The 71,616-nt window shown below is 31.4% G+C and overlaps 1 protein-coding gene across 1 annotated transcript; it reads right to left on the minus strand.

The window, feature by feature from the left end:
* Positions 1–33,410: 33,410 nt before the first annotated feature.
* LOC134683649 (uncharacterized) lies at positions 33,411–57,471 on the minus strand. Its single transcript, XM_063542962.1, has 2 exons — positions 57,154–57,471; positions 33,411–33,944 (listed from the first exon to the last, which is right to left on the minus strand). Exons 1-2 carry the CDS (start codon positions 57,328–57,330, stop codon positions 33,810–33,812), a joined length of 312 nt encoding a protein of 103 aa, XP_063399032.1. The 5' UTR covers positions 57,331–57,471; the 3' UTR covers positions 33,411–33,809.
* Positions 57,472–71,616: the final 14,145 nt, after the last annotated feature.

Genomic DNA, 71,616 nt, shown 5'->3' on the forward strand with positions numbered 1-71,616 from the left:
GTATTCTCTTCCAAATAATATAAACCAATATTATTAGAAAAATCCTGTAACATTAATAGAACAATATAAAGTTATGTGTGAAGGAAGACAGTTTGAACCGAATAAGGTTTTTTTTTGTTGAGGGCGAATCGTCTTGGAAATAATTTTCACGGAACTAATGAAGTTATGAACTGATGGATTCAGTCTAGAATTTTGCCAGACAATGGACTAAACAAGAGAAGACCTTTAGTTTTGTCGTTGATACCAATAAGAAATAAGAAACTGAATGGGTCTATCAATACTCATACTACATCAATCTTTACAGACTCAAATGTTGCAAAACACTTGTCCTACATCCATAAAAAATACGTTGTTGTCCCCGCAGGAGAAGCCCCAAACAAGATTTCAAAATTCAAAATTTGATGACTCTGTTGAACGCATCTATTCCATCGAACTAGAGATAAAGATAAAAAAGATACAGGTAAGTCTGCCTCATCTCTTGAATGACAACGCTTTGGCTAAAATAAAAAGATAAACAGACAAATAATAGAACAGAAAGCACAGCATAGAAAACTAAAGATTAAATAACACGAACCCCATCAAACTGTAGGGGTGATCTCAGGTGCTCCTGAATGGTAAGCAAATCTTGTTCCACAAGTGACATCTGTTAAATTGCTCATGTTATTACAACGCCGGGAAATATTCTAATTCGATAGGTCTATATTCGTGAAAAGGGAAGGACATTGTAGTTGCGATATAAGGAAAATATCCGATACTATCTTTGATATGGTTATTACATAACGGTTAAGCAACTCTTGATGGCGTCCGTAAAATTTACGAAGGAATGATTTCAACTTCACTATTCAGAACTCTTGGTTAAGTAGCTTCCTTGTGATCAGCAATTCTCTTTCAAGGTAATCATGATAGGAAATACAAGCCCGGAAATATCGTATCAATTTGGAGATATATACTCCATATGCAGGCGCTGCTGGAAACTATTTTTTGTTATCTCCAAGCATGGTCTCTTGGCCAAATTTGTTACAGCTTTCATATAAACATTTACTAATAGGAATATGTTGATATAAAGATATGGGGAAAAACTTCAACCCAAATACTCGTTCTACAAAGAAGGCATTATATTCCATATCACATAAACATGGTCTTGTCCTAATAAGCATGTAATCACTTTTGCGAATGAGCGTATACCGCAACTAAATAAACAATTGATCCGACATAACCAATTGGAGATCAATTGTTTACACCCACAAAGCGCAAACGTTGAATCTCTCTTTTGAATAAAGATTTATCAATCAATTATTTTCAACTGTGTGCTTTTTTTCTCTCTCTTTTCGACTAAAATTTTTAATTCTAGTTGAAATGATGAATATTGTGATATTTAAAATCATCACAATTGGAATTTGCAGTTAGTAATTTACTTTTTAGTGCTCCTTTATATTACGAATAAAATTCCATCTACCTTGTATAAGTGTCTGAAAAAAAACCCCAACAGATGTTGTTTTCTTGAAAACCTAATTTATTTTCACTCAAAATTTGAACTTGTACTGGAAATAATTACTAATGCTAATTACTAATAATATATTTTGAATGTAGATAATTAACTTGAATAAAGATAGTAAACGACCAAGTTAACCCTGTGTGTGGACTGTCAGTCCCCGGTGGTATAATTAGCTCAGTAGGTAGTACTTCTGTACTTCTGTACTTCGGTACTGATATGATTAATCACAAACCTTTAAAATTGGCCGTTCATATACTTTTAGGTTATAAAGAAAAGGCAAAGTTGACTTTAGATGGATTTGGAAATTTTAGATCGCTTTCGGTCAGATACCTCGTAAGCTGCTTTGTTTCTTATACACCCTTCTCTTTCAAATATTCGGCTTTGAGCCTTCCTGATGAAGGTAAATCCTGAAAAGTGCATCGAAAACAGTTTTCGTTTAAAAAAAAGTTTATTTCATTCACATAAAAGAAAAATAAACTATTGCTTTAAAGCGATATTTTTGTTTAAAGAAAAAGAAAGTGTTATTTTCATAGTCATCTGACTTAAACGATGGCAGTTAGTTTACAATACAATTCAACATAAAAAATTAACTGACTACGTGATGGCTAGAAAAGGAGAAGACAACCAGACAAATAATAATACACAAGACTCAACCACTCTTACATAAAACATTACGCGTGTCTTTAATATCTATATTAGTTCAAACTCATTATTAATCACACCAATAATTGATATTTGCCTTTAACAATATTACTTGTTTCTCTCTTTTATATATATATATATATATATATATAGTTTCCTTAAACCTGTTAGGTCTAGTCTATATATATGCATATAAATATTGTACGCCAACAAACAAAGAGGAAAAATGGAAAACTAGTTATATAACTTTTTTCTTACGTCTGACTTTTATCAATTTACATTGCCAGTCCGTAGTTCCAATTCGAACCATCATAACATTTAGACGTATTCATTTCGTAATTTTAGTAAGTGCAATTATATATGAATTTGATAAGGCTTTCAGGAAAAGTATCAATGATCAATTAATATTTTTGTTTAATGTATTTGTTTTTTCTTTTTGTTTTTGTGCCCTTTTTTTAGCTTTCCATGCAAACACCCAATTTACCCGTAATCACTCTAATCATGCAATCATTGAATTAAAGAGGAGAGAAATGCCCTTTAGTGCCTATTCAATTAAGGTATGTCGTTGAAAGACTCTTCGCTTTGAGCATGTTTCTAGTTCAATATAATACTGTTACATGTGTAATATGTTTCTTTTTGATAATTTCTGTTAAAGAGTCGAAACATACCTAAAAGTGAATAAAAAGTGATTCAAAAACAGACCGATTAAATCTAGGTAAAAAAAGTAAATGTTCGACGAAAAAAACTCATACATCAATTTAAAAAAACACTGATAAACGGTACAGGTTCCAGTAATATTTTGGGAGGGAGCACATTGTATTCGAAATTGACACCTTACAAAACATTCCGAATCATGGAAGACACAACACATTAGTGTAACCCCAAGAATCAAAATTGGATTTTCACTGAAATGTTGGACACCTATATAATATTTATCACAGACATGAAACAAAAAGTTATTAAAGGTACCAGGATTATAACTCAGTACGCATAATGTACCGTACCTCTTTTTGAACAAGTTAAATGCATTATTTTGCTTTGAATGATGTTTTCGATATATAGTTGATACAATATTCATGATCAACATTAACTGAACAGCAGTCCATTGACCAAAAAAAACCTTACCCATAAAACCACAATATAAGACCACACACAAAAAATATAACCATAGATATACATAAAGGACAACATACAGGATTTAACATAAATAAGAAGATGTGGCATGAGTGCCAATAACACAACTTTCTACCCAAGTCCCAATTTGTAAAAAGCAAGTACATATAAAAAAGAAGATATGGTATGATTGCCAATGAGACAACTATCCACAAAAGACCAAAATGACACAAACATTAACAATTATAGGTCACCGTACGGCCTTAAACAATGAGCAAAGCCCATACCGCACATAGTCAGTTATAAAAGACCCCGATTTTCACAATTACACATTTTTCAGAAGAATACATCCTAGTCAAAGGAGTAGGTTCAGTAAGACCCCTTTTTGGCCCCAAAAGAAAAAAATATATGTTTGTACACTCCTTATTTTGCTACGGACATTTGAAAATACCCAATTCAGATCATTTTACCATTTGTTAACATATTTTGGGATATTATCATGAAAAAAATCACAGTTTCACAATTAAACATTTTTCAGAAGAATACATCCTAGTCAAAGGAGTAGGTTCAGTAAGACCCCTTTTTGGCCCCAAAATATAGCAGTTTTACAGAATTGTGAAAATGTAATCTTTGAGCTACTTACTGGAAAGTAGAATGCTTCTGCTACATAAGTATTGACTGTTTTTGAAAATACAATGCACATTTATCGGGTACTAGCACCATTGAGTCATGCTAAATTACTGAAATCTTCACAATTTTATCATTCTAGTTAAATTTAAGACGGTTTCAGTCTTAAATGAAAGTGGCCGCACTCGTGTTGTATTTGATGGTATTTCATAACATATATAAAGGTTGAGGATGAACACGGATGCGGCCACTTTCAATTTTGACAAAAACCATCTGAAAAGTGACATAGTTTTTTGATATATTTGATAGATTTTTCATATTCAAGCTTGAATCGGAGCGTTTTAAGGACTAAATCAGTAAACATCTTTCACATACACTAATTGAATCAATTGAATTAGACACTAAAGTATCCAAAATCTTTCGTCAGATGAACTGAAATTTGAGGCCAGAATCGGCCCTTACCGGACATACTCCTGTAGAAAATGCCCACCGGCTAACTATTTATTATATTGCATATGAAAAAGAAACATAAATGTCGCTCATACAACTTCCTATCACGTCAAAGTTTTTTTTTAAACTGTGCGTGGTAAAATAATAACATTTATCCTTGAGGCAAAACAAATAAATGAATAAATAATAAAGGGTTTAAAGTATATGGCTACATCTTTATCTTAAATAACAGAATACTTATATGTATTTGATTATCAATCTATGATCTGAAATATACATTTTATATATAAATGTCTGTATCTATATATAAATGAGAATTATAACGTAACTACAGCAAATTATTGCAGATTGTTAATAATATACATATCTAACTCACAGCTGGATTTCAATTAGAGATTTTAAATTTTTGTGACTTTAAGCTATACATTTCAAAAGCTTATACATAATGCCATTTCTGCAAACTATGATATGTTATTTTTATGACAGACAGATGACGTAAATTCGATTAGAAAAAGTTATAAAAATGTTCTCATTTTACAGTGACTAATGTTTGATTTCTGCCATATCAATAAAACAGTTATCACTGAAAACAATTTCAATTTTTTGTCAGTTACCTGAAATCAAAAGGTAAATATTTCGGATGAAATTGTTTATAAAGACATCGATAGTAGAAAGTCGAAAGAAACAAGGATGGTTTCTGAAAAATAAGTCATAGTTGTCATTTGTTGCTGAGTAGAATTTTGTTTTTGTACAGATAGTAGGCCGTTGGTTTTCTCGTTTGAATTTTCTTACATCTGTTATCTCGGTGCTGTTTATGCGTGACTATGCGGTATGGGCTTTGGCCGTTAGTTGACCTATTGTTGTTCATTTTCGAGTCATTTGGTTTCTTTAAAAGAGTTGTCTCATTGCAATAATACCACATCTTCCTTTTCATAAAAGTCACACAAAAGTTTGGCATAAATAATTTGTTCAAACTATAGTTTTTGTATGTTTAAACACATGTTAAAATCTTTCAGGAAACGTCAAAAAATTATTTTGTTCTGAACCATCTTTAAGAAAGTTCTAAAACATATAGCTTAGTACAGATTTTGACATTTGTGTATAGACCGGCTATTGAATGAGTTGTCGTGGGACAAATCCTAAAAGTTGCACAATAAACTTGTTATGTTCTAATCTTCCCAAGAATCTATTTTGACAATTTTAAACTGGAAGAGGCAAACAAATACGATCTTTGAACCATTCTGCTGAATCACCCAGGACATATTGAAACAGTTCTGACAGTTTTGAAATGATAATTTTATATCTTGACCCAGTAGTCAATAATTTGGTGTTGACATGAATATCAATAATGTGGTCATTTTATAAATTTCCTGTTTACAAAATATGTTTTTTTTCCCTAAAACTAAGGATTTTCTAATCCCAGGCATAGATTACCTTAGCCGTAATTGACACTACTTTTTGAAATTTTGGATTCTCAATGCTCTTCAACTTTGTGGCTTTATACATATATTGATATGAGCGTCACTGATGAGTCTTATGAAGATGAAACGCGCGTCTGGCGTGCTATATTATAATCCTGGTACCTTTGATAACTATAGAACAGTTATGGAAATTTAACATATAACAAATTCGTACCATTGTACCCCAGAACAGTGTTGGATACTTCCCATTGGAACTTGGATCCTACTACTACAGAGCATTGTTGAACGAATGTATCTTGAACAGACCCTGACAGTCCTACCAAGAGTAATTTTTTTTATAATGAATTTCTTTTTATTTGCAGATGAACAGTTAGTTACACAAATGTTATGCATATAGTTATCAAAAGTACCAGGATTATAATTGTATACGCCAGACGCGCGTTTCGTCTACATAAGACTCATCAGTGACGCTCAGATCAAAATAGTTAAAAAGCCAAATAAATACAAAGTTGCAGAGCATTGAGGATCCAATATTCCAAAAAGTTGTGCCAAATACGGATAAGGTAATCTACTCCTGCATACTTAGACATATAAACAGAAGATAAACAACATATTAAGGTAGATCATAAGTAAATCTTTTTTGAGACAGATTTTTTTTATAATTTGCTAAAATGAAGATTTTACTATGCTTTTTCCAAAATTATAATAAAAGTATGGGTCACCGTGCTATTTTTCAGGCTGTGAGTCGTTGAAAATTGCTTAAATTTGGTTAGTTTGTTCATGAAAAAACACATAAGAGTGCATAAAAAAATTCCATGAGATAGAATTTTGAAATAATTTTTGAGAAAATACGTTTCATAATATGTTTTAAGAAAATAAAAAGAAAACATGGTGTCACCGAACTTCGTGCTACAAGTAAAAATCAAAAATTTCCCTATTGGCCCAGTATAAACTTTACACTAAAAGAGTTATCTCCCCTTAAATGGCTCATTTGAAAAAAATGATTTTAAAACCATAAAATTTGATATTTGTTTAAATATTTTAAATAATACAATAAAATAACAAGTTTTCTTTATATAAATAAACAGTTTAACCATTAAATTGCAAATCTGTTTCCAAATTTGCTGATTGGGGCAAATAACTAGACCGATTTTGTACTGTGATTGTGCAATCCAAGATGGCGGTATACCATGAATCTACCTTAAATAGACACAGCCTAAATGTACTGAGATAGTTTAGTACATTACAGAATATAATTGAAAGAAGAAGACTGCTTGGATAGAGAACACATATATTTAATTACACAATATGTAGATACTAGTATAAGAAGATGTGGTAGGATATTTGGATATGTGGTGTCTGTTTTTTATTATCCATATTAACCTACTATAGCTAAAAAGTCAACAACTGGGTAATATATGGACACTTTACGATTCGTAGTTGTATTGATAATCAATGACCATTTTTTTTTTATCACATTTCAATTGAATGTTTGACTGTCTTTTTCTTTTAACGTTATACAAATTTTTTAACCTCTCTGTGATTTAAAAAAAGAGTTTATTACTGAGGGTGAGAGTGAGCCGTTTTCTCTCAAGTCATCACGACATAAATTATATTTTTTGAAATCATTAATTAGTCAAACTCTTTTTTTGGTCCAATCTTTATATGAAACTGATTGATTCCAATCTTTATTTCATAATTCTACCTAAAATGTCATGTGTTAGATTGAGACTTATTTTGTTTATTTTTTGGACTATTCAAATACATCTTTCCAAATGATTTTTTTTAGCATTCTATAAATGTCAACAAATTGTCTTATCAAAATATATAAAATACCAAAAAAGTATAGACAGGAAAAAAATAGTTTGATTTTCATATATTTCTTTTAAGTACTACAATAATACATTTTTAGTTCCTGAAGAGAAATAATACCAATTATACATATATAAATATAAAAAGAAGATGTGGTATGTTTGCCAATAAGAAAACTCTACACAAGATACCAAATGACTTAGGTATTAACAGCTATTGATCACCTTACAACCTTTAACAATGATCAAAGCCCATACTGCATAGTCTGTTCAAAAGGCCCCGTAATCGGTTTCTCAGGTTCTTTGCGAAATACTCTTAGAGTTCTCAATTAGGAAAAACAACATGTGTTATGATAAACGATTTAAGATAAGCTATTTGTAATTGAAGGGATTACCAAAATGTGCATTTTAGTTTCTCCACTAGTATTTGTAAATGAAAGGGTCGATGCTATTCAGGGAGAAGAGGCATTGTATTCTGGTTTATTTCCTAGAAAAATAAACGTTTCAAGAACTATTTCCAAATTTGTTCACCTTATTTGAAAATGCATCAAATAAAAAAAAGATTTTTGAACTCATTCAACAAAATATTATTAATATAAATCATTTTCATGAAAATAAAGAAAACTGATGAATTTCCTACAATTTTCCATCGTTATTTAAATTTTTGAAACATCGTTTACAGCCAAGAAATAACATGAGAGAAACTTTATCATCAATATTGACATAATCTCACCAAATATGAAAAACCATTGGGTGCGCACATACTTTTACGATTAAATATATACTTTTGAGTTAATTATATATAAGAAACATCATATTATGTATTTTGGGATGATTGGGTGGTGTATAAATTGTATAAACACGATCTTGAACGAGACATATCTGCTTACGCTTCATTATTTTGATTACTCCAAATGATTTCAAGGTTATAGAGAGCATAATATCGAGAACCCGACTATTGGAAAGTGCTAATTGGAATAAATATGAGAATGAAGTAAGCTAATGAATACAACATCAGGCTAAGTGCATGGCCTTACTTAAGGATATATGATAGCAATGATATTGCATTATAACGTAAGTTTATGCCCTTATCCAAAAGCAATGTTTGTCACAGAGAATGAATTTTAAAGTATAAAAAAGGAAACAGACACAGTTTCAATATACAGTTAATATTGTCACTCATAGATTGAAATAAGTATTTGTAAAGTAAGCATTTTTTCAACAAACATTATCTTAAAGAAATATACGGCTGAAATAATTGATTTTCCTCAAATTTCTTATTTTATTATTATAATTTGCACTTGCATTATGTCCTAATGCATCCACGGTGACAGTTACAGATTGTGTCTTGTACAATCAAAACTTTCAAATAATTTGTACTTACGATACGTCACAAGACAAATACTACAGATGGAGTATGATTTGCTTACCTTTTCGTAGAACAGGTAGAACAGGAGACGACCCCTGGTAACTTAAGTAGACTATTATCCGTGTTCCAGCGTTTTTCGTTTGTGTCATGGTTTTCTTCCTTAGTTTCTTTCCAATTCAATTATTAGTATCGCTCACTTTGTATCTTACTTCTTCATTTTAATAAAATCTTGAGATAAATATAAAAAAGAAGATGTGGTATGATTGCCAATGAGACAACTCTCCACAAGACACCAAAATGATACCGAAATTAACAACTATTGTTCATAGTACGACCTTCCGTAATAAGCAAAAGCCCATATCGCATGACCAGCTATAATACGCCTAAACAGACAATTTCAAACAATTCAAACCAGAAAACTAAGTTTACTACCAAAACCAGTTGTCTGCTTCATAACTTGACCTTTCTGCGATTTTGACACATCAGGTCTACTTCAAACTAGGAGTGAGAGGTTTAGCTATCTATAAAACCAGGTTTAATCAATTATTTTTAACACAAGTTTAGTGTTTTTTATTTATTATATCCACACATTCTTAATAAATATGAAACGACTAATTAGAAGGGCGAGTATTAGTAAATACTGTCTCCTAGAATAAATCAGCTAACCGGAAAGTCTCAATGTGCACCAAATACATTACAGAACATTTTTTCAAAGTGTTAACTGTTTTTTTTTTCCAAATATTTTTTTCCATGTTTACCTAACGTTATCTTTGTTATCTTGAGTTTATCAGTTTAGCTAAAATAAATTAGTCATAATCATTTAAGGTCAATAAGTGATCATTTTGGATTTTTGAGTTGGGGTAACAAAGTTACCCCGGATCCGAGGAATGTTTTTACAATTAAAACTTTAGGCGCTCACGCCTAAATCAGTTATACCTCACGTTTGCGAAAGACCTTATTCCAGTGATCAGATTCTTGATAAGATTCAAAAAGATTCCTTTTCCGTTCCAATTCAAAGTCCTTTGTTGAACCTTTTTCATAAATATACTAGTAAAAGCCAAACGATGTTATCAAAATTTCTCGTCCGATTGCTATCCTGGGTTTTAATATTTCATATTCTTCGCAATAACTTATTAATTGATTAGATTTTCAACTGTTTTTATTAAACTGTAACTTAAATATCATATACTATTATATATATCAAGTCAATATAATGTCTACGACTCAAAATGGTCTTACACAATCCAGAATGTATACATTTTTTTAATGTAAAAAGCACCTAAAAGGGAAGAATATCACAGCCGATAGTTCAAAATAATTAATTAAATGAATGCTCCCTCGTTTCTTGTTACGGCGAGTTTTGCCAAGTTATGTTAATTTTCGTTCGTTCGTAAGATATTGCGAAACCTCTATTAACAAATGAAAAAAATCATGTTACTAATGAAGAAAATACGTTAAAAAATTAAGGAATTGCATTTACCGTTTATAATTTACATTTCACAAATCACAAAATGTAGAATTCGTGTAACGGATAGAAAGAATACATGTTACAAATTAAAAAATTGTCACGTTACGAAATGAGAAATTGCATTTCCTAAATTAGGAATTGTATAATTATTGCAGATATTTCCTTCCAGAGTTTTTTGATTAAATGTGAAAATTTGTAACACAGATTTGCATTTTATATGGAAGACTGTTCATGTGTATAAAGAAAATAAGTAATTTATTGTTTTATCGAAGATATTAAACAAATACCAAATATTTGAGTTTTTCAGAATATTTTTTTTCACCTTAGCTATTTAAGGGGAGATTACTTTAATAGCACAACATACTGTTATGTCAGTGAAATTTTCATTTTGTACTTGTAGCAAGGAAACAAATTCTGTGAAACCATTTGTGATTTTCAAAAGCATATTGTAAAACATATCTTCTCATATCGGATAATTTTAACGCTTAGATTTATTTTTGTTTCCCAAAAATGTGTTTGTCCTGAACAATCAGTGCAAACTTGGGTAATTTTTGCAGGACAAATTGCTTTAAAAAAGCACGGTGACTCAAAATTTTTATATTTGAAGAAGCATTATAAAATCTTCATTTTGACAGTCTGAAGAATTCTATATACCGATGATCCACCTAAAAGAAATTCAAGTTTTTCATATTATGTCGTTGATTGTCGAAACTAAACTTCCCATTGTTTATTCTTCTGAATATCTACTTGATATATGCACAGTAGTTTCAGTTTCATTTTCGGTAAAAAAAAATCACTGTCTGTTTTATGCTGATATTCTGTATTGTGGATTAACGTATTTACAATGTTATTGCTGACTAATCAGAGGACAATTGTTCAACATAGTTGTCACTGACAATTTTAATTAGAATTCAATTGGATATTTTTTATTCATTTTCATTTGCTTGATATAGACATGTGGGCATTGATCATTTTGTACGATAAATAACTGATTAACCATAACTGAAGTTCGAGTATAACTTTTTAAATATAAATAAAACAATGATACTTTTTTTATAGTATGATCTCTGTTTAAATGATATGATTCTTCAAACTCAAAAATAAAGTCGAATATGAATTATAAACCTGAATAAGTACGTCAATTGTAATGTATTTGAGATGGCTGATGGCACAGTTTTGGCTGCTGGATACCAATTATAGTCACATCAACCTATTATGTATGTTATTGCTGCTCACTATATTATGTCACTATAACTGGCTGCTGGATACCAATTATAGTCACATCAACCTATCATGTATGTTAAGGCTGCTCACCATATTATGTCACTATAACTGGCTGCTGGATACCAATTATAGTCACATCAACCTATCATGTATGTTAAGGCTGCTCACCATACTATGTCACTATAACTGGCTGCTGGATACCAATTATAGTCACATCAACCTATTATGTATGTTAAGGCTGCTCACCATATTATGTCACTATAACTAGCTGCTGGATACCAATTATAGTCACATCAACCTATTATGTATGTTAAGGCTGCTCACCATATTATGTCACTATAACTGAACTACACATAACTGGCATACGAATTGCAAGTGTAGCTAGCAATTTCTTCTGAAAATGCCTAAACCAAGTCAAGAATATGACAACTGTGTTAGATGTGTTCTGTTGGTTGAGAAAGCCTACATGTTATTTCATCAGCTGTTATGGACTTCCCCTTTATTAAGATATCTTGGAGTTTTTTGTTTATATACTTTTAAACTGAATACCATTTTTAACAGCAAAGAACAAAGGTTAGAATTGACTTTTATGTGTTTACAATATGTCAGCAATTAATAATTTAGCAATATTTTTTCACAACATTATTATCTTAATCACTTATTTGTCAGTATATCAAGCGCCTGAAAACTTCAAAACGCTACTCTTGTACGATGTTAATTGTGATTTTTACCAAGATTATAATTACTTTTTACAAGTAGTTGTTTTTTGCTGAATGATAAATATTTACCGTGTAAATATTCTAACAGCAACATTCACAAGACAATAACAAAGACTCAACAAAACCAAAGGACATTTACATCAACAGTTATAAATAATGATAAGAACCAACATGAACTCCTCTAAAAACCGGGAGAGAAATCAGGTGCTCCGGAAGGGTAAGCATTTCCTGCACCGTATACGGCACCCGTCTTGTTATTTCTTTGTTCAGTTCGGTAATGCTAGAAGGTTATTATGACTGAGAAAGAATATCATATATAATTCCTGACACACTTTTGTCATAATGACCAATCAGCTAATGATGAGGACAGAAAAATTTCTTGAGTGATGACCTTAATTTGATTGATTCATAGCCTTGTCTTAGCAACTTTGAGGAAACAGTCTTCATCGTTTAACAAAATCAACGTACTTTGAGCTAGCACTAGAGTAACGTATCAATTGAGACACATATACTCCATATGCTGGTGACGCTTGGATGTTGCTACAAAGAAATGGAAAGTTGACTATAGGAAAATTAAAATCATCGCGTTTGTCAAAAATTTTGGTATGTAACCTACCATAAATGGTAATTTCGATGTTAAAATATGAAGCAGATATATCTGTGTCGGTAATATCTTTAATTTCAAGTTAACTTGGATATATTAAATGTAAGTGATCACTGAATCTATTATTATTTAGAGACAGTTTATCATCAATAACCGAAAGGTCAAATTAAAAGACTGGGCTAATTTCATTTCTCCTTTCTGTATAAGCCCTTTAGTAAATTCTGCTTCATAGGAATATAGAAAACAAATCTGCAAGTAGAGGAGCGCAATTTTACCTATTGGGATTCCAATAGTTTGTTGGAAGACCAAATCTCCAAATTCAACAATTATGTTGTCAATTCAAAAGTCAAGTATGGCAGTGATATCACAAATTAGAATCGCGTAGAAATGAAAATGGGGATGTCTACGTATGTTCATTATTAAAAGAGTTTGACGGTTACTAGTATATCAAATATGTTGTTTTATCCTTTAAATATTATTCATAACTTGTCTAGACTCTAATGGGCTCGTCATATTTTATAGACAGTTCTTGACTGTTGACGACTGTATGATATTATGCGCCTCTCTGTTTTCTTCTCATTGTATATTTGTTTAACCCGTAGTGTGAACTACCAAAATCTCTACATAAAGTAAATAAAAAATGTTGTACTACTGAAAAGTAAAATACAAAAATACTGAACTCCGAGGAAAATTCAAAACGGAAAGTACCTAATCAAATACCAATATCAAAATCTCATACTAAACACTATTGAAATTTGTAGCATTAAGTTATTGTTAGTTTGATTAGAAAATGAAGTCAAAAGGTAATTAATAAAATATCAGCTAGCTGTATTAATAAAAACAATAAACGTCATAATAATAATATATTAAGAATTAATAATGTGATATATAAATGTTGAACACGATTTAGAACTAGATGTCTTTTCTAAAGGTACATTATTATTTTGATTATGCTGAAGGTGTTCAAGGCCGTATTATATCGACGGTAGCTATTCTAATGTTCTGCTTGAAATGAATATCAAACTAAAATAAGTTAATGAATATAACACCTTGTTAAGTGGGTAGATCCATAAAATGACATATGTCAGCAATGTTATTTTATTAATACGTAAGCAATTGACCTTTTCCGCGAAATGAAACATACAAAGAAGACACAAATGGTAGCCACAGGCAAAGATATGTAAGCAAAAAAAAAAGGAAGCAGATCCGTTCATTGCAGAACAGTTTAAATATAAAATTAACGTTGTCATTTAGAGTGTGATATATAATGTTCTAAAGTAAACACATGTGTCAACTTATTTGAAAATTAGGAAGAATTTGTATGATTCCAAAGGGCCAAATATCCACCGAAGTACAAATGAAGTGTTTGTAAGGAATAAGAGGCAACACTTCTTTTACCTCTCTTTACTAGATTTTTTCCTTATTTGTTCTAAACTTTAAACTTGCACAAAACAGATTTATTATTACCAAAATAAATAATAAAAATAAATGACAGTACATACATAGCATTCAAGTGGATTTTTTTTAAAAGAGTGCCCGTGTTGCTCGTAGTTTTCATTGAAAGGCACGCTTTTTGTTGATAACTTCAAGATATAATACTTTTGAAATTGAAGCGACCTTAATACAGCACATGCAAATCCAAAATTCAAGGCATCAAAAAAGACATGATAATGATATTCAATTCCAAAGCAAATTTAAAAATGTATTGACTATAAAAACAGACAAAATCAGCTTTTCTACCTCAGGCATAGATTACCTTAGCTGTATTTGGCCAAACGGTTAGAAATTTTGGTCCTCAATGCTTTTCAACTTCGTACTTTTTTGGCCTTTTTAAATTTTTGGATTCGAGCTTCACCGATGAGTCTTTTGTAGACGAAACGCGCGTCTGGCGTATATACACAATTTAGTCCAGGTATCTATGATGAGTTTATATCAAACTCTACCAATCAACAATTTATAAAACACTATTGCCAAATTCTGGACTTGGTACAGTCATTTCCAGAAGGAAATGGGGAGTTAATAAAATTGAGAATGGAAATGGGGAATGTGTCAAAGAGACAACAACACGACCATATAAAAAAACAACAGCAGAAGGTCACCAACAGGTCTTCAATGTAGCGAGAAATTCCCACACCCGGAGGCGACCTTCAGCTGGCCACTTAAACTATTTTTTATAGCTAACTAACCCTTCCTCTTGAATGATCTTTATATCATATGGACAATGTTGGGTAAAAAACCCAAAAGAAATGACGGGTTAATGTTAATCAAAACTGTGTAAACAAACAGAACAGACATACAACATCCATATAAAAGGCGTTGTTTGTTTATGTTTGACGTATGAGTTTGAATGTCCCTCTGGTATATTTCTTCCCTCTTATACAACACAACGGATTTAAATTTATCAGCAAACATAAAAAAAATATATAACAAAGCCACCAACAAAAAAGTGCAGCTATTACTTATTAGTAATGTGGTACTACTCAAAAGTAAAATACAAAAATATGGTACTACTGAAAAGTAATATACAAAAATACTGAACTCCAAGGAAAATTCAAAACGGAAAGTACCTAATCAAATACCAATATCAAAATCTCATACTAAACACTATTGAAATTTGTAGCATTAAGTAAATGTTAGTTTTATGAGAAAATGAAGTCAAAAGGTAATTAATAAAATAACAGCTAGCTGTATTTATAATAAACAACAAACGTCATAACAATAATGTATCAAGAATTGATAATGTGATGTATAAATAAATGTTCAACACGATTTAGAACTAGATATCTTAAGGTACATTATTTTGATTATGCTGAAGGTGTTCAAGGCCATATTATATCGACGGTAGCTATTCTAAAGTTCTGCTTGAAATGAATATCAAACTAAAATAAGTTAATGAATATAACACCTTGTTAAGTGGGTAGATCCATTAAATGACATATGTCAGCAATGGTATTGCATTATAACGTAAGCAATTGACCTTTTCCACGAAATGAAACATACAAAGAAGACACAAATGTTAGCTACAGGCAAAGATGTGTAAGCAATAAAAAAGAAAGCAGATACGTTTATAACAGAACAGTTTAAATATAAAGTTAACGTTTTCATTTCGAGTGTGATATAAAATATTCTAAAGTAAACACAATTGTCAACTTATTTGAAAATTAGGAAGAATTGGTATGATTCCAAAGGGCCAAATTTCCACCGAAGCACAAATGAAGTGGATGTAAGCAATTAAGGTGGTATGGGTGTCTTTCTCCATCTTGGATTGTAAAAAACAGAGAATCTAAGGTCCATATTTTCTATCAAGTTATCAAAATTTAATGCAGGAATGCAGAATTTAATGTTAATTTTCATTTAAAAGAACCAATTTATAAGAATATAACTTAGAAATATTAATATTTTTACAAGTGTAGATTAATTTTGGTTGTTTTTGAATATTTTTCAAATTGGCATTTTAAGGGGAGGTAACTCTATAACAGTGCATTTTCTGAAGGACTCTACATGAAATTTTCCTATTTTGTCTTTTAGCTGGAAAAAACGTACGGTGACCCTATCTTTTCTTTTGATATTCTCAAACCATTGTCTAAAAGCAATCTTTTCCTTATTTATTTTACAATTCTATCATTTTGTTTAGTTTTTATTCACAAAATGGTGTTTTTTCCTGTATGATCCATACAAAATTTGTCATTTTGTCACAACCTGTAGCTAGAGAAAATGTACGGTGACCTATCATTTTTATAATATTTTTGATCATGTATCAATAGATACTACATTTTGACAAAGTATGAATAAATTCTATCATTTTTATTTTAGACTCCCATACCACCTTAAAGGCAACACAACTTCCTTACATAATGAAAGCAACCTGTACAGTATAGTCGGCTATAAAAGGCCCCGACATGAAAACAATAAAACAGTTCAACTAAAATAACTAATTTTTTACCTAGTTTATCAAATAATTTTACCTACAAAACAATAACGACAGAGATAAACTAATGACAATGACGGATCTGAGAGTACCCCAAATTACATACAGCTGGTTCAAAAATAAATACTAATAACAAAAATCATGTTTCTATAAAATATCATTTTCTCCACATCCAACATCGAATTGATTCAGTGTAAAGACGACATTACAGACAGAGAAAAAAACAATATCAAGTATGGTTTTGATTTTAATTACGGATAATAAAATCAATAGATATACCAATATGATTATAGTGTTGCATTGGTTTCCTTTAAAATTCCCGGATTATATTATCTCAAAAAAACATCTGACTGGGATAATCGATTTTCTTCAATTGTTTTTTTTTCGCTAACATTTGACCGTGATGTAACAGTTCGCCATATAAAATAGAAATCAGTTCATGAGGGCTTTACTGCGATCCAATTGTAACAAAGCCCAAAAAAATCTTACTACTACACACACCTAATATGGCAAGTAGTTTTTTATATGCTGGTTAGTGTCGTAACTGACGTCGCCGTTTTCGTGTCCATCGTTAAGGTTGCTAATTTGAAAAATAGCGAGCCGCTCGAAGGGACGTTCCACTAAAGCAGTAGAAATGACAATGAATATATATCATATTTTTTAGAACTGTTTAATCAAATAAAAAATACGTGTCCACAAAAAAGGGTCTGATTGTATTGGGGTAAATTTAGGGAACACTACGGAAGCGTATTAGCGCCACACATTTTTTTTTATTCTTCTTCCTATGTTTGCGTTTAACGCAAACCTTTGCGTTACTACGCAAACCTTTGCGATATAACGCAAACATTTGCGTTAAAACGCAAACCTTTGTGTTATAACGTACGGAAGCCCATAGGGGACCTAAAAAAAAAAAATATTTCGTTATCTCAATATAAATATCGTTATTTCGATATAATTAAATCGTTATTTCGATATAATTAAATCGTTATCTCGATATATTTATATCGTTATCTCGATAATTATTTATTTCGTTATCTCGATATATTTATTTCGTTATCTTGATATAATTATTTCGTTATCTCGATATTTAAATCGTTATATCGATATATTTATTCTTTATCTCGATATAATTACATCGTTATTTCGATATATTTATTTCGTTATCTCGATATAATTATATCGTTGTTTATCTTGATAAATTGACGCATATGAATTTTTCACTTTTTATGAGTAATAGGATAACCCTATTTGGTATATGAGTTCATTTCAACGTCTTCATGTCTGTCAGACAAGTTTCACCTGACCTCGACCTCATTTCATGGATCAGTGATCAAGGTTAAAGTTACGTGATTAGGTCCGTTTCTCAAATACTATAAGCAGTAGGTCAACCATATTTGGTGTATGTAATGACTGTAACGGGTACATGTTAGTCTGGCAGGTTTCATCTGACCTTGACCTCATTTTAATGGTTCATTGGTTAACGTATTTTTTTTAATTTTTTTTTAGTCTGTTTTTAAGTACTTTAAACAACAGTTCAACTACAAATGTATATTAGGTGTATGTAATGACTGTAATGTGTACATTTTCTAAGGCAGATAAATCTTCATATCATCAACAACCTTCCTTCTTGTGTTTTTTATGATACGCTTAATAAGCCCACATGTGCCGATGGGCTGCACCACCTTTTTATTTTTCGTATTTAATTCTTATAATACTTAATTTGACTTTAACTATAATAACACTATTATTAGTGCAATTAAATGAAATAATGAAAGAATGTTTTCAAATAAAAATTAAACATGACGACGAAAAGTGATCCCTTTATGTCGCTTCTGCGTGCGCAAGCGACATAAAATGTGGGTCTACCCAACAAGCGCATGTGAATCAGTCTGCGACATTTCTAAACGATGGCAGGGTTCACCTGACCTCCACCTCATATCATGGATCAGTGATCAAGGTTAAAGTAACGTGATTAGGTCCGTTTCTCAGATACTATAAGCAGTAGGTCAACTATATGTGGTGTATGGAATGATTGTATGGGGTACATGTCAGTATGGCAGGTTTCATCTGACCTTGACCTCATTTTCACGGTTCATTGGTTAATGTTAAGTTTTTGTGTTTTGGTCTGTTTTTCTAACACTATAAGCCAAAGGTCAACTATATTTGGTGTATGGAATGATTGTAAGGTGTACATGTCTGTCTGGCAGGGTTCATCTGACCTTGACCTCATTTTCATGGTTCATTCGTTAATAAATAAATTTTGTGTATTTACTGTCTTCTGATTGGTTAAAATTATTAGTTTTATTTTCAATGTTGTCAATTTAAATGGCGACACGCACACTCTGATGTTGTGTATTCATACGCCAACATGTGTGTACTTTGTTATTGTCAAGCTAAATAATATAAAAATTTCTTTGAGCCTTATTTTTGATAGAAATTCGCGGATTATTCAATGTGAAGAGTCAAAAATTAGTATTATGGTTCAATTAATTCAAAATAAATAAAAGCCATTCATTAAGTGTTTAGTTTTCCTGTTTTAGTCTCCTTCTTTGATACTATAAGCAATAGGTCAACTTTATTTGATGGATGGAATGATTGTAAGGTGAACATGTCTGTCTGTCTTGGTTTATATGACCTTGACCTCATTTTCATAAATGATAATTTGAAGTTTATGTGATACTTGTAGTGAAACTTTATCTTTATGACTATCAACATTAAACCAATCATGGTTAGTAAAGCAGGCGAGACATTTCAGCGTGTGCACTCTTGTGTAGGACCTATAAACTGAACACCTATATCAAGTCTGGTTTGATTCTGATTAGTGATTCTCAAAAAGGGAGATGCAAATGTGGTTTTCCATAGGGTGTCAATGCAAATTTTGACATCCGCTAGTGGCCAAACAGTTTGAATTTCGGATCGGCTCAAAAAGTAACAACACTTGTTAAGGACTTTGGTAAGAACATATTTACTTATAATTAGATTCAATCAAATCAATTCAGTAGTTATAGAAAACTCTTGAAAATCGACCAAACAGAATGTTCAAAGTCCCCTAGTGTACGTACGTACGGACGGGCGGACGGACAAGGGTAATACTATATGCCAGAATACCCATAGTGGTTCCAAAGAAGATTTTTAAACTAAACGGTTAATGGACGGAAGACGGATGCATGATGATGGCATTGGCTGAGGCTCGTGTGATTATTCAGATTAGGTGCAACAAAACACAAACCAACATATAAATATAAAAAAGAAGATGTGGTATGATTGCCAATGAGACAACTCGCCACAAGAGACCAAATGACTCAGAAATTAACAGCTATAGGTCACCGTACGGCCTTCAACAATGAGCAAAGCCCATAAACATACAAGAACACGAAAAGCTGAAAAGAAAGCAAAATCCCACAGATAACTAAACATAAATGGGCAAATAGTACTCAACAACAACAAAAATAACCAGAAGCATGAACTAAAACCATTTTTTCTTGTTTTGTTACTTTCTGTGGGAAATTGATGAGACGGCGACCCTAAAGTATTACTTTTATTCAATAATTTAAAAAAACATCACTGTATATTGAACAAAAATACGGACTTTTCAGAGGAATTTACTAGGTAGATCTATGAAACCATTATAAACTATCATAATAATTTGCGTTTTCTTTGCAGAAGGGTTTCCGTCTTGTGGAGAATTATTTCTACATGAATTTACCATACAAAGACATTGTAGAAGTTTTATTGTTAAACCATGGCATTTCTTTGTCTTTAAGCCATCTAAAAAGGATTCTACGGAACATACATTTGTCTCGAAGGAAGGAATATACGGATTTACGTACGGTAATAAATTTTGTAGAATCAGATGTAGAATCAAACGGTACACACGGATATAGATGGATGTATAATAAATGTGTCCTACATGGATTGAAAGTAACCAGAGAAAGTATTAGACACATTCTTAAACTAGTTGACCCTAGAGGAGTAGAAATGATTTTTGACTCTTCACATTGAATAATCCGCGAAGCGGATTATGTAAAATGTGAAGAGTCAAAAATTAGTTTTATGGTTCAATAAAATCAAAATATATTATTGCCATTCATTATAAATAAATTTCTATCAAAAACAAGGCTCAAAGAACTTTTTATATTATTTATCTTGACAATAACAACGTACACACATGTTTGCGTATGAATACACAACGTTAGAGTGGGCGTGTCGCCATTAAAATTGACAACATTGAAAATAAAACTAATAATTTTAACCAATCAGAAGACAGTAAATACACAAAATTTATTTATTAACTAATGAACCATGAAAATGAGGTCAGGGTCAGATGAACCCTGCCAGACAGACATGTTCACCTTACAATCATTCCATACACCAAACATAGTGGACCTATTGCTTTTTAGTATACAAGAAAAAGACCAAACCATGAAATCTTAACATTGACCAATGAACCATGAAAATGAGGTCAAGGTCAGATGAACCCTGCCAGACAGACATGTACACCTTACAATCATTCCATACACCAAACATAGTGGACCTATTGCTTATAGTATACAAGAAAAAGACCAAGCCATGAAACCTTAACATTGACCAATGAACCATGAAAATGAGGTCAAGGTCAAGGTCAGATGAACTCTGCCAGACAGACATGTACACCTTACAATCATTCCATACACCAAATATAGTTGACCTATGGCTTATAGTATTAGAAAAACAGACCAAAACACAAAAAATTAACATTGGCCAATGAACCGTGAAAATGAGGTCAAGGTCAGATGAAACCTGCCAGACTGACATGTACCCCATACATCACATATAGCTGACCTACTGCTTATAGTATCTGAGAAACGGACCTAATCACGTTACTTTAACCTTGATCACTGATCCATGATATGAGGTGGAGGTCAGGTGAACCCTGCCATCGTTTAGAAATGTCGCAGACTGATTCACACGCGCTTGTTGGGTAGACCCACATTTTATGTCGCATGCGCACGCAGAAGCGACATATAGGGATCACTTTTCGTCGTCATGTTTATTTTTTATTTGAAAACATTCTTTCATTATTTCATTTAATTGCACTAATAATAGTGTTATTATAGTTAAAGTTTAATTAAGTATTATAAGAATTAAATACGAAAAATAAAAAGGTGGTGCAGCCCATCGGCACATGTGGGCTTATTAAGCGTATCATAAAAAACACAAGAAGGAAGGTTGTTGATGATATGAAGATTTTTCTGCCTTAGAAAATGTACCGATTACAGTCATTACATACACCTTATATACATTTGTAGTTGAACTGTTGCTAAAAGTACTTAAAAAACAGACTAAAAAAGAAAAAAAGAAAAAAGAATACATTAACCAATGAACCATGAAAATGAGGTCAAGGTCAGATGAAACCTGCCAGACTGACATGTACCCGTTACAGTCATTCCATACACCAAATATGGTTGACCTTCCTGCTTATAGTATTTGAGAAACGGACCTAATCACGTAACTTTAACCTTGATCACTGATCCATGAAATGAGGTCCAGGTGAAACTTGTCTGACAGACATGAAGACGTTGAAATGAACTCATATACCAAATAGGGTTATCCTATTACTCATAACAAGTGAAAAATTCATATGCGTCAATTTATCAAGATAAACAAAATAAATATCGATATAACGATATAATTATATCGAGATTACGAAATAAATATATCGATATAACGATATGAATATCGAGATAACGATGTAATTATATCGAGATAACTAAATAAATATATCGATATAACGATTTAAATATCGAGATAACGAAATAATTATATCAAGATAACGAAATAAATATATCGAGATAACGAAATAAATAATTATCGAGATAACGATATAAATATATCGAGATAACGATTTAATAATATCGAAATAACGATTTAATTTTATCGAAATAACGATATTTATATTGAGATAACGAAATAATTTATTTTTTTTAGGTCCCCTATGGGCTTCCGTAATAACGCAAACATTTGCGTTACAACGCAAACCTTTGCGTTTAACGCAAACATTTGCGTAACAACGCAAAACCTTTACGTTATAACGCAAAACGTTTGCGTTACAACGCAAACATTTGTTTTATCTTATTTCTTTTTTACATGACATTATTTTTTAAATATGACTATATGCTAAACTATATCTATTTTCTTGTTAAATTATATACTTTTCCGATGCACAAATCACTCTTAATTTATGTATAATTGTACTTCAAGTATTCCATTATTCCTATGCATATTTATTATAATGATTTGGCCTTGCATGTATGTTTCTTTTTTTATTTACTAGTAAATGATAGACGGACATATATACAAAACTTAATGAATAATTGAAATCAAGATATTTGCGTTATAACGCGAAAATGTTTGCGTTATAACGCAAAATTATAACACAAACATAGGAAGAAAAAAAAAATGTGTGACGCTAACACGCTTCCGTAGAATACAGAATAATGGGAGCATACTGCAGAATAAAAGGCAAAAAAACTGATGAATAGAGAATGAAGCTTTAATATAAAGAATAAAAAATATTGGTAACACAAAATAAATTTTAATAAACGAATGACCCTCTATCCAGACCCATATGATAAAAAGAACATATCAATACAAAACACCAAATCCTCATGATTAATCAACACTCAGAACGCTGGAAATTCATAGCATATTCAATATAATTTAGTACCCTCTCGGACCATTTTCTCGAGAACTAAGTTGGTGACAAATACTGTTCTTTGGCAGCGTATCGTCGCGATGCGGTATGTAGAGTTCATGGTATATTTTCGGGAGGAGGGGGAGGGGGTACAATAAGACCAAGAGTAGCAGCATGTAAGCGTACACCTTCCGGAATCTGTAGTTTTCAGTCGTACAGAGAGTTGTAAATATGAACAATGAGTTTCTACAGTGTTCTCATATTACATGCATGAAACGTCATAACTATAGTTTTTTATACTACACGTATAAATAATTCATCAAAAATCTCATTTCATATTTATATTTATCCGGCGCAGCCTGTCGGGTCAATACAAAGCAGGGTCAAAATTAATATGTTCTGAATACTTGTATGCACTAAACTTGGCACTTGACGTAAATAATGTTTGAAGTGCTTTTTGATCTCGTTTTTTATTCCACATGTGACGACAGAAATTATTCAAGTGTCGTCCATCTTTCCCGAATGTTCCATTGGCATCTAATGCCTCTCACTTTTTTTTCTTTTTTTTTTTTTTTTTGGAGGGGGATGAAAACGAGTGATTAGTAGATTAATTAAATTTTTTGAAATATTCAATTAAAAACGTTAATAAAATAACGAAAATCATCCAAAATTTTACATCGGTTGCTGGCTGTCAAAATCAGATAAATATAGATAGATCCATACACTCAAACACAAGTTAGTGTAAAAAAATGAAACTAGTAAAATGCTTGTTTTTGAAACCTTATTCCTGAACGTTTAGAGCAATTACATGTACCCCCAACCTCAATTTGTGATATGAAACCTTGTGGCACAATTTCAGAGAGATTCATAACTTCTCAATGTCATATTAGAAATTAATGAAAATCAAAACGGAAGTTATATTAACAGATTTAAACCATTCATCAAAGTTGTATGAAAATTGGAAAAAGCATCTTAGAGAAAGGCGTACGAAAACTGGAAAAGCCCCGCCCCCCTCTTGAATGAATAAAACACCATATCTCAGAATCTTACAATCGAAAATCTATAAAATTGAGCCTACACAAATCGATATGAACAATGCACTAAAGTTTCATGAGAACTGCTGAAAGGAATTATTGAGTTATTGTCCGAAAACTTAAAAAAAAGACCATTTTTAATAGTAAAACCGTATAACTCGGACAAGTAAAATCTAAAATTCATAAAAGACGAAAGGAAGCTCAAGCCAATAGATACAAAAAAATCACCAAAGTTTTTTGGCAATTCATTGAAGCGTCCGACATGTAGACGGACGGACGGACGGACAACGGTATAACATAATACATGTAAGTCCCGTAAACATTTCTTAACACGTACTATACATTTGGCTTCAACAGTCTCCATCAAGAGAAATATTCAACACACACACACACACACACACACACATGTATTTATGTAGAGTTACATGTCTCACAGAGTACTGCTTAAATGTAACCAACAAATTAATGGTCCGTCTGGTGAAGGAATATTCCACTCAAATAGTCAAAAGTTTTGTGCTGATGATTATGAAATATTCGCCACTGAAAAATTTGCAAAATTCATGAAAAAAAAACCAAAAAAAAAATAGTAATACTAGTTCAAATCACTTGTCTGTCGACAGTGGTACAGTCAGATTGTCAGATTTCGGCCATGATTGAAAAGGACAACTAGTTTTTTAATACAAAGGTAGCTAATTAACCTCTCATTCTTTGGTTCTTTAAAAAAAAAAAAAAAGGCCAATATGATATAGCAGAGAGTGCTTAAATTGACACACCGATTTAATCAGATATTTTCAAATTAACTATCATTAAGGTGGCTCGTGGGTACAAAAATTTTAGCAAAAAACTAAACCTTTCTTTTTTCATTACAAATTTTATTTATTACACTATTAGTTGTAACTTTATGATATTGTACAAAAAACAACCCAAGAAATGATTTGGTTTGGCCTCAGATGACTTTAAAAATTGAAAACGCTCCAAATGATCTCCCTGTGTTACTTTTCAGTCCGGATACCATCAGTCTTCCGAAGTAGAAGATTCTCTATCTGCAAGCTGTAAATTATTTCTTTAATACGGCGTGAGGCAGACAATCGTATACCCTCTACAATGATTGCAATTAAAAAATGCAGATGATTTCAATTTTGACAATTACTTTATAATAAACTGTTACTGTATTTAATGTTTAACGTTTCGATAGATTGATAAAAATATCAATAAATAATCGAAATACCCTGAAAAAATGTTATTATATTTTGTAGTGACAAGGTTTAGTCCAACCCGATAGTTCCAAGCATGGCAAGAAATGCTTCTGTGCTAGCAACGTCGTTCTATAACACTAGTTATAAATAGTTCCCGCCAAAAATTGAAAATAAGATTGTTTCTGTTTTAGCGGATTTAAAACATCGGTGACCCCCCATTTTAATTGATGGTTTTAAAATCTTCCCTGAAGCTGCAACTTATGCAGAAGTTTGAAGGAAAAAACATTTTTTTTCATTTCAAGAAAAATCTATAATAAATCGAAATTAAAAACGGCGGGAAATGTTCAAAGGCCTTGAAAAATAAGGAAACTGCGAAAAATAAATGTGTATAAGGTAAAAGTTACTATTGACTGTTTTAGTTTTACCAGTAAAACATCGTTTTTCAACAATTTTGCCTTCAATTAGCAATTTAGAGCGCTATTTCTATATTTCGGTATAACGCGATTCTTTACTTTTTGATGAAGTCATATCTCGAAAACAACATCGGTGACCCCATTTTTTCCGCCTAAAATATTGTAAAAAGTATGATCTGTCTACATGCAAAATTTCAATAATTTATTATTAGTAGTTTGAATAGTGTGATTTCCCTTTAAGTTGTTTTATGTATCCGTTTTTATTCTGTAGTTAGTCACCACTTCAGTGTTATCATGTATATATATTACATAGTCTTTTTATAAAATAAATACTGGATGTTCTTATCTCAGGCAGAAAACCCTAATCCTATTAGGCACAACTTTTTGGAAATTTTGGTCCTCAATGCTCTTCAACTTTGTACTTGGTATTGCTTTCGAACTTTTTTCATCTGATCGTAACCGGTTAGTCTTGTGTGGACGGAACGCGCGTCTTGCGTACTAAATTTGAAACCTGGTACCTTTTATTAGCTTTAATTCGTGTGTTTCTCTGCTTTATGTGTTCTCCCATTTATTTGAATTGTAGTCCTGTCATGTAATGTGGTCATTGTTATGCTATATTCAACATTGCAATAAAAGAGGGAGGTTTGGCATGACACAAAACTAGTTTCAATCCACCATTTTTTTCTTAAAATGTCGTGTCCCAAGTCAGGAAAATAGCCATTGCTATATTATAGTTCGTTTCTGTGTGTGTTACATAATAATGTTGTGTTTCTTTTGTGTCGTAGTTCGCCTCTTATATTTTATGTGTTTCCCTCAGTTTTATTTTGTAACCCGGATTTGTATTTTTCTCAATCTATTTATTAATTTCGAACAGCGGTAGAGTACTTTTTTTTACATCCGCACAACAACAACAAAAATAAACCCACTCAAAGTGCAGATATGAGAGTACCCCAAATTACCTACAGCTGGTTCAAAAATAAATACTAATAACAAAAATCATGTTTCCATAAGATATCAATTTTCCACATCCAACATCAAATTGATTAAGTGTAAAGACGACATTACAGTCAGAGAAAAACAATATTTAGTATGGTTATTGATTTTAATTACGGATAATAAAATCAACATATATACCAATATAATTATAGTGTTGAATTGGTTCTCTTTAAACATTGTTCTTTTAAAAGATACCAAAAATTAACCTCAGTTTTATTTTGTAACCGGATTTGTATTTTTCTCAATCTATTTATTAATTATTTTATTTTTTTATATTATCTCAAAAAAACATCTGACTGGGATAATCGATTTTCTACAATTGTTTTTTTTTTCGTACTCAATAAGTAAAGACAATCGAAGTATACCGCAGAGCAATAGTCATAATTCGATTCAGCATAGATAATCTTGGTAACATACCTAAGGAAACACATCAATATAACAAGGAAACAACGGATCAACAGATCCTCTAAATTACAACAAAAGGAGACGCCAAAATATATAGAAATGGACTATATATAGATAACAACTTGCTGTCTTTGTATAGGACTTTTTAAGAATCCAATGCTTTCGTTATACCCCAATACACACACGATGACAAGTACAAATACGGACTTCAAGGAATGAGAGCTATCGGCGAATTTGTACCAAAAATAACAATGCGGATGCCACCTGTAGTTGAGAAGATTATTGTTTGCCTTATTTGTGTGACAGTTCTTTTACTCAACAACTCAGTTTACGATAATGGTACGGTTATCCCTTCGTAAATTTTACGGACGCCATCACGAGTTGGTTGACCGTTATGGAATAACTGTTTCACAAACGATATCGGACATGTTCCTTACGTCGTAATTACAATCCCCTTCCCTTTCATGAATGTGACCTACCGAATTAGAAAAAAAATATATATTGTTATTTAGTAGAATTTTATTCCCAGCTTCGTATAAGTGTTTCTTTAAAGTTCTATTGTTTGGTTGGTCTTAAGATATTTTCATCTAGGGTTGTTATTGTTTATTGTGTTTCAATCGTCACAGGTTTATATAATACTATATTTCCTTTTATTGAGCTTTTTTGGTTCAGGTTAGAAAATATGCTTAAGCTTAAGTTCATATAAAAATATTTGTATTATGTGGTGGTTAGGTTTGTCTACTCATTATAGTAAAATCCCAACCAGATCACACAGTAGAAAATGACAACCATATTAGTGTTTATTTCCATTGCGTTCGGTCTCTTGTTACATAATAAAAATAAGTACCGACAACCGTACAATTTCGATTAAGCTATTAAAAAGCACAAAAATGTACATATCAATTGATCGAATTGGTGCAAAACGTATGGAAAAAAGCACCTTGAGAAAATTTCGCTAGACATTTAGCTTAGCTGGTATCGTAAATGAAGGGGGAATCAAAATTTCAGGAATTGTTGCTCATTTTCGCCGATAGAACAAAATCGTCAAAAAAAAAAATCCGCAAACTTTTGTGTGCATGCAAATGTATTGATAAAATATTTGAATCCGCCGAAAATAATATCGCCAAAGTTGTTCGTACACCTTGTTTAAAGGAAATTGCGAAATTTTACACTCGCGAAAATAACCCGCTATACGGTAAATTCCATACGCGGATAAAGTCAAATATTGATCAATATATATAGGTGTGCAAAATTTATGATTTCAAAACTGAAATCATCTTATTTGTTATAGATTCTGGCACTAAGATGGCCTCTGTGGTCACATTCGAGGTTACTGTCTAGAAAATATGCAGACGTTTTTGTGTTGTTTATCATTTATTCTCTAGTTCATGAGGATATATAAATGGGACCCTATCAGAAAAGTTTGCTATTGGAAAGAACATCATCATTATAGCTTTATATGGAATTAAAAATATTCCAGCGTTTCTGAACTTCATTTTTTATACGTGTCTTGAGGAACTCTTTTTAATATGAAAAATAATGAAAAGTTGACCAGGATAGGTGCACAGTTTGTTTAAATGTGAATACCGACACCCAGCTAGAAATTTAGACCTACAAATTGCACAAATGTGTTGTTAATGTTTGACTCCTTAGCATACCAATTATTCGTTCTTTGGTATAGAAGGTTTTTTTCGGGCTAATTTGTTATAAATTACGTAGAATATTATATAGAAATATATTTCGAAATATATTTTTGGAGGGAATCGTTGCGGATTATTTTTTTTAAGACTGTATTTTTCTGTTGTATGGTCGTGAACAGGTTTCAAAATTTGAAGGATTTGATTCATTTAAAATATTAACGAGATTATGTCTTTGGTTCTTTTTAAGAGTCCACATATGATGAATGTCACTAAACAAGTTAACAGTTAAACAGAAGTTCTGTAATCCCTCTGTCAATGTGGACAAAATTTTGAATCTAAACTTACCAGCATTTCCTTTGTAGAACATGCAGATGAGTCCACAATGTAATATTGTTTTACCGAGCTTAAGCTTGTGAAGTTAATGTATCCTGTACAAACATGGTAAGTGCTCAGATGTTTTTTCATTGCAATAATCGATGATGCAATTCAGAACTTGTGGTTTGCTACAGAAGCAACAACAGATTTGCCGTAAAACAACTTCAGACATTTCACAGATACTTTGTCTCTGAATACGGACTTAGGTCGAACATATGTACAGTTTATCAATTTATGGATTTTTCGTTTTAACAATGACTTTAATTTTTTGGTCCATACGGGATATTCACGATGGGTTGAATTTTGATCTTGATTATAAATGTTCATGGACATTGATAAAAAGTGGTTATACTGAATCTTGAATAGTGGTATATTGTTTTAGACACATGTTGGTTCATCCTTTCCACCAACATGAATTTGCCAATAAAGGTACACTCTTCATTCCGTGAATACCATGATTCATGACTCGTGAACCTGGTCAAAGGCTTAAATGATCTTGTGTCATAGGTTATTTCTGTACATGTACTCCAGACGAGTAGATAGAAATACAACGGCAAACAATGAAGCAGCACAGTAAAAACTCTTGGAGTCCGAATCGCACGTAAACATCGATGATAATGATACACAAATGTTTAACTCCTAGATTATGTGAATACTAGTATATGATTGGGATCGGCAAAGGATAACCAAATCCTTTCAATGTCACTTTTGCGCGAGGATGTAAGAAGTTAATTCATTAAAAATAATTAAGTACGGCGAATTGAAGAAAGGTATCTCTTTTTCTACACAAATAAAAATGTAAAAAATACAGAACTCAATTTGATTAAAAAAGGGTGGAGTGAATACAAACTGACAACATCAAACGTAAGACGTTATCAACCAATAGAACGAATCGAAAACAATTATTACATTCCTGACTTGGTACATTTAATTTCCGTGAAGTTTGTCTTTTTTTTGTCCTTTTTATGCGTCCTTTTTTTGTGCACATGTTCTTTGTTATTTATATAAGTCTTATTTGTTTGCGTATAATTAAACTCATCATAGATAAAATTGAGAAAGGAAATGGTGAATATGTCAAAGCGACAACCACCCGACCATAGAGCAAACAACAGCCGAAGGCAACCAATGGGTCTTCAATGTAGATACCTGGACTAAATTTTGTATATACGCCAAACGCGCGCTTCGTCTACAAAAGACTCATCAGTGCCACTCGAATCCAAAAAAAGTACGTCATTTCTTGTTTGTTCACATCATTCCTCGATTTATTGTATACATTATTATTGTTCTATCCAAACTCCTGTTTCAGTTTTTGTTTACCTTACTCATTTTTAGAGTTCAGCTTTTAATTTTCTATTTGCTAAGGCTATTTTGTATCATTTTTCTGTTTTCTGCCGTTGTGTCGAATTGTTGAAAAGAGCATATTGAGGCAACGCTCCATAAAAGACAAAACTCAGATTTCTTACAGATTTAACAGAAAAAAACAATGATGAATAAGAAAAATGCACGAGTAATGCTTATTAGAGTAAAATAGTCTACAGAGAATTAACACTAACACATTAGCATAAATTGAGATTCATAATATGTGTTTATGAAACTTGCAATAATCATTCTATCACATGTGTATCAATGACTTACCATTTAGAACACAAATACATAGTATTCACTTTTGTTAACATACCTATTTGGTGCAGCTTTTATCTGAACCACTAACTGCTGAAGCGAGATGTTTAACATTTCAATAATCTCCAAAAACAAACAACCTAAACCCTGTAATAACTAAAGTTATGATGAGAAACATCAGTAATTCTGTTTTATTCTAAAACTCAATAGTACATGTTTGACTTAAACAATCGTGAAAAGATGCCACATGTATCATTTTTGTCTATTCTATGATTCATCGAGTGACGACTATCATCTACAGATAGAGTGATATTATTGGATAACTTGTTTCACCCTTTATTTAATAAGAGGTAAGTTTGAAACTGAATTGTCAACAAAAGTTAGATAAGGTCGATAAATTAAATATAACTTGTGTTTCACAGATAACAAAGGATATGTTCCGAGTGTCTTTATCACAATCCCGTTCTTAATTCCCCGAATATGACCCGCCGATTGAGACTAATCACAGGATTTTTTATGACATGAACAACTAGACGGTTCCGGGGTAACCTGAGATCACCCCTAGTTTTTGGTGGGGTTCGTGTTGTTTATTCTTTAGTTTCCTATGTTGTGTCATGTGTACTATTGTTTTTCTGTTTGTCTTTTTCATTTTTAGCCATGGCGTTGTCAGTTTGTTTTAGATTTACGAGTTTGACTGTCCCTTTGGTGTCTTTCGTCCCTCTTTTGCAACATATGATGCATGATATGAATACCCTTCCTGAAACGTAAGATCAACTCCAGCTTTTGATTGGGTTCAGGTTGTTCAGTCGTTATTTTATCTATGCCGTGTTTTACCGAACTGAAGGTGTCAGTTCATTTTTGTCATTTAGTGTAATTGTGACGTTGAAATCATGGTTTCTTTTGTGCGTTTGATCTATCACTGGGTGATGTCATTGATAGTGGCCGTTATCATTTGTAAATTAGTTTTCACTTTTGTTACATGAAATTTGATTGATGCGATCATTTAATGTAAAGTTTAGAATTTATAAAATGTCGGATCGTTCAAAAAACTAAGATAATCTCAATTCATCGGCATGTTTTTATTAACAATCTTCAAGTTTATATGTGATTTTGCCGACCTTTTTACAGAATGGAAATAAACAAAGTTGATTTCATAGTTCAAAGCAATGATTATTCATGAAAAATGAAGATAAATATCACAGTAATAAAATTACGGTACCAATTTTATTGCACCAGATGCGCATTTCGACAATACATGTCTCTTCAGTGATGCTCGTGGCCAAAATATTTGCAATCCAAAACTTATTTAAAAAATGAAGAGCTATAATCCAAAAGGTCCAAAAAGTATAGCCAAATCCGTGAAAGGAATGAGAGCTTTGCATTACTTAATTTATAATAATTTATAATATTTTGTAACAGAAAAATTGAATAACACAAAATATCCGTATTTTCAACCATAACGCGAAGAATAGTATTACGTGTTTTGCCAGAAAAACAATTAACAAACTAGCACTTATCTACAAAAGTGTTTCAAACCAACTCTATGGCGTCTTTAACGCTTGCATAATTTGTCAGTGTCAATGTTTAGATAACTGGTTCTTAAGTTAGCGTTGATAGTGCACATTCCTTAAGAAGAATACAAAAATGTTGTATGATTGTTAATGAAACAACCACCAGATTTATGTATGAATGTATGTAATAAAAGGAAACCTTAAAGCTTATTTTGTTTTACATTATCTTTTGTTTTACCGTTTTCTCTCTTTTTCTGTGTTATTGATTCCCGTATTATTCCCGTATTTTTAAAGATAACTATTACAATTTGTATTTTTGTTGGCATTAATGGTGATTTCGTCTGTTTAAAAAATATCATTACTAATGGATATTATTATTATTGGATTTTGTTTCTTTAGAATTAAGTTTTGATTCCATAATTGTACTATTATGTATTGAAATTTCAAACTCTAGTTCATTTGGTTTAAAATTCTATTCTCTAGTTTATTCTTTTGTTCTTTTATGTGTTTTATTATATATATTGTTGCTGTAGATTAAGAATTTGTTTTTTTATAAAGTGTTTTTTTTCAATGAAAAATGTATAGTATTTTATAGTACATCGAAACAAAAATCAATATAAGAAGAAAACACTAAAGAAGGATATCTGTTATCCAAAATATTTATAGATACACCTTCAGCTAATGTTAATTTTGGAATGAATTGATAAGATATTTCAATATGCTGAACGTAAGAACAATACAGAGAATTATACCTTAAAACTAATAAAAAAAAACTTCAAACGAAACAGATATATCATCAATCAAATCTTTTTACCTTAAAGATATTTGAGCTTATTTATATATATACTTGATAAAAGGCGTATTGTCATTCTTTAAAGATAAACCTATTTCAAAAGAACATGAAACCTTGACATAAATAGATAATATTAAGAAATAATGAATGATTACTGAAATACAGATATCAACAGTTTTCTAACTGTATAACGAGTGAATACCACTAATTTATAATGAAATCATAAATAAATACAATGAGTTTGAGCAAGAGTCTTGTGTTCCCTAAGAAAACACTCGATGTCTATCCTGATCGCATTCGCACAGATATACAGAATCCCCTTGATCTTGAACAGACGTTTCTTCTCCCTGGAGGACAGTGTCCACCACAACCTCCGTACCCGTTCCCACATCGCTGAAATGATCTTTGACATAAATGCTGAAAATAAAGAAAATAATGATTAATATGTAATATTTCAGAAACAAAATCTTTGCTGAGAGTAAGAAACTGTGGACGCGCGAGGTTTTCTTTGTCTGTGATAATTTCTGATTACCAAAACTATTGACAATTTTAATCCGATAAGAGAGAAAAAAAGGAATTTGGCGACAGAATTTGATAATAATCACCATTAATAATCAAACATGCAACCACTGATACTGTGTGTTCCCTAATTGTCAAAGGTACCAATTTTCATGGATCGAGGAAAATTTGTGTTTTAAGGATATTGTTTTGTGGTTTAAAAGGTCTGCATAAAAGCCTATACATATTTTTTTTACTTCATTGAACATTTAAATTCGTGGTTCACACTGTTACATCGAAATCAATAAAAAATAGTATCCCATCAAAAATAATGAATTCATTGTAGTTGTGCTGATGAAATTCTCTTAAAATTGAAATTGGAAACTCGGAGGATTAAAAGATATTCTAAAAGGTATATATCTATCGGAAAAGGAAACTCAACTGTTGGAAAATATATGTAGCCTTGTTCGATCATCAATCGAGAAAAAACTCAAAACAACACAGCAAATTAAAAATAAAAGCTAAACGTTTCTTGCAGCTAATATTCTTACTTAATAAATTTACATAGTTGTGCGATATTTCGACTGACAATCAGATAGTTGTTATCATTTAGTTGATTTAATTTCACCGTTACACACATATTTGTCACAACCAAAACAAAATCATATCCAAAATGAATTATGATGACGATCTATAATACTATCATGTTATCAAATTTCCACTGTTAACAAAAATGTGACTAAACATCAAAATGAAATGTATTTGCATGTTGTTACCCTTCTTGATGATATTCTATGCCTCTGACCACGCTTATGACACTTTGTCATGTGGAGGCAGGTCAGGATACAACTGAGGTTACAAATTTTTAATAACCTTTCTTCAAACGAAATTCGATTAATCGCCATGTCTTGGATATTTATTTTTTTCATTTTCATTTGACTTATTTCTTTAGAATGTTCTTTAGCTTTTTAAAAAATATTTCTTTGAACAATTGTGGCCAACAAGTTTCATCACAATTAAAAAAAAAATCATATTTTCTTAAAACTGAACAGTTAACAAATCGGAAAGTATGAGAAGGAAAATGTTTCGTTCGGAATTGTTATCACATTTGAAATATAATTAAAAAGTTCTAATAAATGAATATTTCATTGTCTAATTTGACACTAATGCTCTTCAACTTTGTACTTGTATGGCTTTATAAATATTTTGATTTGAGCGTCACTGATGAGTCTTTTGTAGACGAAAGGGGTGTCTAGCGTACTAAATTATAATCCTGGTTCATTTGATAGCTATTGACCATAGACGCTCCATTCAACAATTAGCTGCGTTATGTTTTTGAGATACCGTGAGAAAAATAGTTTAATACAACTAAATCTATATGAGGAAATATTTACTGATGATCTACCTAAGTATATGAGTTTGGTAAATGCAATTCTCAATAGTGATCAAGCAAAGTATTCATAATTGTTTAAAGTATTGTATATAAACGTCTAAAATGTGATAAAATTACGACAGACATTCTCCATTGGAATGACTTTCTTGTACAGATCTTACACCATTAACTATATATACTCGTCAAAAATTATGCTCAACACTGTCTACAAATCTGCGTAAGCATATTTTAGTTTTCCCCTTGCACCCTCGTTTCTAAAACATTGTGAAAATACCGCCTGCAATTTGTCCAGCAATCTAGACCCTCCAACTGGTCTATATAAAAAGTGTATCTTTTGTTCGTCCAGTATTGCATTTTGTTGCCGGCTGTAACTTGGACTTCAACACGGCTGTCGTCTATCAAGACATTATGACAACACCGCCTTCAGTATATCCAGCGACCTAGACCACTCCACCTAGTCTATATAAAAAGGCAATATTTTGTTCGTCCAGTAATACATTTTGTTTGTCCAGTAATGCATTTTCTTGCCGGCTGTAACTTGGACTTCAATATGGCTCGCTTCTATCAAGACACTATGACAACACCGCTTTCAGTATATCCAGCGACCTAGACCACTCCACTTAGTCTATATAAAAAGTGAATATTTTGTTCGTCCAGTATTGCATTTTCCTGTCGGATTTATCTTGGGTTTCAACACGGCTCGCTTCTATCAAGACATTGTGACAACACCGCCTTCAGTATATCCAGCGACCTAGACCACTTCACCTAGTCTATATAAAATGTGTATCTTTTGTTCGTCCAGTATTGCATTTTCTTGCCGGCTGTAACTTGGACTTCAACATGGCTCGATTCTATCAAGACACTATAACAACACCGCCTTCAGTATATCCAGCGACCTAGACCACTCAACTTAGTCTATATAAAAAGTGAATATTTTGTTCGTCCAGTATTGCATTTTCCTGTCGGATTTATCTTGGGTTTCAACACGGCTCGCTTCTATCAAGACATTGTGACAACACCGCCTTCAGTATATCCAGCGACCTAGACCACTCCACCTAGTCTATATAAAATGTGTATCTTTTGTTCGTCCAGTATTGCATTTTCTTGCCGGCTGTAACTTGGACTTCAACATGGCTCGATTCTATCAAGACACTATGACAACACCGCCTTCAGTATATCCAGCGACCTAGACCACTCCACCTAGTCTATATAAAAAGTGAATATTTTGTTCGTCCAGTAATGCATTTTCTTGTCGGATTTATCTTGGGTTTCAACACGGCTCGATTCTATCAAGACATTATGACAACACCGCCTTCAGTTTATCCAGCGATCTAGACCACTCCACTTAGTCTATATAAAAAGTGAATATTTTATTCGTCCAGTAATGCATTTTCTTGTCGGATTTATCTTGGGTTTCAGCACGGCTCGCTTCTATCAAGACATTATGACAACACCGCCTGTAATATATCCAGCGACCTAGACCACTCCAACTAGTCTATATAAAAAGTGTATATTTTGTTCGTCCAGTAATGCATTTTCTTGTGTATATTTTGTGTGTCCAGTAATGCATTTTCTTGTTGGCTTTAACTTTAGTTTTAACATGGCTCGCTTATATCAAGACATTATGGCAACGTCGCCTGCAATATATCCAGCGACCTAGACCACTCCACCTAGTCTATATAAAATGTGTATCTTTTGTTCGTCCAGTATTGCATTTTCTTGCCGGCTGTAACTTGGACTTCAACATGGCTCGATTCTATCAAGACACTATGACAACACCGCCTTCAGTATATCCAGCGACCTAGACCACTCCACCTAGTCTATATAAAAAGTGAATATTTTGTTCGTCCAGTAATGCATTTTCTTGTCGGATTTATCTTGGGTTTCAACACGGCTCGATTCTATCAAGACATTATGACAACACCGCCTTCAGTTTATCCAGCGACCTAGAGCACTCCACTTAGTCTATATAAAAAGTGAATATTTTATTCGTCCAGTAATGCATTTTCTTGTCGGATTTATCTTGGGTTTCAGCACGGCTCGCTTCTATCAAGACATTATGACAACACCGCCTGTAATATATCCAGCGACCTAGACCACTCCAACTAGTCTATATAAAAAGTGTATATTTTGTTCGTCCAGTAATGCATTTTCTTGTGTATATTTTGTGTGTCCAGTAATGCATTTTCTTGTCGGCTTTAACTTTAGTTTTAACATGGCTCATTTATATCAAGACATTATGGCAACGTCGCCTGCAATATATCCAGCGACCTAGACGACTCCAACTAGTCTATATACAAAGTGAATGTTTTGTTCGTCTAGTAATGCATTTTCTTGTTGGTTCTATCGTGGGTTTCGACACGATGCATAGTGCCGGTTAGATTGTGTATCTTGCAGATCGAAGTCATCTTTATTGAAAACACATTTTGAAAAATGATTTTAAACAGGTATTTATGTGTGGAGTACTTTTTTGAATTTCTAATATATATTTATCTTTTTGTGTTTGAAATTAATTCTTATTGACATCTCATGTTATACACATCTGCACGAATTTTGATTTTATTCACCATTTTAGAACACACGCACGTCATTTTGCTAAATAAAACTTAAGGTCATCAAAATAGACCTTCCAAATTATTAAAAAATATAATACTAGTTCTCTTGACATAGATAGGCGACATGAATCATTTAGATAAATAATAAATACAAATATTCTATTCCTACCGACTTCGTACTTACTTTAATTTGATAACAAGATGAAAGACAGAATATTATGCCTGTTGAGGTAAACCAGTGGTAAATATATTTTTCTGACCTATCCTATGCAATATCTTTTATTTAACGTTAATGATTAAGGTTGTTATATCAAAATTAGATGATACCTAATGCTTTAATTATAATTTGCAAAAAACACCTTTTGAAATAATATAGTAATAATTCATTCATAAAGATTTCGAGGGATACATATTGTAAAAATAAATTCTCATGTTAAACCTTATAAAAACATGAACTAACAGTAAACGCTAATATTTTTTTTTTATAGAAACCTGACACAGTATATTAAAAATTCTATTGTCTATTCTAATAAATGACTGTTTGCTAGAAATCTTCAATAGGTTTAAAGCAAGCTACACAAACAGAAAAAGCATTATAAGTGTAATCAAACTAAATGTCCTTACTTTTTTCGAATCGATATGAAATGATATGGCACTATCGCAAATGAGAGAACAATGCACTCACGAACACATGATACAAATATATAGTGATTAAATTGCATTCAACCGTGAGCACAATAATTACCATATAGTAAAACGTTAAACGGTACGACATACAGCCAATTAAGGCAAACCCTAGACTAAAGTTGTAATACCACCATGGTGTTGTCTCTATTGGTCTGTTTAAAATTTGCACTTCTTATTGCAGAATTCATTTTGTTTCACATAAAAAAATAATTGACACAAAAAATGGGTTTATCCTGCCCATTACTATAGACAAATTTTCACATAACATGTCATTGCGTATAAAAAAATAACCCTCACTGGAAATCAAATGTCCACCCCTTGTTTTTCTTCTACAATCTTTAGTAAGAATGTAACTTCGAGGTTTGTTTTACAAAATATTCTATAGAAAGTGAACATACACAGATGATGGATCTTTGAAACACCAGATACCAGAGGGATATTAAAACTCATATATCAAAAACAAACTGACAACGCAATGGCTAAAAACGAAAGAAGTCAAACAGACAAATGATATTACACAAAACACAACATAGAAAAACTTGGGGTAATATCATGTGCTCCGAAAGGGTAAGCAAATCCTGCAACACATGTGGCACCATATGTAACAACTTTCAAACCTGTCCATTTTACACGATGATAGGGTCTCCACAAAGTACATGACCACGGGAACATTTGTGTATGGGGACGATGTACTAGAATTATTGCAATGTTTGGATTTTACATATCAGCAGCTAATTCAGTTATCTAGTATTCTGTTGTAGTTAAACATCTTTGATTCAAAAGGGTTTGTGTAAGTATAAGAAGTGATGGGTGCAGTTTATCTTGGATGTTGGAAGAGTATTGTTTTCTGGATAGATTTTGTGAGGGAAAATATTGCTAATATTGATGTGGCCTCCAAACCCTTATTAGCAAATTCTACATAAAAACGTACATTTCTTATTATCTTTGGAAGCATTTCGCTGGTGTGTATAGGCTATGGTTTACAATATCAATTGCATCCAATCTGTACTTAGCAGAACTAGTATCAATAAATAAGTGATCTGTACCTCTCGAAAACGTGAAAGGAGTTTTCATAACGGTATGGAAAAAGAGTTTTGTTCGAAACTACTAAATTCACAGAGGACAACTTTATCATATATAAATCCTAGTTAATCTGTAGGTAGTAAGTATGTTCGATGAACGGGACTTCAATGCGTCAATCAGAGGCTTTAGATAATTCAACTTGGTGATTTCGCTACTCCCAGGATTAGAAATAATACCAAAAGTGGAATGGGTTCTTCTTAAGGAATAGCTGATTCTTATTCTGAAATCAAGAAATCTTCTCTTTATATGGTGAATTTATTATTCAATATGAGATCATTTTATGAATTATAGATTTTCTCTATTATCCTGACCTATATAGAAACAATTCTTGGTTGACTTGTTTGGTGTTGTCAATCTAAACAAAAAGTGCAATTAAAACTAACATAACGAAAGCAAAAAAACTTATATGTTGTCTTATAACATGGGTAAAAGATTAGCAAGTACTCATCAAATGAATGATATTTCATTCTACCTCATGTTTTTACAAAACAAGCTACAAATCTATCAGTTATAAGCCATTGTATCTCAAGAGTAAAACAGATCATAAAAATGTTGTAAGCATGTCATTATTAAAGTATATTAAAGTTCATGTCACGAAAACAAACCAGGATAACATTATATAAATTTGATTGTACAAATTGTATTTTCCTTAACGTATTGTCTACAATTTTATCCATATTTAGAAACTAAAAAGGAAGATTATACCAATACTCATGTGTTAAGAATTAATTCATACTGACAGAAATGTTAACTTTAAATATAAATTGATACATAAACCGAAATATTTTTATTAACAAATTGTATCATTTTCTTGCATATCAAAAATAAATTTTTATAGTATATAAGACTTTGAGTCTAATACTTATTCAAGGAAACAAGGAAAGTAAATTTATAAGTAACACTTGGATTTTCCTATTATATTGGTCATGTGTATTTATATCATAATTAAAGTTTTTAAAACGACGAAGTCAATTCTTTATATTTTCCGCAGTTGTTCACCATAAATCTAAATGGTATTTCAGACAGCACAGAATGTATGCTGCTTGTACGTCTCTAATATTCAAGAAACCTCACGACCCGTTTATGTACAAAACAATTAGCGATAAACAAATATGATTTCCTTTGAATAACGTTATTCTATTTTTACGATTTTGATTTTGTTGTTATCTGTATAAACATTGAGTTTGTTATCAATCAATTAAAACACACCGAAATATTATTGTTAAATATTTTTTATGGTCCTACAAGTTGTCAAGTTCTATATTTTGGCACTGCTCATGTTTTTCCATGACTATTGAGGATTTCTTTACACTAAATAAATTGGATAATGAACTAGTAATGATTGATATTTAAAGTTTAATTAATTCAAATCGGGTCAATTTACGAAATGTTATTTTTGTGTAGTACTTTTTTGTTTTTCGCAAATGTTGCATTTCAATCAATCGATGAATGTGAAATTCTTGATTTCGCTCTTTGCTCTAATATTGAAATAAGATATTATCTAACAGACGGATTGCGTAATCACTCTAATATTAAGAATGAAAATCATCTTAAACCGAAATAAAGTAATAAAGTTAGTCAAAATGACTATCTATTCCTAGGTAACGATAGAGATGCCGGTAAATCAATATACTCTTCAATTATTAGAAATAAATATTCAGAGTATAATACTGTAAAAAAAAACAATAATGGTGATCTTTTCAGTTCTCCCGTGTTGAACCTTATAACCTGCAGACAAAATGTTAAGAAAAGGTTGATCATTCTCAATTAATGAAGAAGTACCTTTAAATAGATTTAATGTTGAAGAGGAAAAATGTGATAAAAGGTGGGATACCACCAAATCAAAACGAAAGTAGGTCGAAAAAAATATTTCCTTGAATTTTACAGTTGTAAGTTATTAATCCTACATTGTATTGCAGTAAAACCATTTCTGTGTCATAAACGTATATCTTGGGTATTTCAAAACACAATTATTTTTTATTTGGGATTTCTATAGAATATTTTGTAATCTTGAGGTTACATGGTGACTAAACCTTGTATACAGGGGGAATAAGGGGAGAAATTTGATTGGTTAACTTCCAATGATGGTTATATATGCAATGAAATGTTATATGAATTTTTTGCTATAGTACTGGACAGAATAAAACTTTACTCATGCCAAGTATTTCTTTTTTTGAAACAAAGATAAATTCTGCAAATTTTTTTGGGAAAAGTGCAAATTTAACAAAGACTAATAGGGGGAATCAATGGTGTTATTACACCTAATATTGGAAGCTGTACATGCACATTTGACCTTGTGAGCAATCTTCTGTGTTAAAATGTTTTGCTATTTAAGTGAACTATTATAAAATATGAAATATTCTGAGTGGATGGAGTCTCCAAAACACATTTTATGAGAAAATTGTCTTGAAATAAGACTCTACCATGAATATTCAGTTGAGAGAACAAGCCATAATAGTGTTTTTTTTTTATGTTTTTTTTTGGGGGGGGGGGGGAGGGGGGGTGTTCTCTTATATTCTGCTATGATAGAACGTGGCATAGGAAATACTTAAATAAATATAGTGTTATGAGAAGATGAAATTACTTTTAATGCTGTAATGACAAATTAATCACTAAAAGAGAAGCCTTTTATGTCCCGCTCTGAAACGCGGCGTAATTTAATTTTTACATAATGACTTATTGAAACCTCCTTGGAGACAGTAAACTTTTATATGGATTGTTCATTCCTCTTAAATGCTTCAATTACTCATTTCTTATAACATTTCTACCCTAAATAAGTGAAAGTTACCCCATTATTTTTATTTATTGGACTGAAAAGCTGAAAAGAGGAAAGCAATGATCAAAGAGGGGCGAAAGATACGAGACAGACATTCAAACTTAACTTGGTGTGTACTTTTCTTCTTTCCTGCAGAAGGTTCCAAAATCGATAAAGTTTTGAAAGAGCTTGTAGAACCTTCACATGATAAATAATTGAAGAGAACTGAATTGTGTGACTATGACAATATAGGGAAATGTGATACATGTATCAGACAGCAATATATAATTTAAACTTTATTGTTGGTTGGACAAAATAAGGTGACACAAAAGAGTTTGCCGATTTTATCATCTCCAGCTCAGATGGAAAATATATCAAAATCAAACCTAGTTAAGTTATTAACTTTTAAAAACATAAATGCATGTCATTCTCATTTATCTAAGACTTGCGAATTTTGTCGTGGTCTTTAAACACTATGAACCAATACTGACATTTGAAATTTGCTAAACCTTCCACTAATGAACATATGTATTCCAGTCAAGGGTCAGAACTTTGTAGTAACGTTCCCAGATTACAAACGTCATTTTAGGTTTCAATTACTGATTAAAGTTACGTAAATGTAATGCTATGTTAGTATATCCTTCATAGAAAAACATATTATATTGCGTCACTTAGATTGGAATTGAATAACCGAAAATGTCTCCATTTTCCAACGAAAAAAAGGCTGTTCTATCATAAAACATATCTTTTAAAAGTTGTAAGTTTTATCTTGAAATTATTAACATTCCTATTAATACACATTTATTTCATAGAAATCGTCATGACATTGTTAAAACGCAATTAAAAATATGTTTTGAAATAATTTTGTTGTCTTCCAAATTCAACGAATAGGGCCAAAACATTAAGTTTTCAATTTTATTGAGGGGTACTACATGGTTATATTAATAAATACATATTTTTTTATAACTTTCTTTAAAATGTGTTGAGTTTTGACGGACGTTGGTTTTATTATTTAAAAAACAATACATCATTGAAAACTGAAAACATCACCCCTTTTTGTAAAGTCGTACTCGTGTGTTTGGAAATCTCAATTATTGATGGGTTTTTATTTGTTGATAAAAAAATGAAAAAGGAAAAAAATAGATTCAAGTTTTCAATCATTCTACTGTAAAAAGGGTAATTAAATTGGAGTCAGATATTCAATAATGTTCCTCCTTGAAAACGACAAGTGAGCTTTGGTCAAGATTTCTAAAAAACTGCACCATATTTACTTTTGACGACAAGAAGAATCTCAAAGTACACAAATTTCCGAATCCAATGATATATGATAAAGCCGTAAACCATTATTGCCGATTCAAATTTCATTAAAATTCCTACTTTGGTTACCAGCCTAGCTGTTCAAAAGTCATAAATCGAATTACAGAAATCAAATCCATGCTATAAACTAAAACCAAGGGAAACACATCAACTATAAGAGAAAAGCACAGGAAAAACAGAAACAACAAATTGCAACAAAGACCAACAACAATACAAATAGAATCGAACCATTCGATAATTGCCATATTTCTGACTTGTTACCGCACATTTCAAGGGAAAATGGTGGGTTGAACCTGGTGAAATGACATGCAAAACCTCCCGATTTAGGACAATGCTAAAGATATCGATAAAACTCTACGTGATAGAAATACAGCAAAAACAGTGAAACTAAGGCAGTGAGGATAAAAATACTTATATACTTGCAACACAATAAAAAACGACGTTGTTGATACAGTATTCGATTGATAAAAAAAATCAAGGGATGACTTGGGTCAAAAAGGTAAGGCGACATTAGTTTAGTGATGTTCAAATCTCGTTGAAATTTCAAAGAAGAAAGACATGGTTCGTCAACAGGATAGCGTTGTCTGATATATATGCATCCACAGTCATGCGAATAAATTCTCATTAAAATTGTCAACAATTGGGAATATGACAAAATTACAGATAAAACGACTGGTCTGATATCTTAAATCAAAGCCAGTGCATATATATTCCTTGTGAGTTGAGACACCAACATATCGTATCCGCAACCAATTTCTGATTTGTTACCGGAACACTTATGTGGTGAAGGAGTTGAAACCTTATTTTTTTTCTTCTATAAATTGCATTATTTTTATAAATGTGATGACGAATCGCGTCAGTTCGGAAGCACTAGATGCTTGGATGATGATACAACTAACAAAACACCGACAGAAGTATCGACAGAATAAAACAATTAGCTTTATAAATTATCAGCGGCCATAGCTTAAAATCATAAGAAACCTCAATTCTTTAATTTCTCCACATTTAGAAGAAGTTTAAATATTTTTAATTGCTTCCTTAAAGGAAGCAATTCGCCAACATATTTTCTGTATGCATAGTGACATGAGCGTAACCCTCCTCGTACAAATCCGGTGGTCGAAATACGCATGGATCAGTCATTAAAATGAACAATTCTCTGATTGTACATGTTAAAAACGTGCTAAATACCCATGCCTTTTGTTATTTGTTTACTATAAGGTGACAATCGGTAAACTTCGGCTTCAAAACACGGCATTTAATGAGCAGCCATATTAGTTAAATCATAACAGACCGAGAGAGAATAAAATGACGATTATTCGTTATATTTTCGTAAAAAATGAGAAAATCGTGCACAGAGGACTAAGTTTATGATATATACATGCATTGGTAAAAGAATAGGATGAACATTTTTTTTTCACCACTCACTCGTTTCATATGACTTTAACCAGGTGATGTAAAAATGGTGAAATACAAGACATATCTATATAAATTACAGATAAAGAAAGGATAAGGTGAATGAAGTTAATGTTTGGCAGTTAACGAATTCTAAAATGCAGAAAAATGCAGAGATATTTCAATTATCTCACTGATCAGAGTTTGCTATGAACACATAATATGGAAATGCATTATTTTAGTCTGCCAATCTTGCAAAAGTAATAATGAATTGCTACCGTCCTCATGCCATCAGTCAGGTTTATGATGCCTTTCCGCTTTGGTAACACAGATATTCTATTTCTTCATTATCATGCAAAATACTCATACTTTTTATCCAAATCTTCTGTGAAAAATTTAATTTTATATCTGAAGCGTTCGAACAGTTTTAAAACTTTGGATATTGATGTGTGACGCCTGATGTGAACCTATGACGTCAAACTATTCAGGTGCCGCCGAGAATAAAGTCAAGTGGAATTTCTCAAGAGAGTTTTAAAAAAATGGTTATACAACTTGATATATAGCTGATAATCAATTCCAAAAGCATAATTTGTGTTAGCATCAAGCGATATCTAATTCTCACTCATTCTGAAACCTATATACTTAATTTATGATATGAAATCACTACATGCACTAAATCTATATCATTGTATGTCTAGACGTTTAACTAATCAAATTGAGGAAAATCTAAATGAAGTATATATATTTATGATTAATGAGACAAATAGTGTTGAAGAAACTACCAGCATGAGGGTATAAATAGAATAACCCTTTGACATCCACTTTCATGGAATGAAACAAATTACTTAGTGCAGGTCTGCTGTCATTAGCCCAACCAAAGTTTAAAACTAAAGAATGACTACTTCAACCCAAGTCCAATACAACAGAATGTATCTACCAAAATGAAGTCGAGAACTTTGGTATTTTCTTCATTTTCAAGTTTTTTCCAATCCTTCAAGGTGCGTTTATTATTTCTAGGTTGCATATTTCTACGTATTAGGTTGTTTAAATGTTTTGTGCTGGAGGTTTTTTAAGTGATATTTTCAAATAAATGAATTTTTATCATTTTTGTGTTATCAATTAAAGTCGGCCTTCAGATTTTGCGTGAAACATCGCATGCTAATTCAATAGTTATCAAACGTACCAGAATTATGATTAAGTACGCCAGACGAGCGTTTCGTCTACATAAGACTCATCAGTGACGCTCATATCAAAATATTTATAATGCCAAACAAGTACAAAGTTGAAGCGCATTGAGGATCCAAATCTAAGTCTTTTTCAACATCAATATGATCACATTCAACTTTTCTTTCCTTGGGCCTCGGTGGCCGAGCGAGTGGTCTAGGTAGTAGAAGTACTACATCACTAGCTAGCCTGTGAACAATCTCAATGGACGAGAATTGTCAGCTTTTCTATCGAAGGTCAGAGGTTTTCTCCGGGCACACAAGCTTCCTGTGCAAATAATATCAAGTGAAAAGTCATGTACCTTAACATAACCTTTACTAGAACCAAATTCACACTCTTTTAAAGCTTGATTCGGCAGTATTTCAGATGCACAGTTCAAAAAAAAATGTAATTCAAATGCATTACCTTGATTTTTCAGGGAACTCCTTGCCAACCTCTTGTAATGTTTATATAATTTGTGGCTCTTTCAGACACTTGTAAAAACAAGAAGATCAAAGAATTCATATTAATTAATTTCAAATTCATACTTAGACACTGTTTATTATGAACGGACCCGGGCAAACCTTTCGATCATCCCGAGTAATATATTTCTTTGTAGTAACGGAAGCAATAAAATGTCAACAGGATTTGACAATAAATTAAATAAATACATCTTAACTTATTTAATTGAATGTTAATAACACCAAGTGTATCCTATTTATTTAAATGGATAATGAATTCCGGAATTTTTTTTGAAATTACGTTTTATGAATTGGTTGATCAAGGTATTTGTTTTGTGGTCGTTTAAAAAATTTGTTTCTATTTGTGACATGGGGTGACAATCACTACATAGTAACATATCTTTAGTTTGATTTTCGATGAGAATACAGGACCACTGACCAAATATTCGACCTCCATTCGATAAATAATTTATGACCTTGATCTATGATCTTTGTTATAGTCATTTGCACCCGATGCGCGTAAACACATTGGTTCAATACCATTGGCTAAAGGGTTATTGTTAAAAAAAGATTTCATATATGGGGTTATGCCCCTAAATGAAAACTCAAATTCATGCCGTGTTACAAAGTTGTGCCTTGATCACTCATTTATGTTGCATTATTCATAACGTATGTAATTTTAGATATGTGGCTTCTTGGACTATCCAATATTATGGTTTAGAAAAAAGAATTTACTATCAGAAGTTTAAACGTTGATTCTAAATTTATGAATCAAATTAGCTTTATCCGCCATACATGTAACTTATCATGTAAAGATCTCTAAGAGAGGAAAAAAAAATGGAATATAGCAAAGTGCTCTCGAACAATGAAATTCTAGAATTTGGTGTTTCTCAATTATGAAGAATAAATATAAATCATGTTCTTAGTAAGGAATTATCCTAGTGTGCAGACCTACTTTCAATTCAAAATGAAGAGTTTTTTTTATAAATGAGTGACAACTGCCCTGAAGCACATTTACATTAAAAGTTGTATTGTGAAGAAAAAAAATAAGTCGAATTTACTGCTGCAGGTAAATTTGTGCCAATAATGTTATAAAAATAAATAACCTAAATTATTTTACCTAAAAAATAAACAATATAAAATAATCATTTTTAATAATCAGATAAAAAAAAACCCAGAAATTTGATTAAAGTTTAAAACTTTAAAGGCACTTTATTAGAACAATTCCAAGACTTAATAAAATAGTTTTTAAAAGAGAGACTAAAGAATTTGCTGAGGAATAAAATTTGTTGTACACATGTTGTAATTGAAACTTATTTATTAATTGCAACTAATAAAAAAAGATAATATCAAATATCATGAATTTACATTCATACTCACAGTCAAGAAACATATAATTTGTGCTGCTGTGTCACCTTACATCTTGTCTATAACATAATTTTTAACATTTCCCAAATTAAAAGAAAGTCCTTACATCACTAAAACTAGCCCATTAACAAAATATTGCAAAATGAAGTCATGCATCAATTATAAACATTTAATTTTCATCAACAATGAAACAAATTCTTCAATACAACCAATCAAGAGATCATTTGCGCCTTGAGTACTTTATAATACTCTCTGTTTGTAAGAGAATGATAATCCCTTACTTCATGATAAGTACTCGCTAGCGCGCGTACTTAACCATGAAGAAAGGGATTATCACTCTCTTATATATACAAAGAACTCATGTAGTACATTTTCAAAAGACAATAAGCAATACATGCATACATATTAATAGATAGGTGTTTATAAGAAAAGATCAATGTATACTCCCTGAGATTTATAAGATAGGATATATTCTTATACATAGAATTACATATCTTATCTATTTGATTATGATCAATTATCAATTTACTATCTTCATCGGTGGGACTACAGCGTTCTATTTCCTTTTTATCAAAATTTCGTTATTGATTTGAGCGCGACTGATGCTTCTTATGTGGACAAAACGCGCGTTTTATTCCTGATTGTAAGTGTTGCAAAATGACGTGGGTGTTAATATGCTCAATTTTAGATCAAAAACAAGAAAAGAAGACTCACATACATATACGTGTTTTTATTATTTTGTGAAGAAAAATAAACAATTACTCTTTCGATCATCAGTTGAAGTTTTAAATTTAGTGTTTATGTATTGCTTAATCATTTTAAACAGTAAATATTCCAATAAGCACCAGTCGTTTAAGACAGAGCTTTAAATATTTTTAGTTCCAATGCTCTTAAACTATTTTTGATTTGACCTTCCGGAAATTGATTTAAACGCGACTGATGAGTCTTGCGTAGACAAAACGCACGTTTTTTGTTCCAAATTATAGTAGTCGCAAAATGACGTGGGTGTAAAATGCTTAATTGCAGATCAAATGCAAAAAACACAAAATCACAGACATATACGTGCTATTATTTTCTGAAGAAAAATAATAAAAGTTAATCAGAGATGGTTAAAAACATCATATATGTCGTTACAAATAAATGACAGATATTACAGCAAGAATCAAGGAATATTGTCAACAAATGTTTTGCAATGAACAATTGACCTTCCCCCCAAGAAACTGATAAATATATGTTTATATGTATTTTAAATGCGTACATGCGGCCTTCATTTATTGTTGTTTTCAAGACAATTTTGACATAGACTAATCAAGTTCACACGTAACTAGTTATCAAAGGTACCAGGATTATAATTTAGTACGCCAGACGCGTAAGTACGTAGGTACTGAACATACACTCGTATTATTTGAATAATTTCAAGATTTTTGATTGTCATTATGATTACAGATGCATTTTTTACTCCAACATTACACAAAGCCGTGTCATACCATGTCAGGCAATCTTATTAACACTAGAAATAGTATAATCAAATATATATATACATTGCAGTTGTACTTTCTGCATGTTTATGAAGATTCGTCAATGATTGTAAATGCTTGTAAACTCAATATAAATACCAGGATTAAAATCTGGCAAATTAGATGTGAGTTTTGTCTACGAAAGACTCATCAGTGACGATCGTTGCCCCAATTGATGATACATTTTTCATCTTCAAAATCTTAAGACACTGACATATTAAAATTCAATCTTTGGCCATTAAATAGGGAGGTTTAGCATGCCACAAAACCAGGTTCAACACACCAAGTCAGGAAAATTGTCATTGTTATATTATAGTTCGTTTCTGTTGGTGTTACATTTTAACGTTGTGTTTCTTTTGTGTCGTTTGTTTCCTCTTATATTTGAGTGTGAATTCACATTATTATAAGACGTGTCACAGTACTTTTCTATCCCAAGTTCACAGTGTATGTAAAGTGCGGATCCTAAAATATCATTTTTACTGTATATGCCATAAATGTCTACTGTAGAATGATAAATAAACAGACGAACTTTTTTTAATTTTTGAAGAAAATCAAGAAAATTAGTTAAAATGTATATGTTCAGAAATACATAATACTAATAAAACAAAGTAAGAGATGCGAGCGGGGTTTTATCGCGCCTAAAGTCATCCAGCTGTGAAATATATACCAAAATAGGTGAATATTTAGGACATTTCACGAACAGATCGTGCAGGTGCTTTATAACTAACATGTTAGATGTTGTTGCAGTAAAAACTATTCATTTTAATACAATTATTAAAGTTGTATAACGTAGAATATGTTTTGTCATTCAGTTTCTTCATATTTAACTAAATTCCACTATGATGATTTCGTAATGCTAGTCATGTTTACTGTCGAATAATGATACTATTCTTTCATTTTCACTGTGGAGCGAATCATTATTATTGTATATGCGGTGCATTTTCACTGTATAATTTTATTTTATTTTATCTATTACAGCTCATTTCTTTAAGCATGTAGAGCAAGACTTTAGTTGATTTGCTTGCTTTTTTTTATTGGATAATCATTATGATAACACCCAATTTAATTCAAATATTAAAAATACAGGTTAAACTATGCCTATTCATATTGTTTAAAATGGTCAATCTTATTTACAAAGTTTGTATAAACAATTATACAAACAAAGCAAGCCAACCAAAGTTTTGCTATACATGCATTAGGAAATTAGCTGTAAAACCTTAATTTAGCCGACTTGCTCAAACAATAGATAAAGTAAGAGAAAGATTTGATAAAAAATAACTTACGGAGGAAAGTTTGGTTTTAAAACACTCTAATAAATTCAATAGAAATATATTAACATTAATTTCAAATGTACTCCATTTAGTTTCTTATAAAGCGTATAGGGATCTTTATCCTTATTTTTTTTATCCATTTCCATGACACTTCACCACTAATTACGTACATCTTGATATAGATTGCACCTTTGTTTTCCCGTTTAAAAGGTTTTACACTGGAGCCCTTTATAACTTGCTGTTCGGTGTGAGCCAAGACTCCATGTTGAAGACCGTATTTTGACGTATAATGGTCTACTTTTATAAATTGTGACTCGGATGGAGAGTTGTCTCATTGTCACATACGACATCTAAATATGGCTCAAAAACGAAACGAGACGGGAAAAAAAGGGATAAAAAAATCTACGCTACTTTTTTAATATATTTATAATGGGCTTAATATGAGTCAAAATAGAGTAAAATAGTGGGTCGCATTTTGGTATAAGCGTCACGCCGGATTGCCGAGTTTTTTCAAGCGTGACAGGTGAAAGTCAAATGATTGTGTAGTGAAAAACGGGAAATGAAGTCTAGCGGGACACGGATAAAAATTAGAACTGCATAGTATAAGCGGGATACGGGAATCTGACAAAACAATAAGCTGAATACGGAATCTGACAAAACAGTAAGCGGGATCCGGGATCAGAACCCCCCAATGAGACCCAAGAATAAGATATTTTTGTATATTCATCCTATTGTTGCAGTCATGCCTTCAAGAACAAATGTATCCGATGCATGCATTTTTTTTTATATTTTTGGTCCCTTTTTCAATTTTGTGGAGTCCAAATTTATAGACAAAAGTCCGTTAATATAGATATTTGGAATTCGTTGACATGCTGAATCTAACCGTGTATCTAGTTTGGGGGATTTTTTTGCCTAGTTGATGAAATAGCCCACATAGAGTTCCAAAGGGTGTAAGATCAACAAAAATGAACTGTAGCATGCATTTCGCGTACAATAACCCAAATGTGCATGGTTTTACCTCTGCGGTAGTATCCATTCGCGGATCTAGAATTTTTCATAAGTAGGGGCCCACTGACTGCCTAAGAGGGCCCGCTGCTGTCACCTTCCAGTGATTCCCTATATAAGTTAAAATCAAGGAGAAAGGTAATCAGAAGAATACAATATGACATTTTGAGAATCGCTTTTGTTACAAGTTTGAAAAGCTATATATTTGATGAAGAATGGATGAGGAGTTTGTATTTCAATTTGAAAATACATGTTTCATAAATTCTTAAGTCATCAACTAAGTTTTTTTTTTCATTTGTTGCAAGTGCATTTATCACATAATTCAACAATAAAAATTCCTCGCATCTTTGAAAATTCTACATTAATAATGACTGCACTAACAGTGATAATTCATCGCATCTATAGTTAAAATGGATCGCTTTCAATAATCGATATGCTATATTACGATGCTTTCATAACACTTATTTGAACTTTAATGCTATGTTTGTATATTATAAAGACATATCACAATGAAAATATGTTAAAACTTAACTTAAAATCCTTTAACTTGATATTTTCAAAACGTAAACAAATACAGTTTTCCCATGATCCTTTATTCTACAATAGACATACCCGCATATAACAGTAAAAATGAACTAGCTGGATTCGCACTTTATATACACTGAGTTCATATATTTAGTTTTGATGTTATATTTGTTATTCTTGTCGGATTTTGTCTAATGCTTAGTTCGTTTCTGTGTGTGTTACATTTTAATATTGTGTCGTCATTTTCTTGTATTTAATGCGTCTCCCTCGGTTTTGGTTTATGACCCATATTTGTTTTTGTCTATCGATTTATGAGTTTTGAACATCGGTATACTACTGTTGCATTTATTTCGGATGTTTTTAACTTTTATTCTTATATTCAGTAGTGTGTAGTATATTTTATATTTATTAATAAAGAGAAATATCTATGGGACCATCAATATGCACACGCCTAATAAGAACACAGATCACCATGTCCATAAATCAAACTGAATATAAATAATAAAAAAGGACATAACTCAAGAAACACAAACTCCATCACAAACCAGATGTTTAAATGGCTATTGATATTAATTCGTATAATCATCATATTCCTACAAGGTTCTTTTATAAAGAAAATTTCATTCATCGTTATATGTCGTAATTATTGTTATAACTATGAAGGAAACTATACTCTGTATCAAATGACTACGGAAGGGAAACCATATAAAACTAATATACAAAAACATATATATTTATAGCATATGAAACTAATATACAAAAAACATATATATTTAAAGAAGACAGATGTGGGAAAGTAGCGAAATTGTTGTTGATTTAATGTACCGTGTGAATTTGATTAGTTTACTAATTTTTACCTTTTTGGTGTTATTTCTTTAGTCAATAATTAAATATATCTTTTATATGTTTCTTTGAAAAACAAATTCTCTTGACAGATTTTAATTTTCAATCGCTTAGGTATGTATTGGATATTACAGGAAAACAAATATTACCCATAGAAATACAAAGTCAAGAAAATAAAAGGAAATAGATGTTTAAGAGATAATGAAAATTTTCTAGTTTCCTTTGAATGCGTACTTTAGGTTTAGACCCATTTACAGTTTTGTTTGTATAATTAACGATAGCAAAGCAAAGTTTATGTTACATAATTTTCATAAGATCAAGATGGCGCTTAAATAAACTCATCATAAATACCAGGACTAGATTTTGTAAATGCGCCAGACGCGCGTTTCGTCTAAAAAAGACTCATCAGTGACGCTCTAATCCACACAATTTTTTTGCCAAATAAAATACGAAGTTGAAGAGCATTGAGGACCAAAATTCCTAAAAGTTTTGCCAAATACAGCTAAGGTAATCTATGCCCGAGGTAGAAAAGCCTTAGTATTTGAAAAATTACAATTTTTTGTAAACAGTTAATTTATAAATATAACCATATCAATGATAATTCATGTCAATACAAAAGTGCTGACTACTGGGCTAAACCAATATTTTTTTTCTCTGGAAAACAACTTTTTATTGATTTAATGAAATAAGCACGATATAAATTTGAAGCAACAAATGCGTTAAAACAGTGTAGAAATTTTTGAAAGTAACAATCATACATTAAAACGATGTAGTGTCATCTTAATATTGAAACAAGAAGCCTTAGAAAATAAATATATATTGAAATGTAAAATTTATATTTATTTTACAAAAGCAATACTTTGTATTACCTTGAACGAAAATTGTTATTATGTATACCTCATCTATTTCGTTAGTTATAATGAACTTTGTTTGATTTTTTTCTTGTTGACTAAATGAACGTTCAAAGTGTGCGCGCGTTATTCAGTGTGCACCACATTTTTTTATGTTATTTCTTCATAGGCAGAAAAAATATTACAGTCATTCCTTAAATAACAAAATAATAGATCTCCAAGGGAAATTCAAAACAGAAATTATATATTTGTTTGTTTTTATAGCGATTAAGATAATAACACAATGTAAGACTGTTGTACTCCTATTTTTTGACATTTTTACCTATTATGTCTGTTTGTTTTGTTCGCAAATCGTTTTCAGAATGACAGAATTTGATGCGACTGTCGTACAAGTTAGAGGTTAAGCTGGCTGTAAAACCGTGTTTAATCCACTCTTTTCTACATAGGAAAATGCCTTTACCAAATCAGGTATATGACAGTTGTTATCCATTCGTTTGATGTGTTTAATTTTTTAGTTTTCTACATTTTCCTTTGAGGAAAATGGTAGATTAAAACTAGTTGAATTGCTAGCTTAACTCCTCATTTAAAGAACTCCCAGAAAATTCAAAACGGTGAGTCATTTAACAAATGAGCAAACACACCAAACAGATGGAAAACAACTGTCATATGCCTGACAAGCTGTTACAAGCTTAACGTATTGTCTTCATATTTGTAAAGTCACGAAAAATGCTTCCACGACAGAAAATTACGAAATCTTCAAATTGAAGCCTATGTACGAAGTATATCCTTCATGCACGTCTTCTCTACTAGACAAAACCCTTTTCAATCTGTAACGATGTCAAATTCGTATTGCCAAATTAATCAAACACCAAATAGTGGATATTATTAATCCATATTTTCCAATTAATTAATAGGATTCTTATATTATAGACATGAATAATCAAAACCTCCTTATTATTTAATAATCATATCTTTGAAACTACAAGCATGAAAGCTTAACCGGTAATTGATGCAATAGACGTTTAGAAACCTAGAGGGTTAAGCATTGCAATAAGGAATAAAAAAAATGATATGAATAGATGCTTTTCAAAAAAATTGTCTCTTGCACGTTTTTCTCAAAACACAATCTAGAAATTATAACCCTAGAATTTCACAAATAAACTTTATTCGGTCATCTCGGAAATTTAGATATCAGTATAGAGACAGTATTATAAAATTGAATAAGGTCTATTTAGTGCATAAAAATGTAAAAATGCATCTCTTCAGACTAGATACAGAACTGGTAGAATCCTTAAACATTAGATACTGGACTGAGAGCATCCTTGCAAACTAGAAACTGGACTGGGGGCATCATTGAACACTATAATATTTCTTCTCTTGTAGAAAAAACATGAAGTATGAATACAAAACGATCAGCCTGGTAGCTTTGATTTTGATTTCAGAGCCAGTAGATTAACTTGTAAAAAAAACCCAACTATAATAGAATAATCTTCATTTGTATGCAGTCCGTTTTTAATAACAGTAAACCATTTCAAAGAACTAGCGCTGCCTCAAATATTCGCAGTTGATTGAGCTCTTCATAATATAATTGCACGCACTACCTATATGTTATAATCTTAAATAAAAATTCGTTTGCATCATTATTTGTAACGTTCAAATCATTGATGGGAACAGACAATGAAACTCCTTGAAGACCTCCAAGACACTTGACGTTCAATCCTTTTGATTGTTTATGATTGCCATGCAACTGTCTACATAACTGTAATTAAACAACAAAAAATGTTCTCCTTTATATAGAAGATCGCATATGGCATAACTGCGACGACCTAACTGCAGTTTTTAATAAATTAATTAGCATTGCGAAAATTTTCCTTAAAACGAGTAAACGCCCAACTTGATTCGTTGGGGGTTTAACTTCAGTCAGGAACGCTCAAAGTTGAATATTTGAAAAACAGTGATGTATAAGAACAACTCAGTGGGAGAGCGATCTGACTCAAAAAGATTTAAGAAAATAGACAAATCAATATTATGTCAACGTTGCCTGAGTTAAAAGTAAAGTCCGATCATCAGATTCGAAAAACTCATTATCTGTTGTATGCTGTTATTTTTGAAACACAAAGTATTGCAAAAAACAAATCAGTAAACAAAAGAATGCGAATCAATCTGTCTATCGGTCGTTTTGAAACATTTTTCGTATTTACTTCACCGATAATATTGCCAAACCTAACATTTAATTTGTCGTATCTGTTTTACCGATTGCATCTTCCTTGTCGATAGTTGGTTATGGGGGTGCGGTAATAGTTGAAAAAGTAGATGAATCTAACTCAATTTGACGTGAAAACATATAATTGTAAACGATTAACTTAAAACAGATTTATATACAGTGATGTACGTCAGTGTTAAAATAAAGGCAACAGTAGAATACCGTTGTTCAAAAGTCAGAAATCATTAAAAAAAGATACTTCAATAAGAGAAATTTCAAATCAAAATAATTTTAAACAACTCATGTTAAATTTCTTGAATGAATTTGTAAATGACAATATGTTTCAATAGTACAACCTAGTGTTATAACATACTTAAAGACCTTTTGAAACATAGTTTAAAATCCATAAATAGGATGTTTACATGTGTAAAATACACGCCATGAATGCAGGTGTTAGAAATCGAATTCCTAAAATAAGTTTATCAACACTATTTGATAATATTGCAAAGTAAATATTGCCTTTGTTTTTCCAAACGTAAAATAACTAGAAAACATAAATAAATATCTACTTAAATGCGTATCTCGTGATAATAATTTAATTTAATAAGTTTTATACTATAATAATCTATAGAAACAATGATAAAACTATAAGCAGTGATGAGAAATTCATATTTAGATAGTTAATATTACTTGACTTACCATTTTTGGTATACTTAATGTATATCTTTTATTTCTTTGGACTATTTCCTTCTTTAAATGACCAAGTGATTGTCCATTCTTTATAACGCGGCAGTGGAAATTACTTTTGATTGTTAGTAGAAGTATTGCAATAACAATAACGTTAGATCCACATTTAGACAATAAATCTAGTTGCATACTGTTTACGTATCACAGGTTTTTTTTCTCTAAAAGTCAGAACGATGTAGCCATTTCATAGTATGTAGTAGGTGTTTGGCAATAACGTATGCAAATGTCAATCAGCTGATTCGAAAGAATATACGGAAAAGGTATAGTATCAATAAGTAAAACATTTCAATGTATAATTGTCACTTTTTGGGGAGGGGTTATGACTTAAACTGTCGCCTGAAAAACTGCAATTGGTTCAGATTATTATTACGTTTTTTTCATACGTATGTTGTCAAATTACAGGTAAATTTCTCACATCCGTCGCGCAGATAAAGGTAAATACAATCAATGTATATGATAAAAACCACTTATTGTAAGATGAGAGGATTTATTGAATATAATGAAGTTAATTTAGATTCATACAAATATAAGAGTCAATCAAGTGAAGGATTAAAACAACAACCATTGTGTGAATGACAAGAATTAGATATTGGGTTTCTTACGAAATCTTGTTACTCAACGTAGGCCTGGTTTCTAGGGATAGTGTTGTATTTTTCTTCTTACTTTTATATTTTTTTTTATTCTGCATGACTTATACCTTTCAGGACTTGAAATTGCTTTCATAAATATTGTCTTGTCTTGAGCGTTACTTTCTATAATCAAGAACTGCGCTGACAGTTACTAGTATTAACGTTTTGAATTTTCCTCTGAATTTGGTATTTTGGCTAACTTAGAGGCAACAATTGAAGTTTATCTGTGCGCGCTCTCTCTCTCTCTCTTTCTCTCTTTCTCTCTCTCGTTTTAACAATACAATTATGTATTTTTTTGTAAAATTTCAATTGTCTCACACATGAATGTGCTGTCTCATTGGCAATCATACCCCATCTTCATTCATCTACGTTGTTTTATGGTGGTCATCAGATCATTTTGTTCTGTTCTTTTGTACAGTTTTTTTATTTGATATCTTTATTGTCCAATTTATCTTACAATAATCACGTAGAACAATGTTATTTTTTTCAAAGTTCCAAATTTTTATACTTTCATCTTATTCTTTTTATGAAAATAGTAGCAAGAAAGGTATGTTTTTGTTTAAAAAATACCATTTCAACTTTGCATTTTGATTCTGTTCAATTTGTATCACCTGAAAAGTAAAGTCCTCATTAACCTAACAAGTATCCAATAAAAATATTGCAATTTCGTAACTTAATTGATAATTGCAGGATAGACAAACAAATTAACGATTTTTTTCGTATCGCTTATAAGTTCACCTGACCCAAAAGCTATGTTCATAGATATATGAAGATGTGGTGTGAGTGCCAATGAGACAACTCTACATCCAAATCACAATTTAAAAAAAAGTCAACCATTATAGGTCAATGTACGGCCTTCAACACGGAGCATTGGTTCACACCGAACAACAAGCTATAAAGGCCCCAAAATTACTAGTGTAAAACCATTCAAACGGGAATCACCACTTCTGTCGTTCGTCATCATCATTCCATAGCTCTAGTTTATTAAATCTTTCCCCTCTGAAGATACTAGATCCTGGTCAATTTGATCAACTCGTGGTCCCTTTTATGCCAGCCAATATTACCGACGAAACGAATTTAATAACTGCTGTCTTTTATTTTGAAAACCGGTATACTAGTAGATAGAACAAATCGGACACGGACAGTTATGTCAAGAATTTTGAGATCTACCTACTACCGTATGAATGAACATCAAAACTGTGAGATTACTGAAATGACGAATTTTACCATTTTGTTCTCATGTTTGCCTATTAACTAAGAAACTATTATAGATACTAGTAGATAAAAATTTAAAAAAAGCATCTATGATAACTTTATTAAAAGCTAGACACGAGTCAAACGTTGTATAGTTATCAAATGTACCAGGATTATAATTTTTATGATATCAGTTTGCTAATGGTTAAATGTGCAGAATATGTGTTTTTAATTAGTTATCAAAGGTACCAGGATTATAATTTAGTACGCCAGACGCGCGTTTCGTCTACATAAGACTCGTCAGTGACGCTCAGATCAAAATAGTTATAAAGCCAGACAAGTACAAAGTTGAAGAGCATTGAGGACCCAAAATTCCTACAAGAATACGGCTATGGTAATCTATTCCTGGGATAAGAAAATCCATAGTTTATTGTAAAATTCAAAGATTATTTAACAGGAAATTTATGAAAATGACCATATAATTGATCCATTTGTCTTCTTCTCGTTGGAATATTGCATTTTCATGATCGTGATCTTTTCTTTTTTAATGTTGGATCGTTACCTTCTGTCTGTAAGAGAAATTGTGTTTGAGAAACTGTAGAAACAAAACTGATATAAAAGACGAGATCTTTTAACAATTCAGTCATATTCAATTTGTCGAAATAAGTATTTGACTATTCACATAATTTACTGCACTTTATAATTACCGTTTATGCTATTTTGAAAACTATAATTGATAAAGAAATCAGCAGGAAAAGATTAACAATTGTTTGTCAACTACTCATAGGTATTAATGCCAATTAATGGCAATGTTTATCAGTCGACTTACGGATTTTATTGCATCCCTATATCACCTTTTGTTAATTGATCAAAATCATGGAAAATCATGGAAAATTGTAAATGGAAAAATAGATGTCCCTCATGTTATACATTCGCTTCATAATTTTGGTATCAACAATATGACAATTTAAGGCAATATGACACCAAAATGTCGATTTAAAGTGACTTTTGATCAATTCACGTCGGTGCCATATTAAAGTTGTAATAATTCAAACTTCTCTTTACCTTGTTATAAAGTAATGCTATCTCCTTAAATACAGTTCCCGATCTTCAGACAATATGTCATTCGTATCTTTAGCTAAGAATGTATCGTTATAGTTTATATTTTAGTTTATACGATCACAAAGTTTCTCACAGCCAGCAACATCTCTTTTAATAGTTATCATGTAATAACGTATGTAATTGTGTTTTTTTAGGTTAAAATAGTTCTGTTAAAAACAGATCGTATTAATCTAGAAAACGTAATAACCCTCCGTAATCCTAAAAAAATAAACATCTATATCTTCTTTTCATTTCGCCATATTAATGCTACATAATTAATCGTGTTTTTCGCGTTTTTAAAATAAGTGCATGTCAATTCGGTATAAACATATAGATTAAAACATTTCATACGCGTATCATACCCCTTATCAGCCCTAGGTCGAGATATCAGCACAAGAGCCGATAGGCTCGAGTGATGATTGTGACCATGGGCTAATAAGGAATTTGATATGATAAATGACATGTTATGTTCTTTTTAGAATATACTTCTGCAGAAGACATTCAGACAAGAACTATTTTTTAACTTTAAAAATAGTTTTGTTGTATTTTTTGTTTTTATTTTCTTATTTTTCTGATACTGATTTTTTTTTATTCAACATAGTTATGTTTTACACAAAAACGTTCCATTTGGTAGTATTTTCCGGCATTTACCGAATGACTTCGAAATGTCATGCGAAAACGTCAAAGAAAGGCATGCGATAATATTAATCGGAAGCAGTTGATATGTAGCGGAAGCAGTTGATAACAAAAGTCGTATCAGGCCCAAGACCACAATTAATGACCCCACTTTTCGTTGTTCACTTTTCTGTTCACGAATATAGTTCCCTGTAATTAAAGTGTATTTTTCTTTCTTTTTTTTTCTTTGCCTTTTTCATTCATTTCTTAATTTTTAGGGGGTGTAAACGAAAGAAGATAGGTGAAATAATTTTTTGTTGAATGTATTTTAACTCATTTTAATATTGAAAGAGTGATTAGGCCAAGTGCAAAAAGGTGATATTTACAGTCTTCGGAACATCTCTTGGTTTTGTCCATTGGGGTATGGATGTGTATTGGCTAAATTTGTAAGATGTGTGAAAGCAATCTATCTGAATTTTGGATATGTTTTTTGACTAGTACTATACATTAAACACACACAAAAATTGACAAAAAGATTCGGTGCAATGTGACAAAAGATTTATAAAGAACTAATAGAGGAATTAATTGTGGTCTGTGGCCATCACACGGTTAAGGCAATTATTCAAGTTTAATGAATAAATACATATACAAATAAGATTTAGCATTGGGTACAATAATACCGTTATTTTCTACAAGTATTATTTCTCACAAACCAAATTACATTGGTAAAGAGATACACACAATTCGGTAAGTTTTGGGCTAGCATTTCTTTTCAGTGAGTTCTTTTCGTATAGAGGGTGTTTGTCAGTTTATGTGTTCTTCCTTTCTGATGTATAATCGTACACGCGAATAGTGTGAGTAGAATGATGTGTCCTATTCGTGTTCATTTGGTTGTGTATTTACAAATATATACTGCTTTTAATGTACCTTCTGATATTGTGAAGTGTTAGTATTTTTTTGCGTTATGATAGATATGAGTTACGTTATTAGTGACACACTTTTACACCAGGTTGCTCATATTGTGCAAGGATATTTGTTATCCAATATTATTTTCTTTTTAATTTGTCTCCATAATTTTTGATTATTTTCTTGTTGTTGTTGTACATGTTTATTTGACTTAATTACATTGTACAGTATCGTTTCCCATTACGATCCGACGCCAACGTCAGAATGATTGTTGACTACTATCATAATCTGGAAAATGACATAGATGATTATAATACATAATACTTCAATAATTACTTTTTTTTTTATCACAGACATTATATTGCTCTTTCTATAGGACAAACTTTTTAAAATTGTAATCTGGTTGGTAAGCTAATCAAACGGTTTTGATGTAATAAAAATTCATTTATTTATTAGAACGTGTATTAATATCACATAACTCATCAAGATATTTCATAAAGTATAAACACTTTTCAAGTTATTGCAATTTTTTTCTTCATATATATGTTTTACTACCAAACCAAACCAATTTTTTCTTCTTCTATGAGTTGTATATATATATAAACTTTTTTTATGTGCCACTTAACCAGTTGTGCCATAAAATTGCTGTCGTAGGGAACAGGTATAGTCGATCCCTATTATGCGCTTTGTAAAGGGTAAACAGACGTTTATCGGTTTCGTATAAGAGTAATGTATTTCTGATTTTACAAAAATTAAAGCACTAATGAAAATATTGCGTGTCACAAAATAAAGTATTTCATTTGTCAACCGATATATCGTTGCACTTTCTTAAACTGGGAAGTAAGTTAACTATTTAGGATAGCTAGTGTATCCGTGTTTTCCTATCCCTTCACTATTTAATTGATGAAACCACAGTATGTGTTTTGTAAACCAAGTACTACCGGACACGGAAAACAAAAAGAATCCGCGATGAAATATTGGTCACATTCGTAAAGTTATATAAAGGTCGACCATGAAACGCAATTTGTAAACCTTCCCTTGATGTTGTTATGATACTCAATTAGGTCGCAGAACATGATCATATCTTGTAAACAAATTGTAAAATAAATATCAATAAATTCCATATTATTAAACTTAAGTTGCCTTTTAATATTAACAACATTTCAGACAATTTCCGTTTCTTAATCAGTTATAACTAAAAAAAAACCAACAACATCAAAACGAAGATCATTGAGAATGATTAAAAAAGAATATTCCGATTTTGTTTCTTTTTTACTTCTAGCATTAAACATATTGACCTATATTCAAGTTTATTTCGAAAACCTTTGTGGATAAACAAGAGGTTTTCATAGAAACATTTATACATGTACCGGATTGTCTTTAAAAATTATTAATAGGAAAGCAATAATTTAACAAAGTAATGTTCAGTCTCTTTTCTCTTTAAGGGCATATGATACAGTTACAGGGAAGGTAATGAAGTTGCTAACGTAATTTGTTATTTTCGCGACGTCAAACTGTGACATATCGGGAAAAGATGCACTTTTCGACGGATTTTTTATCATTCAAACTGATTTAATTTGAAAACGAGTTCATGGACCCCTATTTTTCAAAACGGAATTTTGTTTCATTTTGCAGGGAGATTATGTGACCCAAATTTTATAAACTGTAAATAGAGGAATTTTTTTTAAATTTTGATAAACATGCAGTAAAAAATTACATTGTTGACTCAATTCATGAACATTTGATAAATATGAGTTATTTCTGAATAAAAAAATGCATATTTTTTTAGAATATTTATTAAATACAGAAATTACCGATTATTTAACAAAGAACAATTTGTGTTTATCTTTTATAACAAAAAAGTTATGTCTTTCTTTCGAAAAAGAAATTACGGCCACAAATTTGAATTTTGAGCAAATATACAAAATTTCGACCTCATTTTACTCAAAAAGTAGCACATGAAGGTATACTTTTATTGTATATTTGATTTAATCAGGTAAAAAATAGCCTATATGCAAATTTTCATGAACTTGTAAATACAGGATCAAAACTGTATCGTATGCCCTTAAAGTAGAATATCTTGGTTTCAGGTTAAAAACACTGCTATTATTTGTTATGTATTTCTTCTAGAATCGTCTGCGCTTTTGACTGTTTGGTAGTCAAATCTTGTTTGAACACGTGGAAAACTTTCAAGCTGAGATAATCGAGGTTCATTTGTTGATCTTTCGTATTGTTGTTTTATATTTCTCCGCTGTATAAAAACTCAAAACATCATGTACATTTTCGTTTCCAACTCCTTCAGTGTTTGGTTTGTACAAATCACCATCGATGTACAATTTGTCTCTTACCATACGCACTTTTCTTTTTTCTTTTCTTGCCTCTTTTGCAACTGGGTATAACCTTTTTCGTTGTTGTTCGATTTCTTTTTGAAACTGTTCTTTAACTCCGAATTGTGTCTCTTTGTATCCGTTTTTAAGGACAGGTTCTTTGTCCTTAATTGATACAAATTTTGCTAATATCGCGGGACGATTACCTCTGTGACCTCTTTTGTCGAATCGATGGACGCATACGAAGTTTACTCTTTTGTCAATTTTCAACTTTTATTTGATAAAAGAATTCAGTTTATCCTCAGTGTTTTCTGCTAGGTGAAATTGGATGCCAGTACAGATGTGGTTGGTTTTCATTGAGCGCCACTTGAGCTCTATCGGGCGTATGACATTTGCGCCGATTTTGAAATTTTTCATTTTTTCATTTGCGCCGATTTCATTTTTTCATTTGCGCCGATTTTATATTTTTTCCTAATTGGATTTACAGGTAAGTTACAGGTAAGTTCATACATTTACATTGGCTGAGCAGAGAGTATAAAGACAAATCAAGTGACATTGCAATAAGGAATGGCTATCCCAATGTTCCGGCGTACAAGTACACATTCGGCATAACGGTCAACCAATTCGTGATGGCGTCCATAAAATTAACGAAGAGATGAATTCAACTTCCCCATTTGGAACTCTTGGTTTAATTGCTTCCTTGTGAGAAAATACGATCTCTAGACAGTGGCGGATCCAGGAATTTTCATAAGTGGGGGCCCACTGACTGACCTAAGACGGGGCCCACTCCAGTCACGCTTCAGTGATTTCCTATATAAGCAACCAATTTTTTTCCCAAAAAGGGGGGGGGGCCGGGCCCCCTGGGCCCCCCTAAATCCGCCTCTGCTAGAAATGCCCCCACCAGTACGTATGCCAGACAAAGAAAAGGTGGCCTTCGTTATCGAGAATTACGCCAAATATAGAAGAGACGAAATCATAAGAAAGGAATATATTAGATGTGTTGCCTATACATACTCGGAAAGAACAGCTTTATGATTTGAATGTATTCCGTTTTTATGGATTTGAATGCTGTACATATTTTTTTAATTCGTCATAACATTACTGGGATGGAGAGTTGTCTCATTGGCACTCATACCACATCTTCGTATATCATTTCACCTGTAATTTACCTGTTATTTACCTGTAAAAAAAATCGGCGCAAATGAAAAAAAAAATCGGCGCAAATGAAAGAAAAAATCGGCGCAAATGAAATGCAGATCGGCGCAAATGCAAAACGCCGGCTCTATCGCATCATCTTCCATATTACGCAATTTATAATCTATTTTTTTACTATGATCTTTATGTTGTTCTACTGCAGTTTCCAAGCTGAAAATGTTCTCTTTACATGTATCTACTACTTTGTGCATCACATGACCAATAGTTTCAATGCTCCCCTCAATTTCATTGCTTCTATTCATTGCACATTCGATGTGCTTTTCAACATACTTAACTTTTTCTGCGAGTAAATTCACCGTGGATGGTATAACAGTTATCTTCTCCATTTGCTGTTCAAATTTGACAAATCGATGCTGAAGATCCTTCACAACTTGTAATAAACTGTGGTGTCAAAACAGTATTCAGACATATTTTTTTATGAAAAGTCTCAATGGCAAATTCAACTAAACAGCAAGTATATATATATATTTAAATCTTTATTGAGGTATCGTTTCTAAGGCGCCATCTTGAAAACAATCTTTAGAACAATAGGATACTATTGAAGACGTTGTCGCTTGGTTCAGAATTGTCAAATTCTTTACGTTCACCTTTATTTTTTCGATAAATTCGAATTGCCTTTACATAAACAATCATAATATTTTATACTTCTCAACTAATTCATTCAGAATCACTACCAAAATCCAACGTAAATTTCTAATTTTTCAGGAGCTAAAATTTTGTGGCCTTCGTTCCTTAGCAGTACATCCGTTTTTTTTCAATATTAATAATGATAATTAACCAAGAACAATAATATTGGGATTAAAACAAGGATTACAAAAGAGATAAATAAAAACATATTGTCATTTCAGAAATTTATCAAATGTATAGAATGAAGCACACAGTGGTTTTAACCTTCAATACATATACCTAACTTTTTGAAAGCTCAGTCTGGTCAGTTATAAGTTATAGTGCAGCCATCTGTTGCACTAGACCGAAAGGTATTATAAAAGGCCCATATACTACCAAAATATTTAAATCAAAACTATTATGTCTTGTAAATGATGATGGATGACATGGCAACAGCGCAGTACTTTTCATTATCGTGATATAAATTGAATTGACGTAAAAGAAATTTCGAAATGTTTAGTGGTTGTTTATTTCCATCCATAAGAAGATCGGAACTGTTTTTTTTCATATTGGTTTCGTTATACCGTTCTTAAAACCAGGTTTGCATCCAGAGTTCGAGAAAATAGTCTTAATTTTCTATAAAGGAAATTTATTTTAGCGAACATGAATTTTTTTGCACGATTTTATACCTCAAAAATGCCCCAACTGTTTCTAATGATTACAAAATAATTGTTTATATACCTTTTTATATTTTTTTGTCTTAACCACCATTTAAAAAAAAGGAGTATTCCCGCAATTATATGACAATGATTATGATATGTATACATACTGCTACAAATGTGGTATCAACTCTCGTGAGGGACATTACATGCTATGGTTTCAATTCCGTTTTTGGTGTTATTACTAGCTGTGTCATTTTTAAAATCTTTCGTAAAAATATCATTATTATATTTTTGAAAAAGGTATGATAAAAACTTCATTTTGAGAAATAATGAAAAATATCTATGGATTTTAATGAAGACTCACAGCCACCTTAACTGAAGGAAATGATTTCATTAAATGACTGGTCTGGTAGTAATTTATTCCAAAACTACTGGAAATGGAACAAATACTTTCTTGGGAATACTGTGGTTTAAATCGATTTAAATGGTACCAAACCTTGACGTCAAAAAGTATAATCCCCCGGACAATGACATCAGCCAGACTCTCTAGGTAATGCATAATTCTGAATTTCAATTTAATCTAGTGCAAAAAGGATTATATTCACAAATACTGAGAGGTGGGTAAAAAAGGAAAAGTACACGGATTAAGAAAAAACACAAGAAATATAAGTAACTGTCATTCCTTTTTGAAAAGTTTGCAAATTTACATCAGAGATGCCAAAAGGAATTATTTACCCGTAGAATTTTACCATTAAAATGTCTAGGATTTGGATATTAAAATCTTAATCGGTTTAGTGTTAAATCCCTATGGACAAAAAAATTATTTCAGCTTAAAATACTGCATTCAGACAGTTCTGATTTAGGACAAACACTTTGGTGAATTTTTTTTATGATGCACGCGCCTACATAAGGGAACAGTCATTATTTATCAGCTGAGGGGGTCGGTTCAAATTTTCACATCAAAAAGTTTTGTTGGCACCCCCCCCATAATTTTTATGAACCACATAATGACCCCCCCTTAAATGATGTTTCATAAGTATGACCCCCCCTACTAAAAAAATATCCCTATTAATTAACAGTGGGCAAATAACTATGGGAAGAATGTGGACATTGACACTATCTGTTACCGAGTATGCATGGCAGAAAGAGATTTTTTCCTGATTGCAGTCATTTTCTTTGATTTTGTACTGATTTTTTATATTGCATTCTACAATTATAAGTTCCTCTGGTATCTTCAGTCCCTCTTTTCTATTATTTAGTATAAGTAGCTTGAACTTATTAATTTGATAAAGATAATTCAGTTTGACTACATGTTAGCAGTCATTAATAACTGATATTCTCTAACTATTTTCAAATATTTTTATTGGATAAAGCAAAAAAACTATAAGGTAATTTTATATTCCCTTGATGTTCATCATGACCTTCAATGTTCTTTAAATTTGTTTTGAAGCTGTTGGAACTGATTTTGGTTAATATTTTTCAGTTTAATTCTACTTTGAATAAAACAGCCTGAATACATGAAATATCACATCGAATTTTTTTCTGATTTTTTTTTCTTGAAACACGAATTTCTGACACATGCAAGAAGAAAAAAAAGACAAAATAAGTATTTAAATGAAAAAATATAGATCGCAATTTAACTCGAAGTTTCGTGTACAGAATGAAGGAAAATGTCTCAATACATTTAATGCCTTTATTAAAATTTTAAAGTTTTATAAATGTTTCGTGGATTTTATTTTTCTAATCATATAGTTCTAGGGAGTGTATATATTATATAGGTTTATTATTATAAGAACATTCAATTTCATTTCGATGTGGAAATGTTTTACAAAATCCCTGAGTGTACTGTTTTTTGTTTGGGAATGCCATGCTACCCAACAAAAGTAAAGGCCCTTACTTGAATCATTAAATATTCTTTATCTTAATCGATAACTTTGTAATTATTTAATAAATTAATAATATCTATATAATTATCAAATGATTTTAGAATGTACACACCTTTAACAGTCCTACATCTATCCTAAGAAATATCATCAACATGATTTTAACACTTTAGAAAGTTGGAATAAACATGTTCAACTGCATGTTCAGAAACTTTTCATGTTTTATACAGTTGTTAATCTTATGAATTGGTTGTAAATTTTCACATCCTATGGATAATGAACCATAACAAATGAGTGATTAGATACACTACAAATGAGAGATTGGGCATCCTGCTGGTGCTATCAAAGGTTTTAAAATGACAGAAATCATCAAAGAGATTGCACACTTACTTACAATATCGACAATAATTTATATACTTGACAAACATAAAAACTTTCATTGTGTGACCCCCCCAGTAAAAAAAAATTTTTGATGGCAACCCCCCCAGCTGTGTGATTTTTTTGGTAATGACCCCCCCTAAAATGCACCGACCCCCTCAGCTGATAAATAATGACTGTTCCCTAAAGAACTATTTGAATATAATTAGTAAGTTGTCAATATAATGATACTTTTTATGGTAAACCATAGACTGCAAATTAAAAAAAATGACAACAAAATTGTATGTGTTAGGAAATCTACGTCATAAAAAAACATTTTCATATTTTCTCTGGTATTTGAGATGATATTCTGGTGCTTTAAAAAGTTGAGGCGGTGGAATTAATTTATGACTCAAATAAACAACAACAAATATATTTTGTTATCGTGTAGTAAAGTCGGTATGCACATAAAACTGGACAGTACTAATATCTATAAGTAAAAAGTAAAATCACAAAAATACTGAACTCTGAAGAAAATTCAATCAGAAGTCCCTAATCACCTTGCAAAATCAAATGACAAAACACACCAAACGAATGGACAACAACTTTCATATTCCTGACTTGGTACAGGCATTTTCAAATGTAGAAAATGGTGGATTGAACCTGGTTTTATAGCGCTAAGTAAACCTCTCACTTGTACGACAGTCTAATAAAATTCCGTTTTATTTACAACGATAAAGGCAACATACTCAGTAATATATCACTGTTTAAAAGCCATCAATCGATTTAAAGAAAACAAATCCGGGTTATAAACTAAAACTGAGAGGAACACATCAACTATAAGAGGAGAAAAACGAAACAACAGAAACACTGAAGTGCAACAAAATTCAAACGACAATGCAACACACACATACTACTTTCTGGGTCACGTATAATCAACTTTATCCCACATGAAACCGATTATATTATATTTCAACATTAGTTAAAATGTTGATCTTCATTTTTGGTCCCGCCAACCAACCAAATTACAATGTTTCATTGAAATTGCACTCTAGTCTTACACAAATTTATTAGAAAATCATTGGATGGTTTCCTTAAATAATTGCATGGATTATGGTTGATTATTGTAATAAAGGTAATAAATGTTAAAAACGTAACTTTATATAAAATAATTCGACTAAAATAATACAAGAATACAAACAAAACAGTTCTATGGCGAATATCGTTTTGTGCATGTACCAGCAGACAAGGCAGGTGATATCTTTTTATGGTTGTTTGATGTTATTTCTATCGCACCACCCTCTCGCACACATATTGTGTTATATCTAATGAATTAGATATTACATTTTTTTTCTTTGGCAACAAACTTTGGAAAATACATTGCTCAATCGTTCTGTCCTGTACTTTTGGGGTTTAATAATTATTCTATTTTCTTTAAGTTTGAAATATGGTCAAATTGTCATTTTATTTTATTTTCTGTACATCATTCACAGGCACTTGTCTCAAATTGTTTGTCCCCTTTATACCTACACCTTAATATAACATATATATTAAGGTATTTAGGAAAAATTATTTCTAAGACAAGTGCCTGTGACATCATTAAACAAGATTAGTAAAAAAATATACTGGCTTGGAAATATGGGGATCGATTTAAAAAAAGACAGGCAAACTTTCTCTTCGAATAGATTCAGTACTGAGCTATCTTTTGTTCAGCGGTAGCATTCTTTGTTGCGGTAATATCTATAATAATGTTTCACCTACGTCTACTGTTGTGTTTCCACTGATTAAAAAACTGGCATTTTAAAACACTCAGCTCTTTATTTCAAAACAAATTTGAATTATTCATGGCAGTGACAAAGCAAACACACCTTTTGTCTTGTGTTAAAGGTCGTATGGTAGGTAACCTTTTGTTGCTTGCAGTCCTTTATTATCTGATGGATGGTTGTCGCATTGACCAATATAAACCTTCTTTATTTTATATAAGAATATCAACTCTCTTTCAAAAATGTTTTGACTTAATTGACTCATAGATAAAAGTAATGTTTATTTTTGTTTTAATGAGATTATCATCGCACGTCATGTGTATTACAGTAGTCTGTCTTTATTTTTTTAATTCACTTTTTATAGCTTCAAGTACATGTATGACCTATAGAGGTGTTTTTTTTTAATAATGAATTAAAAAAATATTGCTGAAATATATATTTTATGTAAATTCGCATTTTTGTTTAACAAATTAGATTTTGATAATGAACAAGTTTTGTTGTGTGGCAGTTAGGATCATTATGGCATTATTATTTCCCTTGTTTAAAACTATAAATTTCATATTTCTATATTTAAGCATTTACATGATGCTTATTCAGTATATATATTTGTTAAATTGCATATAATTTGATATTTTGAATTCATTGGTTAAAGATATTTATCTATATTGTAAAGTTGAATATTTGCACCTTCGCAAAACCTTTGTTTACCTTCTGCGAGAAACCTATATATTTTATAGAACTCGTTTAAGATTCTTATCTTGAATCCTCTGAGGACTGACATTCAGTCCCACTAAGGAAAGCCAGGCTTTCCTACCAGTTTCCAAAAGGTTAGTGCATTTGCTACATGCCTCCTCAGTACGGTGAATTGAAGTCTTCTTCAATGCTTCATTTCTATTTAGTTTTGGCTTTACATGATAACAGTTGTACTTTGCTGATTAAATTATATATTGTTTTCAGTTTTTGGTTTTCATTTACTTAGATATATTATAGCGCATCACTTTTGGCATCAGTCGTTTTCCGCACACATCAGTTTACAAACTAGAATTAGCTGTGGTCCGCATCCCCGAATCTTAGGCAGAATTGTTCCTGCTACAGTTGTATGAAATCTACTGCAAAGGTCGATAAAATATGCAGCGGAGTCAACAATGTATAAGATT

This window comes from Mytilus trossulus, chromosome 9, assembly GCF_036588685.1.
Source record: "Mytilus trossulus isolate FHL-02 chromosome 9, PNRI_Mtr1.1.1.hap1, whole genome shotgun sequence".
Taxonomy (NCBI): Eukaryota; Metazoa; Mollusca; class Bivalvia; order Mytilida; family Mytilidae; genus Mytilus; species Mytilus trossulus.

Bases quoted from the DNA above. Each gene is read 5' to 3' on its own strand.
- LOC134683649 (XM_063542962.1), bottom strand. From the start codon at position 57,330: ATGCAACTAGATTTATTGTCTAAATGTGGATCTAACGTTATTGTTATT. The intron at 33,945-57,153 runs GTAAGTCAAGTA...CTTTATTTTCAG, and splicing joins CATTAAGTATACCAAAAATG to CATTTATGTCAAAGATCATT.